Genomic DNA, 72,089 nt, shown 5'->3' on the forward strand with positions numbered 1-72,089 from the left:
AATTTTCACCAAAAAAGTCTGTCTGTGTGTGTGTGTGTGTGTGTGTGTGTGTGTGTGTGTGTGTGTGTGTGTGTGTGTGTGTGTGTGTGTGTGTGTGTGTGACTATGCAACAACACAGCTTTCCAACTTTTCTCTTCTCACTGTAGGCAGTACCGTTTGGCAGGGTACAGGATCACACTGGAGTGGGTTCTCCAAGGGGAGAAGCTCGGCAAAGGCCGTCGTGTCGTCCTGCCAGCTTGCGTAGTTAACCAGGTATCATATATTACATTACTCCAGTTGATTTAGCAAATTATTATCATGTTTTAAAACATTTTGGAAAAAATGCCAATTTAACATCATGGTGCTCTCTTTTCCTGTGTCCATTCATCAGGTCAGACAGAGGTACCCCAGTCCAGATGGGGTGTACACAGGATTTGTTGAGGCTAATGATCTCTTCGATGAACTGTGACGGTGTGCAAGGTGAGCATACAATGTAGTTGTAGTTACTATGCAGCAAATACGGTCATAATAAATAGATAATATACATCAAGGGACACAAGAGATTTATACTGTGTCTCACACTGTAGTATTATTGCACACATCTGTGTTGAATCACACCAGCGCTTCACTGTCCCCAGATGACAGTAAAGTGATGACTTTTAAGACCTTTTTAATACCTAAATGTTTTACTATTACTGCATCAAAAGTAATCGACAAACTATACTATCAAACTGGTACTGACATCCTGTCAGTACGAATTGACTAGCAAGGTGCCTTGCACAGATTGGTACTCATCTGTAATTTGGTCTGTACGGAGTTCAATACCCAAACTAGCCCTAGAATGTCTGTCATCTTACATACATTTCATGTATTTCAAATAGTCATATATCGGTCTGGCCGACGCATTGTGTACATCACAATCTGCGCGGCCGTAAAAGTGCTCTAAACTCCGTCTGTACTCACCCAATAATTAATTCCTAAGACTTGGAGTCAGATATTGTCCTCTAGTTTCGTATTGATTGATTTTATTAGGCAAAAAATGTAAAACAGCACAGTTACATTTAAAATACTTTGTCTAACAGGTCCATTCATGAAAGACATTGCGGTCTTGTTTCCATTTGAAACTTCTGCCAGAAAACGTGTATTTAGTGAAATATCTCCACTTTTCCACGAGCTGCACACTGACGACTTTCTGTACGGGCGAGGGGCCAGACTTGAGTGAAGGACCGAATTTATCAAAACTTCCTCTGATCATCACAAATTGACACAGGGAAGCACAAACGAATGGGGCACACAATTGACAGGTGCGTTGTGATTTGTGTGGAGTAATGAGTCACACCACCTGCCAGTTGTGTGCCCCAAACATTTGTGCTTCCCAAAGGAAGCTTAGATATATTCAGTCCTGCACTCATTCCAGGCCCCTCGCCTGTACAGTAAGTCGTCCGTGTGCAGTGTAGTATTTTTTCATAAGGAGAAGAAGTTGAAAGGTCCAGACCAGTAATGTTCCTCAAGTCGATTTATTGGACAAAACAGAGTACAGAGCACCAGAGCACATGTCAGCCTTGCTGCTACATGGTGTGGCCGGAACAGAACAGAGCAAGAAGAAGAAGGGCAAGGCAAGGGCAAGAAAAGGCAGTTTCTTTGTCCTCACAGTATTTATAGGCAGACTTCACATGTGTGTGTATGTACTTGCATACATTGGATGTGCACGGAGCTAGGTGTGTGTGCTACATCTCTTGTTAGTGTGTGTGTGTGTGTGTGTGTGTGTGTGTGTGTGTGTGTGTGTGTGTGTGTGTGTGTGTGTGTGTGTGTGTGTGTGTGTGTGTGTGTGTGTGTGTGTCCATTGTGCAGAAGAACAACACCCCAAGATGCTAGAGGTCAGCTAAGGTCAGATGCCCTCTGGGAAGCATCATTTGAACTGGACATCTAGTGTTCTCTGGAATGTGCTGTAGACCACTCAGTATCAGCCTCATGTCTCTGTGTGTGTGTTCAAATTGGGCTCTATAAGTCCATAAATGTGTATCAATATACTACAGCAGCTTGTGGAAAAGTGGAGATATTTCACTAAACACATGTTTTCTGGCAGAACTTTCTAATGGATATGAAACTAGAGGACTCTATCTGACTCTAAGTCTTAGGAATTAATTATTGGGTGAGTACAGACGGAGTTTAGAGAACTTTTACGGCCGCGCAGATCGTCCTGCTCACAGCGCGTCGTCCAGACCGACCTATGACTGTCTATTTGAAATACATGAAATGTATGTAAGATGATAGACATTCTAGGGCTATACCCAAACCTACATCACATCACATGCAACACATACACACACTCAATCTTCCATTCCAGTTATCCTGGAGTGTTTTAACCATTACTGACTCATGTCTTCTCGCCACAGCATGTGCGTCTCCTGTCCCCGAAGCAGTTCCGTGCTCTAATGCAGAAAGCCTGCAAGATCACCAGCCTCAGCGACCTCTACTGACACACACCAACTACCATCTCTGACATTATACTGTATACTATATAGTACCATTAAAATATATTTGATGTCAATATTTAAGGTTTCGAGAGCCTGTAAGGCTTCGAAGCCTTATTGCATTCCTTGGCTTTCACTATTATTATTACTCTCCGCCAGGAGAGTATTGTTATCACTGCGTTTTCACTTTCTAAACATGACACACCGATTGGTCAAGCCTCACGTGACACGTGAAATACTGTGATCTGATTGGCTAGTGACGCCACCGGGCCTATATATACATGGCATCACTCTGACAGTGTCTCCGCCACTGTCAGAGTGAGGTAAGACGGGAACCATGAAATGGCTGCATGGCTGATACATAATTGGCAGATAGGACAGATAGGACATTTATATAGACAGGAGGGATATGACATAGGACACTTATACAGACAGGAGGGATAGGACACTCACACAGACAGAACGGAAGAGGACACTTACCCAGACAGGTTGGATAGGACACTTACATATACAAGAGGGATAGCGACCTATAAATACATGTGTCACTGTGATGAGCCAGATTCCAATACCGAAAATCCGGCCACTAGCTCACCCCCAGACCTTCGAACCGGAAGTAGTCAAGTAGTCGCGGTCCAATTGTTCCTATCTGTCTTATTGGACAGATAGGATAGTAGTCCTCTTCCGTTCTGTCTGTGTGAGTGTCCTATCCCTCCTGTCTGTATAAGTGTCCTATGTCATATCCCTCCTGTCTATATAAATGTCCTATCTGTCCTATCTGCCAATTATGTATCAGCCATGCAGCCATTTCATGGTTCCCGTCTTACCTCACTCTGACAGTGGCGGAGACACTGTCAGAGTGATGCCATGTATATATAGGCCCGGTGGCGTCACTAGCCAATCAGATCACAGTATTTCACGTGTCACGTGAGGCTTGACCAATCGGTGTGTCATGTTTAGAAAGTGAAAACGCAGTGATAACAATACTCTCCGCCAGATAGGACACTTATATAGACAGGAGGGATATGACACTTACATAGACAGGACGGATAGGACAGGAGGGATAGGACACTTACACAGAATGAACGGAAGAGGACACTTACCCAGACAGGATGGATAGGACACTTACATATACAAGAGGGATAGCGACCTTCGCGACCTTCGAACCAACACAAGTCTTCTGGCGGAGAGTTGTGCTCCGAGGAGCACTTTTTCTAGTTATTATTATTATTATTACGGGGACAGAGCTCTGCTCTGGAACTGTATTGTTATTGGCAGTATTCTGTCACTTCTGCCACTTTTCGCAGTTCTGGCTGAACCGCGCTGTCGCTTTTTACGAAACTCGGCCATATGGTAGATGGTCATGAAAAACGATAAAAAAATAATTCTCACAATCTTTCGTCCAAAGGTGGCGCTATAGCACTCAATTGAATATGCCAACTTTGACCAGGTACAACTCATGCCCTGTTTGACCTACAGCCATGAAACTTGGATACACATATGCGTCTCCTCATGCTGAACAACTTTCACACTCTGACTTTTGACCTCTGACCTTTAGATCTTCCACCATTTTGAATTATATGAAAAACAGTCATTGGCTCCTAACTTCTGCATTTTTTCACTTATGGAAAATCCGTTGGAATTTTTTGTAGGCAGAGGTCCAAAGTTCAAGTGTTAAACGTTTCGTGCAGATTGCTCAAAAATCCCAGGAGGAGATATATTTTAACTATTACAGTTTTATGAAAATTATTCATCTGTGCCTAAAACATACATGCAGACTCACATTTCTTTGAAACTTTGCAGAAATGTACAGGGTCATTCCAAATATCACTGAAACCAATCTCACTCCAATTGGCCAAAAGGGGGCGCTATAGCAATTTTTTGAAAAGGCAGACTTTAAACAGGCAAAAGTCATGCCTCGCTTGGCCGAAAGTTGTGAAACTTGCTTACACTTGTGCCTTGACTCATGAGGAACACATCTATCGCTTTGACCAGTAAGCTCCGCCCTTAGATTGTCCGCAATTTTGAGCAGTTTGAAAAACACTTAAACCCAGGATTTTTCAGCTATTTGCGTGAAACTGTATCATCTGTGTGATCTCCTTTTTCACAGCTACTTGTCTGTTGGGCCAATGGCGTCTCCTTTAAATGAATGCCTCACAATCTCAAGGTCGCCAGTTCAAGCCTCACTTGATGCAGACTTAATTTAAGTTGAATTGCAAACAACATGACTGTATCAATGAATTCATGTGCAAATGGTAAAGATAACCTGAAATGCTTATTTGAGAGTACGTTTTTTCAACGTATGACATACTTCATTCTGAAAATAGCCGATCTACAATCTCAAAACTTTTCAGATAGCAACGTGTTTCTGAGCTTGTAGATCGGCTGCTTTCACTGTTTTCGGTAGCGAGGAGACATACAATTTCTCTATTGGTAAATGGTTTGTGAACGAGTGATCTTAGTGTTGGCTTGGTTCATGACAGAAGGCAAGAGTTTATGATCTTCAACAGGCAACATCAGCCTGGACAAAGCTATAGCACTATAGGTAGTGTTGCAGCCTACTAGCCTATCATGGGGCGGCCATAGCTGGGTGGTTAGTGAGCACGCCTAGGGAACCAGAGGCCCTTGTTGCCCCAGGTTCGATTCCAGGCCATCCCAGCATATGCGTCGATGAAATTAAATTTGTCCTTGAGCAAGACTCTTAACCCCTAATTGCTCACAGGTTCTCATTGCAAACAAGACCACAAGGACTTTCATGAACGACCTGTTAAAAGGAATTATCCTTATCCTAGTCCGAAGGTTGAGAGTTCGATTCCTGTTAATGGCAATAGGTTGAGATGGCCAATCTATCCATTCTGTTTCCATATCTCTCTCTCTCATCAATCTATTCCGTTTCCATGTCTCTCTTCAATCTATTCCGTTTCCATGGCTCTCTCTCTCTCTCTCTCTCTCTCTCTCTCTCTCTCTCTCCAGTTTCCATCTCTCTCTCTCTCTCTCTCTCTCTCTCTCTCTCTCTCTCTCTCCAGTTTCCATGTCTGTCTGTCTCTCCCTCACTGGCCCCGTATTATCGCTGCTTGCAGCTATATTTATGGGGCCAGGCTTCCAGCATGGACCCATATTGTTATTCGCATTATTCCATTTCTTCTTCTTCTTCTTCTTCTTCTTCTTCTTCTTCTTCTGCCACTTTTGGCAGTTCTGGCTGAACCGTGCAGTCGCTTTTTATGAAACTCGGCCATATGATAGATGGTCATGAAAAACGATCAAAAAATAAATCTCACAATCTTTCGTCAAAAGGTGGCGCTATAGCACTCAGTTGAAAATGACAACTTTGAACAGGTACAACTCATGCCCTGTTTCACCTACAGCCATGAAACTTCGATGCACACATGCGTCTCCTCATGCTGAACAACTTTCACACTCTCACTTTTGACCTCTGACCTTTAGATCTCCCCCCATTTTGAATTATATGAAAAACAGTTAAAACCTATCTCCTCCTGGGATTTTTGAGTAATCTGCACGAAACTTTTTACACATGAACTTTGGACCTATACCAAAAAACGTTTGCAAAATATCTTCCATAAGTGAAAAAATGAAGCTTTAATGAGCCAATGAATATTGCAGTTTTATGACAATTATTCATCTGCCCCTAACACATACATGCAGACTTACCATTCTTTGAAACTTTGCAGAAATGTAAAGGGCCATTCCAAATATCACTGAAACCAATCTTACTCCAATTGGTCAAACGGGGGCGCTATAGCAATTTTTTGAAAATTGAAACTTTAAACAGGCAAAAGTCATGCCTCGTTTGGCCGACAGCCATTAGACCTGCTTACACATGTGCCTTGACTAATGAGGAACACATCTATCACGTTGACCAGTAAGCACCGCCCTTAGATTGTCCGCAATCTTGAGCAGTTTGAAAAACACTTAAACCCAGGATTTTTCAGCTATTTGCGTGAAACTGTATGATCTGTGTGATCTCCTTTTTCACAGGTTCTTGTCTGTTGGTGGCTTCTCGCTTAAATGTGTGCCCCACAACCTGAAGGTCACCAGTTCAAGCCTCACTTGGTGCAGACTTCATCTAAGTTGCATTTCACACAACATGACTATCAATGAATACATCTGCAATTGTTAAAGATAACATGAAATACTTAATTGAGTGTTTTTTACATACAGCTGATCTACAATCTCACAACTTTTCAGATAGCAATGAGAGTATCTTTTTTCAATGTATAACATACTTCATTGTGAAAATAGCCAATGTACAATCTGACAACTTTTAATGGTTTGTGAGCTTGTAGATCGGCTACTTTCACTAATTTTGGTTCTGAGGAGATGTACAATTTCTTCATTGGTAAATGGTTTGTGAACGAGTGATCTTAGTGTTAGTGAAACAGGGGCTTGGGTCATGACAGAAGGCAAGAGTTTGTGATCCTCAACAGACAATATCAGCCTGGACAAAGATATAGCACTATAGGTAGTGTTGCAGCTACCTAAGAGTGCTTCATGACCGTAAGGTTGCCGGTTCAAGCCTCACTTGATGCAGACTCATTTAAGTTGAAATGCAAAAAACATGACTCAATCTATTCCGTTTCCATGGCGCTCTCTCTCTCTCTTCAATCTATTCCATTTCCATGTCTTTCTCTTCAATCTATTCCGTTTCCATGTCTCTGTCTCTTCAATCTATTCCATTTGTCTCTCTCTATGTCTCTTCAATCTATTCCGTATCTATCTATCTCTCTATATATCTCTATATATCTCTCTCTCTCTCTCTCTCTCTCTCTCTCTCTCTCTCTCTCTCTCTCTCTCTCTCTCTCTCTCTCTCTCTCTCTCTCTCTCTCTCTCTCTCTCTCTCTCTCTCTCTCTCTCTCTCTCTCTCTCTCTCTCTCTCTCTGAGGGGTGGCCATAGCTGAGTGGTTAGTGAGCCCGCCTAGGGAGCCAGAGACTCTGCTTGCCCCAGGTACGATTCCAGGCCAGGTCAGCAAATGTGTCGATGAAATGAAATTTGTCCCTGAGCAAGACTCTTAACCCCTAATTGCTCACAGGCACTCATTGGAAACAAGACCGCAAGGACTTTCATGAACTGACCTGTTAAAGGAATTATCATTTCTCTTTCTCTCTCCTGGCCCCATATTATCGCTGCTTGCAGCTATATTTATTATTATTATTCCGCCGTTTTTGCCAGTTCTGGCCTAACCGCGTGGTCACTTCTTATGAAATTCGGCAATATGGTAGAGGGCTATGCCAAACGGCGAAAACCCGAAACTCACAACCATTGGCCAAAGGGTGGCGCTGTAGCACTCAATTGAAAATGCCAACTTTGAACAGGTACAGCTCATGCCCTGTTCGACCTACAGCCATGAAACTTCGATACACACATGCGTCTCCTCATGCCTAACAACTTTCACGGTTTGACTTTTGACCTCTGACCTTTAGATCTCCCACCATTTCGAATTCTATGAAAAGCAGTAAAAAGCAGTAAAAGTCCATAGCTTTCTGGGATCTTTGAGCAATCTGTACGAAACTGTCCACACATGAACTTTGGACCAATGCCGACAAACGTGAGCAAGCGGATTTTCCATAAGTGAAAACGTTAAGCTTTTATAAGCCAATGAAAATGCAGCTTTTATGACAATTATTCATCTGCCCCTAACACATACATGCAGACTCACATTTGTTTGACACTTTGCAATATTGTAGAGGGTCCTTCCAAGTATCACTGAAACCAATCTTACTCCAATTGGTCAAAGGGGGGCGCTATAGCAATTTTTTGAAAATGCAAACTTTAAACAGGCAAAAGTCATGCCTCGTTTGGCCGACAGCCGTTAAACCTGCTTACACATGTGCCTTGACTCATGAGGAACACATGTATCACTTTGACCAGTAAGCTCTGCCCTTAGATTGTCTGCAATTTTGAGCAGTTTGAAAAACATTTAAATCCAGGATTTCTGAGCAATTTGAAATGCTTACTTGAAAGTAGTTATTTTCAATGTATGACGTATATCATTCGCCCTTTTGTTTTGTTTTCTTGGATTCTCCCTTTTCACTGTTCAAGGCTGTGTATTGGATAGCTCCACCAGTAGAGTGTGAGTCTCATGTGCCGAAGGTCCGTGGTTCGAATCCCACTTATTACAGTTCACATTTAAATTACATTGTACAAAACATGACCCTGTTAATTCAGACATGTGCAATGTTTAGACAATAACACAAAATGCTTTTGAGAGTAGTTGTTTTTTATGTATGACATACTTTCTTGTGAAAATAGCCGATCTACAATCTCACACCTTTTTAGATAGCAACGCGTTGTGAGCTTTTAGATCGACTATTTTCCACTAGTTTCCATTCCGAAATATATTGAGCAGTTTGAAAAACATTTAAAACAAGGATTTCTGAGCAATTTGCGTGAAAGTGTGTCATGTGTGTGAACTCCCTTTTCACTAGTACAGGTCTGTTGGCCCAATGGCTTAATCATCTGCCTTGATACCGCAGAGTCGCCGGTTAAAATCCCACGTCATGCAGACTTCAACTCAATTGCATTGCACACAACATGATTGTATCAATGAATAAACATGCAATTGATAAATGAAATGCTTATTGAGAGTAGTTATTTTCAATGTATGACGTACTTCATTCCCTCTTTTGTTTTGTTTTGTTGGATTCTCCTTTTTCACTGACTAAGGCTGTGCATTGAATAGCTTGATCAATACACTGTTAGTCTCATGTGCCAGAGGTCCATGGTTCAAACCCCACTCGTCACAGTTTACATTTAAATTGCATTGTACAAAACATGACCCTGTTAATTCAGACATGTGCAATTTTTAAACAATAACATGAAATGCTTTTGAGAGTAGTTGTTTTTTATGTATGACATACTTTCTTGTGAAAATAGCTGATCTACAATCTCACACCGGAAGAACCTATAGGACGGAAAAACCTATAGATATCAACAGACACCATCAGGGAGGCCATATCTTTAGCTCAATGAGAAGAGAGGCAGCCTGTGAATCCATAGGTCGCTGGCTCGATCCCTGTCCCCAACAATGCGTTGAGGTGATCATCATTTGGAATTCCCGCTATTCCCATGGATTGGATCCACCCCTCTCACCTGCTCTCACTCATCACCAATCACACCTGCCACATGCACAGTACAATTTTTAGGTACTTTTACTTTACTACTCTACTCTACTACAATTACAGCAGATGACAGCTTTAGTTACTTTTTACTTTGCAGATGTAATTATTAATACAACACCTACAGTAACCACATACAGCCGATCTACAATGTGACGCGTTATGAGCTTGTATGTATATAATAAGCAACCCATGCTGTATGATAACTTACCACATATGAAATCCAATTCTGTCTATCCAATGGCTCAGTCTGTACTGTGGCCATAGCTGAGTGGTTAGTGAGCCCACCTAGGGAGCCAGAGGCCCTGGTTGCCCCAGGTACGATTCCAGGCCAGGCCAGCAAATGTGTCGATGAAATGAAATTTGTCCCTGAGCAAGACTCTTAACCCCTAATTGCTCACAGGCCCTCATTGGAAACAAGACCGCAAGGACTTTCATGAACGGACCTGGAATTATCCTTATCCTTTACACTGTCTACCCACAAGTCTATAGGTCCCTGGTTCAAACCCCAATTTAACCGGTCCAAATATAATTTACTGAACAAAAATCATGACTTTGTTAATGCATGTTCACTTCTTCTCTCTCGCTCTCTCTCTTACTGCCTCTCTTTCTCTCTCTCTCTCTCTCTCTCTCTCTCTCTCTCTCTCTCTCTCTCTCTCTCTCTCTCTGCCACTCTCTCTCTCTCTCTCTCTCTCTCTCTCTCTCTCTCTCTCTCTCTCTCTCTTTCTCTCTCTCACTCTGTCACTGTCTGTCTGTCTGCCAGTCTGCCACTCTGTCACTGTCTGTCTGTCTGCCAGTCTGCCACTCTGTCACTGTCTGTCTGTCTGTCTACCAGTCTGCCACTCTGTCAGAGTCTGTCTGTCTGCCAGTCTGCCACTCTGTCACAGTCTGCCAGTCTGCCACTCTGCCACTCTGTCAAAGTCTGCCAGTCTGCCACTCTGTCACAGTCTGCCAGTCTGCCAGTCTGCCACTCTGTCACTGTCTGTCTGTCTGCCAGTCTGCCAGTCTGCCACAGTCTGTCTGTCTGCCAGTCTGCCAGTCTGCCACAGTCTGTCACAGTCTGCCAGTCTGCCACTCTGTCACAGTCTGCCAGTCTGCCACTCTGTCACAGTCTGCCAGTCTGCCACTCTGTCACAGTCTGCCAGTCTGCCATTATTCTCGAAACCGCTCATTGCTGCTTGCAGCTATATTTGTGTTTTTTATTGTGCCAATTTAACATCGAGGTGCCCACTCATCCTCAGGTCAGACAGAGATACTTCAGCCCAGATGGCGTGTGCAAGTGATGTGTTGAAGCTGATGATCTTTCTGAGCCAGCATTACTCTAGTCCAGCTAGAATGATTCGGGTGTAAAAAGAAAATGCTTGAATGCAATATAATTGTCATTTCATGACAGGTTGCAGAGATTAAATCAAAAACGCTCATGACTGAACATAAGCTATCCCAATCGTATTTTCCAAGCAGTGTGAAAGGGAGCCATACCAATGCTGTTTCCTAAACACTTATTAATGTTTAGACTTAGATATTGCTCTGTCTAATCCTATGTTCTTGCTGTTCTACATACACCCAAGCAGTTGAATAAATTGCTTATTTCATGTATTCCATTTCTACATTTTGACCAATTCTAATCCTCTTTAATCTTATAAAGCTCAAACTATCATGTCAACATGAGGTTTAAAAAACACCTTCCAAGACTGTTTAGGGACAATGATAATAGGTAACTCAGCCCGGTGTTACTGGTGCGTGGTCTGACAGGTTTTAAAGGAGAAACTGCAGGTCTCCCAAAACAAACTTATACCACTTGGAGAGCATGTGGTTAAAGAACACTCATAACAACTGGGCTGGCTCCCCCTGAAGCTAGGTTTGTCTAGCTACATCTCAATATGGTCTATAACATTACACTCACATTGCCCCCAAGTAGAAGTGGTTATGTGCATGCATGCATAATATACCAGAGCCAGCATTGCAGAGCTGTGCCTGCCCAAGTGCAGAACAAATATGGATAAATGTTCTTTTAGATACAGTGGAGCAGACAATTGGAATATGCCACCACTGCCCATTGTTTAGGAAAAAGGTCAAATCATGGCTTCTAGATAGATTTAGGCTTTAGTTGTATAGGTCACAGAGTTTATAGTTTTTAGAGTGGGCTTAGGGATCAATGTCTGTTCTTTGTTGTTATACCTGTTAACCAAGGACCAAGGACCACAATATAAATAAGTCTTTGACTTTATTTATTAGAAAATAAACACTGGTAAAGCAGCAGCAACAGATTCAGCTTCCTCGGCTTCTCTCTCTTGTTGCTCACGTTGCTCCATCTCTTCAACCGTGTATTCTGGCTCAAACATATATGGCTGTACAGTGGATTCCGCTATGATATACAAAAACTCTTCTGAAGCACACAGGCAAAGTTTGTCCCCCTGGTTGGTGGTGAAGATCCAGATTACAGAAATCTGGATCTGTGTGCAAGAATTGCCTCCTGCTTTGGAGGCTTAGGCTTTGAAGCAATGTTTGGTGGTAGACAAAGCCGATGGAGAGATGACGACAGCACTTGGTAGGGTACATTTGGATCCCGTCTTCGGGCAATTGCCAGATTGACCAGACTTTGTCGGAACAGGTGCGTGTGTGGCTCGTACACCTTCTTCACAACCCAGCTCTTTGTTCGCCTGCAGAATGCCTGATTGGTGCGGGGTCCACCTGAAATGCAAACATTTTTTTTCTCGTCAGCTTCACACTACTGACAATGCTATGGACAGAACAGAAGGATTACAGGTCACATGCAAATACATTCCAGAAAATGTATCTGTACTGTACCTGTGGCAAGGGTGGCTTGTGTTCTCTTCACAATGTTCTCGTTATGTTCAAGGACTGCAAGCATGCCTCGTTCTCTCATGCCAGTGTAGGAGAAGGATAGCCTCTTCGGAATGTACTTGAGCATTGCACTGTGGAATACTTCCAAGGCACCTGTTATGAACATAAAACAAAATGTACACAATATAAATATAATTGAGAAGGAAAACTGAAAAGTAGTTCACATCATTACATTTACGTTTTGGCTTGTACGCCGCCTTCTGAAGGCATGAAAGCCCTTTCCACCATTATGATCATGAACATTTCATGACACTTTCAATTTACCTGTGTGCTTGAAGAGGCTCAAGTACTCAAGGTCTTTCAGGAGGCGCTTGTCACGGACCAGTTTCTCCAAATCCTTGTATACCTGCAATTACAATTCAGGCATTTAGCAGATGCTCTTAGTCCAGAGTGATTTACAGTAAGCAAGGTAAACAAAGTAATACATCAAATGCATAGAAATGGTAATCCATCGATGGATCATAGGTGGACCAGGAACCTACAGTCAGTCTAAACAGTATAATATCAGAAGTTTAATCTGTACATTGAAACTATACACACACACACACACACACACACACACACACACACACACACACACACACACACACACACACACACACACACACACACACTATAGGATGCCAGGTATACAAATGAACCTGGCATACATCTGTCTATATAACATGTAGGAGGGGTCCACGCGCACCCTCTTAATTTTTTTTTCTAGTTTAGATTTTTGGCATCCATAGGACCTCCAATGTAGGGATTTTGATGATCCCAAGAAAAAAAAGTGGTCCAAAGTTTGTTTTATTACCCGTATGAGACCTGTAGGATTGGTGGCTGAAACGGTTACACACCGGCAGTTCGACACACCGGCAGGCCGACAATAGACTTCCATTGTTCGGACTAGCGGTGTTTTCAATTTATTTTAAAGACGTTGCCAGTCCGACAGTCAAACACCGGCAGTCCGACAATAGACTTCCATTGTTCGGACTAGGGGGGTTTTCATTATTATTATTATTATTATTATTATTATTATTATTATTATTATTATTATTATTATTATTACCCTTATTATAACAATAATTATTATTATGTATTATTATTTTGTCCCTGAGTCCCGATGAGACTATAGACGAATCCATGAATCTATGCTAGCCTATTTTTTTTTCATCAATTATGATTGTATTACCACTCAATAAAAGGATATATGTTTAAATGTAACTTTCGGATAAGTGCGCATCATGCATGTGTTGTATAAGTCTGTAATTTGACCTTCACTTTGTTGCCCAAAAATAACTGATCTACAAGCTCACAACGCATCACAGCGCGACGCCGTGCGAACTAGAAGATCAGATATTCTTGGAGAAGCACTAGCAGATAGGAAACGGGTACAATTACGGATGAAGCATCCATGCGCAATTTGGAGACTCTAGCTCTCCAAATAGCCACACGGTGCATGGTGCATTGATGTGACTCTTCCCCCCCCCCCTTCCCTCCGAGTGACTGCAGGAAAGTGACCCAACCCCCCGACCACCATAAACCGTATTTTTTATATTCCCACAACTGTAGGAGAATATAAAACAAATGCTGGTCGTTTATTATAGGCAAATTAACGCCCGTCGGGGTCCATTTGGTTCCATTAGCGCCCGTCTAGGCAAATAGCCTAAAGCAGATACTCCATAAAGTATTATTGTTGTTAATATTATTTTATTATTATTAGCATATATTTTTATTATTTTATTACTGTTGATAATGTTATTATTGATATTATTATAATGATTGATAATTATTATAATTCTTCTTATTATTATGACGTATACTATGCAGGTCTGGGGTCCGTGTGTGGCTCAAAAATACTTTGAACACTTGGAAGTATTTATACTTTGTCATAAGACAGGGTCGCGCAACTAAAATAGCCGATCTACAAGCTGACAACATTGCTCCATCATAGTTTGACAGTGACGTAATTTTCACTAGAAATTGCCTGTTCTCTCAATAGATGAACCGCCTGTACGTGCAGTGGTGTACTTATATTGTTATTATTGCTATTATTATTATATTATAGCGCATTGGCGTGAGTGCACTCCCACGGACGGTCTGTCTGTCTGTCTGTCTGTCTGTCTGTCTGTCTGTCTGTCTGTCTGTCTGTCTGTCCATCAGTCTATCTATATCTCCACAAGCTTTGCCAAAAATAGCCGATCTACAAGCTCACAACGCCCCTCTCTCGCACTGTTTATTTCACACAGTACTTGATTTTAATAAATGAACCCAGTACATTTTACTGGGTTCAAACTGACACAAAATGTTGATTTATTCATTCTGATCTGTTTGAAAAATAGAAATATAGGCCTCTCTCTTATAGGCCTACATGCCTCCTTTTAATAAAAGCCCGGTACCCAGTTGAAACAAATACAAGCCTGGGTCACTATTAGAGGATTTACTATTGTGTATTAAATATGACCGTGTGCGTGCGTAATGACGCGCAGATAAGCAACGATGTTAGGTAATTGTACCAGTTGACAGGTGTGGAAAACACTGGGGGGCTGGGGGGGGGCACCAGCGTGTGTGGGTCCTTGTCATGCCAAGTCATGCCAAAATTTGATGTAGGCTACTTGTCTGCAGTACACAGCATTCCATGCGCTTTCTCTCTCTCTCTCTCTCTCTCTCTCTCTCTCTCTCTCTCTCTCTCTCTCTCTCTCTCTCTCCCTCTCTCTCTCTCCCTCCCCCCCCCCTCTCTCTCTCTCTCTCTCTCCTATGGGGCCCACCGTCCACGGCCAAATACATATCATTTGTGTGGCTCCTGACATGAAGGTGCCCCCCCCTCCTCTGAGTGGAACAAGTGGCACTGTCCATGCTGCTGAAGTATAGCCTACACTGTAAATAAAATAAAATAAAGCTTTGCGCCATGCAAAATGAAAAAACGGACCGCACGTCAGGGGGAACTGTGTGTGTGTGTGTGTGTGTGTGTGTGTGTGTGTGTGTGTGTGTGTGTGTGTGTGTGTGTGTGTGTGTGTGTGTGTGTGTGTGTGTGTGTGTGTGTGTGCGCGCGCGCGTGCGCGTGCGTGCGTGTGTCCTCTGGGACATATGAATTCTGTGACGGTATACATTACTTATTGGGTTTAAATCCTTTTAGTATACCGTGTATCTGAACTGTACTATCATGTGATTTTCCTATGCAAACTGCAAATTAAGTATTCAATCAATCAAGGGCGTTGCTGCTTCATACTTCCATGGAATTATGACAGCGTTTGTCTTGCGTTTCCCTGTGTAATTTACATTGCCTGTTATGTTTATTGATCTCATAACATAAGTTATATCAAAGTAGGGTTTACTTTAGTAAAAGTATCAATACTGCAATGAAATAGTCTACCGTGTTACAAGTTAAATTCCGGAATTAAAAATGTACCAAAGTACCTAAAGTAAAAAAACTAAAATGTTTGAAAATAGTAGATGTAGCTACAAGCTCACAAAGTGTTGTGATGTGACGCGCATTGACAGCTTGTAGATCAGCTATTTTCAAATGGGCTATGTATAAAATAGCTATAAAGTTTTTAAATATTTGCAGTGGAGTAAAACTACAGTATTTGCCTCTGAGGTGTGGAGTGTAATAGAGATAATTGGAAATACTCAAGTAAAGCACAAATACCTCAAAATTGTACGTAAGTGCAGTACTTGAGTAAATGTACTTAGTTACTTTACACCACTGAGTAGGGTGACACCGGTGACGCTGGTGCCAATTACCATATATTCATTGCAAAGACTATTGTAATATAAGCTAAAAGGTGTGAAAACATTAATGGTTAGACCGCCTATTATTATTTCTTAATATTTCAAGAGGTTATTCAACTCTCTCCAATTGTCTTTTAAGCGCACGTAATTTGCAGCATGCTTTAATTTGGTTAATTTCATCACTAAAGACAGACAGGTCAGTGCCATAGACAGTTCCTCATCACTAAAGACAGACAGGTCAGTGCCATAGACAGTTCCTCATCACTACCGACAGACAGGCAGTTCAGAACCACAGACAGCTACTCATCAGTGTATCACTGTTAAATGATGAGGTGAGGCTACAGTGCATTGACTATCAAATGATGGTAACATTGTACATTGAGAATCTCTAGGGGGTCTGCACGTGATTTTTAATAAATATTCTCTAAAACACATTCTAGAGCGTTGGACTGTGCAAAAATGTTGACTAATTACTTGACTAATTACCCCAAGCCACCCCCCCATTCCCAATATTCTGACTGTCCAATGTTGGCACCCCTGACCCTATCAGTGTTATTTCCTTCTGCTGTGTTCACTCTTATCGATAGCTTAAAAGGACTGTCTATCAGAGAATTCACCCTCTCCCATCCATCTCATGCAGACATGGCTTATATACAGGTGGCAAACAGCCGGGGAGGGAAAACCCTCATCCTGGACAGTTATCGGTATGTCCGAAACAAAGTAGGCGCCGAAAAAATATATTGGCGTTGCGCCCAACGCGGGTGCAATGTCTACTTGCAGACACGTTTGTTCAATATAGAGGCGGAGGACCCCGCCATTGATGTATTGGGGCCTCCTCGAGACCATGGCCACGCGGCGGAGGAGGATTTGGTCGCCACCACTGCTCTAATTGAGCAGATGCTTAGGCACGTGGCGGCCGATCCTACCCTCCCCGTTAAGCGGGTGTACGACCACGCGCTGACGCAGGCTGCTGAAGTGCGGCACATGCCGCCGTTCAATTCAATTAAATCAAGGCTGGAGAGAATGCGGGCCAGCCTGATGCCTGCCATCCCCCACACCGTGGATGAGGTCCTCGTGGAGGGCGAGTGGGCCTTGACCTGGGGGGGGGACAACTTCCTCTCGAAGCAACACCGCCGGCATGGCTTTCTGGTGTTTGGCACCGATGAAAATTTCATCAAGCTCAGCCAGTGCAGCAAGGTTAGAACCACTCTTCCATACAACATCCTGTCATTCAAATGAAATGTAGCCTATGTATTAACTATTAAATATTATCAATGCTTGAACAAGCTAAAAGGTGCTGCATGGGACCGAATGTTTTTTATAAGAGTTTTCTGCAATAATATGATCTAATTTATATCAGTATGAATTAAATGCAATTTGAATTTTGATTTTAGATCTTTATGGACGGCACGTTCAAGACCTGCCCACGGCCGTTCGTCCAATTCGTGACGATCCACGGCCTCTACCTGGACAGGGTGGTGCCATTTGTGCTCATCCTGATGAGCGGGAAGACGGAGGTGATGTACCGGGCTGTCCTTCGCCACGTCAAGAGGAGGGTCGAGCGACTCACCCAAGAAGCGTAAGTGTGTGTCACACAAAAGTGTTGGCATCAAAATGTTCTTTAAGTAGGCCTAACAAAAGTAAAAAAGTACATTTGAGCAGAATGTTCCATTTCACAAGTTCCAAATATTTTGTTATATAATAGCAGATCTACAAGTTGTGAGATATCTTACAATGGCTGAAATGTATATAGGGCTGAAGTATTAATGTATTTTTGTTTTTGATAATAATCTAAATATACAAAGTAACTAGTAACTAAAGTTTTCAAATAGTGGATTAAAAAGTACAATATTTCACTCTGAGATGTAGAAGTTAAAGTGTTAACATTTGGAAATACTGAAGAAACTGAAAATACCTCAAACCTTTACACCACTGGAATTAAATGCTGATCCGATCTTTAACGCACCGAGTGGAAAATAAAACCAGCCCTTTAAATGTCACCTGTTGCTAATTGAGCAACTTCAGCACCATGGACAGCGAAACAGGGTTAGGCTTGGACAGCCGGCTGACACCTTGTGAGCTTGTACATCTGCTATTTTCAAAAAATATATATACATTTGAAATGGGACATTCTGCACAATTAGTACTTTCTACTTTTGGTACTTTAAAGGTATAGGGTAAATGATTTACTTTAGTTAAAAGAAGTGTTAAATAGCATATTGTGATAGTCATTGCTATAGTGTTTGTTCAGTAAAAAGAGTCTCCCATGTCTCTCCAGCTCTTTGTTAAACTGAAAATGAACTAAATTATGTTTACTAAAGAGCTGGAGACCCCTGTGACCAAACAACTCATAGCAATGATTACTAAGTAAAACATTTGAGTATTTTTTCCAGCACTGAAAACAAACACAAACACACACACACACACACACACACACACACACACACACACACACACACACACACACACACACACACACGAGCAAGCACGTGTGTGTGTGTGTGTGTGTGTGTGTGTGTGTGTGTGTGTGTGTGTGTGTGTGTGTGTGTGTGTGTGTGTGTGTGTGTGTGTGTGTCAATGCTCACTGTATCTCACTGTACCTGGCTTTTTAATATGTTGTGTAAACTAGAATAATCCTTATTTATCCCTCTTATCTACCATCTATCTGTTTGTCTGTGCGTCAATCCTTCCATCCCTCCCTCCATTCATCCCTGTACAAGATGGAGCCCGGAATCAGTCCTAACGGACTTCGAGATGGCCATGATCAACGCCTTCCATGCTGAGCTGCCAACAACGGCCACAAAGGGCTGCTTCTTCCACCTTTGCCAGTCGCTTTGGAGGAAGTTGCAGGACGTTGGTCTTCAAGGTCAGTAATGGTGTATTAACAGAACACAACAAACAGTCATTTTGTGTGATTTCTTCACAGGATAAAGAACAAATTATTAAAATGTAGAGGTGTTGTAGGTTATGTCTGGTAGCATGGCTATATGTGAGTGAAATGAGTATACTGTTACAGATAAATCAGCATGAGATGTAGGGTAATGAAGCATATTATAATTGTAATTTTAATAATAATATTACCATTCATTGGGTAGAAGGTTTTTGGTTATTTTGTGAAACACATTACTATTGAGTGCTGAGCGCTTATGAAATGTATTTTAGTAAGTAAGTAAGTAACTTTTACTTCTTTTGCAGTTCCATACGGGCAGGACAGGCTGTTGAAGGAGTGGGTGAGGAAGGCAATGGCCACAGGCTACCTTCCGGTGTTGTTCCTGAGGCAGAACTTCCGCGGTTTTGTCCGAGCCCCCGAAACCCGCCTGCTGCTCCGCCGCTACCCCACGTTGGGTGACTTCATACAATATTTTGAAGACACCTATGTGGGTGAGCAGGCCCTCTTCCCGCCTCCAATCTGGAGTGTACATGGCCGTCGCTCGGACAACCGGAGCAACAACCGGGTTGAAGGTAACAATGTATTTACATTATTATTATGAGGTGTATTAATATTATCATTATTATTAATGTATTATTCCAAATCTGTTCTATTTGCACTGAGCAACGTTGTAATGAAATGTCAATAGGCAATGTGCTATGGGTGCTGCATGTATAGTTCTTATAAATCTATGATTATTTCAGGTTTCCATCACAGATGGAACAACAGGGTGGGCGTGCGGCACCCTTCGATCTGGCTGTTTCTGCGAAAGCTGAAGGACGAGCAGAAGTTGGTGGAGACCGTATGCGGCATCGCCGAACGCGGGTCTCCACCACCTGCCCAGCGGCGAAAATGGAGGCAGCTGGAGAAGAGGTTTGAGATTTTCTTTATACTATAGAATAATGAAATAATAAAAGGCTGTAGTAGGCATGGGGTTGAGGGAGCAGGTGGAGGCTTTGGCCTAAGAGCTTAGTCATTTGAGGAGCATCGTCAGGGGGGAAGGAAAAGTTTTATAGAACTTATTGTGCACGACAAAAATGTGTTCCCCTAACATTAATATTATATTAATTCATTACTAATATGAATTAACTTGTGATTTTCTCAAACAGGCTTCGGAGGCTCGAAAGGCAGTACCGGCGAGGAGTGAGGACCCTAGACCAGTATTGGAGTGCAGTTTCACACTGCATTCACAATTTTGTTGGCTAGGCGTTTTTTTTTTTTCCCCCTTTACTTTAGTGGAGTGTTTTAACCACTTTTGCCCGTTTGGGTATTTTTATTTTCAAAAAAATGCACGGTACTTAAGTACAATTTTCATTTTTTTTTACCACTTTAGCCCGTCCATCAAATACAGCGGTGCAAAGTAGGCCTAACAGTACGGTACTTAAGTACAATTTCGTTTTTTTTTTTTTTAACTTTATAATCACTTTAGCCCACCACTGTAGCCCGTCCATTAAATGATCAAGTAGCGGTGCAAAGTAACTACATTTACTCAAGTACAGTAATTAGGTACAATTTTTATTTATTTTTTACTTTAGTGGAATAATTTTACCACTTTAGCCCGTTTGGGTAATTTTTATTTATTTTTTACTTTAGTGTAATAATTTAACCACTTTGGCCCGTTTGGGTAATTTTTATTTAGTTGGTGGAGTGATTTGTCTGTTTGATTACAATAACGAACGAGACTCCACCTTGTTAACTAGTTTCGTGCTCCCATGTGGTCGGCGACTAACTTCTTTTAGAGGGACAAGTGGCGTTCGGCCACATGAGAAGGAGCAAAAACAACAGGTATTTTTTACTTTAGCGAAGTATTTGAAATGTTCAATACTTTTATTTCTACTACTCCACCACATCTCAGAGGAGAATTTTGCAATTTTACTCCAGTACAATTATTTGAAAACTTTAGTAACGAGCTGCAATCTTTTCATTATATTTTAATTATTACAAAACATACATTAAGCACTTTAACCCCATTGAAGCGTTGGGTAATTCTTTAATGTGTTCTTTAAATCCCGTAAGTTGTTATAATTTGCGTGGCACTTGGGTGATTTTTTTTCCCCCCGTGTCTATTTGTTGCCTTTTCTCTTGCTTGACTGTACATATTTATATTGTGCCTTACTGCCTTTAATCTTCATCTGTACACATAATCTTTTGGGAACTACTTAGAAATGTGTTTAATACATTAATTATCATCGTTGTTATGTCAGTATCATTTTATAATCTGAAGTGTTATTTTACTTCATACTTTGTGCTGCCAAGGCTTATTGTCATCCACATTAGGTTAATTCATTTTGATTCGACTGTATTGTTTATACTGTATTTATTTTCATGTGAAATTATCATTGCTCAGCAATCATAGTTGTTGTGTCTGCTTTGAAATAAACCCCCCTCTCGCCTTTTGAAAAGGAAATGTTTTGTTGCTGTGAAAGTTGCTTAGTTATACTTTTGTGTTGTGTGGGAATAGACATTTGACCATGCAATATGTGGTGTAATATATATTATAATATATTATATATGCTCTGTTCTTTTCAATGCCAAAAGCTGTATTTTTAAATGTCATGTCTGTTATATTGTTTGCCTTTATTTTTTTTGAAATGTCTTCCACCTCATTTGTCACTGAGCTGTGAGAGCACATATTGCAGTATTTGGCTCAACATGACCCTCTCAATGCTGTTGAAATACTTTGTGATTATGGAATAGACATGATGTCCCCCACACTTGCTGTTTGGGTATAAACATGCCGGGTTTCCCAATGAGATGGTGCGTAGGGACTGCGGGTGGTCCTTATGAAGGGTCTTACATCCACATAGGCTGTGCGTCCACACAGGCTGCGCAGATAGCTTCGGGAAACAGCACGCAAGTCTTTGTAGCCTATAGTGCTATATATATGTATGTATATATATATATATATATATATATATATATATATGTATATGTATATGTATATGTATATGTATGTATGTATGTATATATATATATATATATATATATATATATATATATATATATATATATATATATATATATATATATATGTGTGATGTTGCTAAGTTTTCAATGTAATGGGTACCAGAAACATTTTATGGGTCCCCAATTACCCCCCCCCCCCCCCTCCTATCGTTTTCTTTGTTCTCAATCTCCATATCGTCTATGTGTGTGTGTGTGTGTGACTGTGTACATTATATCCTAATGCAGTGGATCTCAACCTTTTCAGGCAGCGACCCCCCAAAATAATCATATTTGAACTGGGGACCCCCCGAGGAAGCACTTGGAATTAGGAGTTCAATTTAGCATTTAATTTAGTTTGACTCAGTTACACAGATACATATTGTGAGAATAGCAGATCTACAAGTATTATTTTTTTTGGTAAATCCGATCTACAAGCTCACAACACCTTGCTTGTAGATCGCTTCTTTCTTATATTATTTCACAATTTTGCCCGTATTTATTATAGTATATTGTGTTGATTAGTTTTGATGCAGTAATAGTCTTTTTTCTTTTCTTTCTTGAGGTATTAAAAATATCTTAAAAGTCCTTAAATTGTGCCTTCACTGTCATCTGGGGACCCCCCCCAAAAATCATGTGGGGACCCCCCTGGGGATCCTGACCCACAGGTTGAGAACCACTGTCCTAAGGTACATTCTATTATGCTACTTGTTGCATAAACTCAGAATACAGGGTACAAACTACGATATAAAGTTCATAATAATACTATGAAAAACTCATATAGGAGCAGAGATAGATAGGAAGTAAAGAGCAACGACACTTTGTGGAAGGGGGGAGAGAATGTAAACGGAACAGAGATATTTGTTTAAGAAAAGTAGATGTTTGGAACAGTATTTATTGCTCTGGTGTTTTCTTCTTAAAAAGTGGGATTCCCTTCAAATGATTTATGCTTGTGTCGTACCGAAAATAATGATCTGAAAACAACGTGTGGGTGACGGTGTTTCGGCTCGCGGCTCGGTTTGGCTCGCGGGTGGCGACCCGGCTTGGCTCGCGGGCCGGTTCGGCGCGCGGGTCGCGGCCCGGCTTGGTGCGGGTCGGTTTGGCGCGCGGGTCGCGGCCCGGCTTGGTGCGGGCCGGTTCGGCGCGCGGGTCGCCGCCCGGCTTGGTGCGGGTCGGTTTGGCGCGCGGGTCGCGGCCCGGTTTGGTGCGCGGCTCACTTTGGAGCAGGGCTGCGTGGCTCACGGCTCGCTTTAGTTGTATGCGTCCCGTGGACGCAGTGACGGTTGGTTTAATGCGTCCTTTATTAAAAAGGTGCATCAGAGACGCAGGACGCAGGGCTAGCAGCATCTCAATATAGATAGATAGATAGATAGATAGATAGATAGATAGATAGATAGATATGGAAACATACATTACAAAGGGTGTTCAAACTGCTGCCTATATAGGACAGCACTACATAGGCTGCGAAGGGGTCAGGTTTGCTTCTAAATTACTTCGTACAGGAGGTCTTACGTGCGTGCTGTTTAAGCCTGTTAGGCAGACACGTAACAGCACCGTGGACTTGAGAACCCGGCCTTTAAGTTTTTGTATTAATCCAACCCATTATAGTCTAGAGCAGTGCGCAGTGCGCGCTTTGAAGACGTGACACCGGTCCATGCACATTCGTGAGAGATAGCCTGGCAAGATCTGCAAATGTATAGATCTGCATTACTGTTATAGGACTTGTTGAATGATTAAGCATCTTAACATTGTAAATATGTTATAAATATTATTTTTAAATCGCTTGATTTTAATTGCTTTATGTCACTTGGAATGATTTGATAAATGAGGGCGCAGGAGCGCACATGTCCTTCCACATTCCAGTAGCCTTGAAATGTACCTGAGCAAAGAGTCATAATAATAATAATAATAATAGCGGAATAATAACTTTATTTTATTATTTTGTTGTTTAGGCCTACTCCATTAAGATAACAAATGGCGTTTATGCTCTTTATTTGCCCACCTTGGCCTTATGGACTTGTTTCTTTTATGAATTGGCTACATAGAAACACATAAAAGAGTCCGTTGATCTATAATGCCAAACCTTGCTAAATATAATATTCAAATAACGGACCGCAAATAACAGACCGCATTTAAAATAAGATTTCGTTATTTAAATATTAAATTAAGCATTCATTTGCGACCATGCATTAGGCTATGGCAAGCATAATGAAGTTGACTACTTTTTTTGTAGCCATTTAAAATAAGATTTCGTTATTTTAATATTATATTAAGTATGACTGATATACCGAGCCTTCCAGTGGCTATTGAGGGGATTTTTAATGCGTTTTTTAATGCGTTCCCTCGAATTACTAATTCAAATCATATGTTCTGCAAACACTTAAGTTGCTATAACATATAAGTTGCAAGGTAGCCCGTCTATTAACAATAATAATAATAATAATAATAATAATAATAATAATAATAATAATAATAATAATGATAAGAAGAAGAATTACAATAATTATTAATCATTATAATAATATCAATAATAACAATATCAACAGTTATAAAATAATACAAATGTATGCTAATAATAATAAAATAATAATATTAACAACAATAATACTTTATGGAGTATCTGCTGGCTATTTGTTTCAATGAAGTTGACAGGCCTAGAGTTGGCCTGTAGATGTTTGGCTACCTTTAACAAATACAGGTCATGATGTTTAAGCTTTATTATAATAATTGGAGAGAGTGCTTTGCCGTGCACCACTGGTGCTGCCATGCGCACGAGGCGCTCCATGGTCGGAATATTAGGATGTCCTAATGGGTTTGAAATGGCAGATCGGAACATTATTTCATGCCAGTATTTGATCTCTTTATTGGTTGTTAGGTCTTGCATTTTGGGTTGTTGTTTGGGTGGTTGACTGTAGGTTAGGCTACTCTTTCTTTATACTGTGTTTAGTTAGCCTCTTTTACTATTTTTTTATTTCATGCAGTCGTGCAGATGTGAAGCATTTCTGTTGCACATTATATGAAAAATAGTTGCTCAATCTCTCTTTCGTTTGGGGTGTTTTTGTAACCCCAAAGGGCTCATAATGGAACCAAATGGACCCCGACGGGCGCTAATGGAACCAAATGGACCCCGACGGGCGCTAATTTGCCTATAATAAACGACCAGCATTTGTTTTATATTCTCCTACAGTTGTGTGAATATAAAAAATACGGTTTATGGTGGTCGGGGGGTTGGGTCACTTTCCTGCAGTCACTCATCTCCTAGTTCGCACGGCGTGGGGGGGGGGGGGGGGGGGGATGTGTCGGACTGGCGATGTGTCGGACCCCCGATGGTTCGGACCCCCGGTGTTTCGGACCCCCGATGGTTCGGACCCCCGGTGTTTCTATGTGGAGGTGTTTCGAAATGGAAAAGCGCACCCGCTGAAACGCCGGCAAGACTGTCTTTCGGAGACTGTGGCACGCTCACTCAATTTAGACGTAGCCCAAAGATAGAGATAGAGATACCATTTGATTCTAGACAACCTCAGGTTTCCAATGGGACCAACCTTGTCATGCTACCTTGTCGGTAAGGGGGCTAAATACCTAATGATTCAAAGTTAGACAACATTTTGGTGAGGGAAAACGGCCATCACTATTTTCCAAATGGTCCCTTGAGCTGTCACCTCGATAGAAGTGAATTGAAATGGGTTACATGTATACCCACAAGCCTCCCCTGTACAGAAATGTCACATTTATGCCAATCTCATGCAGTTGTGGGCAAGAATCATGCAGTTTATTGCATGCAGTACAAATATGTAATTTCCACCTATTGTAAAAAGGAGACCACTTTACTGTATCGCTGCATGAGATCACTGTACTGTATGTATAGCTGTATGAGACCACTGTACTACATCTATAGACTACCTACTGTATCTATAGAATGCTGTACTGTATCTCTAGCCCACTCTAGTGCATCTGTAGACCACTGTCGTGATATTTAGACAATTGTAGTGCCTCTCTAGTCCACTCTAGTGCACCTGTAGACCACTCTAGTGCCTCTCTAGCCCACTCTAGTGCCTCTCTAGCCCACTCTAGTGCATCTGTAGACCACTCTAGTGCCTCTCTAGCCCACTCTAGTGCCTCTCTAGCCCACTCTAGTGCATCTGTAGACCACTCTAGTGCCTCTCTAGCCCACTCTAGTGCACCTCTGTAGACCACTGTAGTGCATCTGTGGACCCCCCCCCCCCCCTGATTCTCACACTACACTTAGGCCTTGGCTACACGTACATGGATCTTTTTCTAAACGCACATTTTTGTGTGCGTTTGGGCCTTTCAGCCACACGCAAACGGTGTTTTTGGCCGCTAAAACGGATATTTTTGTAAACGGATAAATAAGTGAAGGTTTTCCAAAACATGCGTTTCAGTGGATCTGTGTGGACATGTAATCCGGAGATTTTGAGAAACGATGACGTCATCGCGCATTCGCACATGGTCATTATAATAATAAATAATACAATAATACATAAACACCGGACCGCTCATGGTCATTATAATAATAAATGAAGAGAGAGAGAGCAACACTTACAGTCTATGAAACAAGGCACGCTCATTTATGGCTAAATAATGTCATACTTAATAATAAGACAGTGGTGGGAAAAGTAGCTCATTCACTGTGTGACGAAAACCCTCTTTCTCTGCGCCTAGTAGAACACACGGCGCGCACACAGATTGAATGTGGGGTCTGTCGTCCTAAAACACAATCGCCCCGGTGCCGAGAGTCCCTGCTTTATAGTGGTGTTCGATGTTTTTACATTGCCAACTCTCACATGTACATAAACGTTCAGATTTCAAATATAAAGTGCTTACCCCTGAGCCACGGACGTTACAAGGCGATCCGGACCGCGATAAGTACCCGTATCTCCCGTATTGTTCAATAAAAAGCATTTTAATCCGATCGTCGGCCATTTTCTCCAAATTTTCTCCGATGCTTTCAACCATGCGACACCAATGGTTGGAAGGTGTATTGCACTCTGATACATTACCAAAATAAAAGAACAGAAAAAGAAAATGGCCGGCGATGGGATTAAAATGCTTTTTATTGAACAATACGGGAGATACGGGTACTTATCACGGTCCGGATTGCCTTGTAACATCCGTGGCTCAGGGGTAAGCACTTTATATTTGAAATCTGAACGTTTATGTACATGTGAGAGTTGGCAATGTAAAAAAAAAAAACGAACACCACTATAAACCAGAGACTCGACAGCGTCATGTGAACCATGGCTACTGTTTGAGCTGCAGCTGCGGCCTAATAATGTTGTTTTCGTTTATGTTCACGTATGCTGTTCACGTATGCTATTAAAATAATGCAGCTATTGCAGTATTGGGCCTTAACATGTGATTACAAATGTATTTGTATTTGGCCCCTCATATATATAATTATAAAATAAATGTAAATATAAAATCTGATATAAAATTGAAACATGCAGCTGATCGATGCGTTTCTGCGTCTACGTGTGGACAGGGATTTTTGTTTATCTTTGTCATGTGGCCAGGGATTCTTTTTAAAAACGGAGGACTAAAATATCCGTTTAGTAAAAGATCCATGTACGTGTAGCCAAGGCCTTATACCAACTTGACATATTTCAATAACAAGCTCACAATGCCACTCTTGACTGTCATTCAACACTGAGTGAGCAGAGCAGGCAAGGAAACACTATAGTTGCAAGAGGGCTTTGAACAGTACTTTACAATGAGATCACATTGATGTATGAATCGAGATTGTGTGTAGTTTTTTTAATAGCCCTAACAGAGTAACATACAAAGAGTAAATTGTATCAAAATAATATACCTCTGAGTTCCTTGAAAGCCACTTCTTCTTCTTCCGCATCTCTGCATTCAGAGGGCGATGAAGACAGCTGTATGTTTGTTCTCCCTCAGTCCAGCTATGGACGTCTTGCACATGGTGCAGTATGGACAGCCACCGACGCCTCAACTCCTGCAACAAATAAATTAATATGCAATTATGGATCTCTGTGACAAAAAAGAGAAACTATGGTAAACAATAAGATAACAAAAAAGATGAGGAAAAGGGTTGCGCTCTTGTTAAACAGTCCAAACCAAAGGTTTTCCAGTCAGGTGAGGGTCAAACATAGTAAAAGAAGGGCAAACAATAAGGTAAAATGTGATGATCACATACCTCTGTGTTTCCTTCGCACGAAGCAGAACAGTACCACATGTGATTGATCAGAGACCTATTTGGTGAAACACAATACATAAGTTACACACTAGTGCTAGACAATATAACCACATTTGGTGCACAGTATTTGTTCTAATGACGATATTTGATCACATGATGATTTAGATATATCGGCTAGCACTACGATCCCCACACACACACAAGGGCTGCAATTATCAATTATTTTCTTGAAGATTATACTATCGAGAAAAAAAGGGACAGCGAAGCACTGTGAGCTTGTAGATCTGCTTTTGGAAGTTCACTCAAACACAACGCTACATGAATATCTCTCCTTACCTTGACCAGTCAGCCAGTTCTTCCCGACCCTTCCGCTTGGCTTTAGCCATCAGCTTCTTATTGAAACCTTAAACAGTAATTTAAATTATGTTGAACTGTTGGGGTTTCTTTTCTCAATTATCACCTACAGCTAAAAATATAGAAAATCTGAGATTATGGAACACAATCCATTTACATTATTGTCTCCGCCAGGAGACTATGTTTTCGTTCTCGTCCTTCCGTGTGTCCACCAAGCTAACATTGGTCAAGCTTCACGTGACACGTGACAATATGTTGAAAGGGTGTGCTTTGATTGGCTAGCGAGACGCATGATGAAATAGAGCCCTATAAATAGGTGTTCATTTATATCTTTTGAAGTGAGGAAAGACAGGATTAATCAGGAACAGTACTGGCGGAGACCTGTGCTCCGAGGAGCACATTTTCTAGTCTTGTACTTGCCTTTGGCAGTGTGCCACAGATCAAACTGGTGATCAATGTCTGGAAACTGTTCCTCCATCATTTTTCTCACTGATGGTGAGCGGTCAGTTGCTACAACCTCCACCTGTAGTCCCACTTCAAGGAGCTCTGTGAGTGCCCGCTTGAAGCCAACTGGTTCCATGGCAACTGAACTGGATGCTTCTGTGACCTACAAGAAACACAGAAAGTTAGGGAAGTAAGGTGTGAAGGGTTGTAATTAGCGGTGCCAGCCGCTCTACATTTGACTATGTCCGTCCGTATGTCCGTTTGTCCGTTTCAGCACGGTTGTCCGTTTGTCCGTTTGTCCGTTTCAGCACGGATGTCCGTTTGAGCACGGGCTTTAAACAGCTATAACTCCAGTTCGCAGCATGCCAGCAAGTCCAAATTTGGTATTTGGACTTAGACCACCAATAGGGACGAGCATTGACTGCTGAAGCCCCGCCCCGCCCTATTATAGCGCCACCAGGAGGCCACTGGCTTTAAACAGCTATAACTCCAGTTTGCAGCATGCCACCAAGTCCAAATTTGGTATGTGGACTTACACCACCAATAGGGACGAGCATTAATTGCTGAAGCCCCGCCCCGCCCTATTATAGCGCCACCAGGAGGCCACTCATCAAAGGCACCGCTTCCTTCACACAGGGTGCGATTTTTTTACATTACAATGTAAATGCTGCATGTCTATGCACACAGTGCATAGAATGCCACAATGCCAGGCACAGTGGCCTTAATGCCCCAGCTGACTGTACCACTTTCTCCTCTAGTCTAAATCTTGTCAATGTGTAGCAGATATATGAGCTTGTAGATCTGCTATTTTCAAATGGCTGAAGTGGCTAAATGTTTCGTAATAAAAAGAGTAAAAAACTAAAGGTTTCAAGTAATTGTAGTTACCTGGTGACGTGCGAATCTAAGGTTTAAGGTTCACTTTCTGTAATGTTGCATCTTGTGTACCTGCACATGAGAGTGCAGTGTCTGTATTTTAGTTACTTAGCAAATTATTTGCAGATTATTATTACAAAACATACAGTAACCACTTCAGCCCTATATATATTCTGCCATTTGAAAATAGCCGATCTACAGTAACACCAACACACTGGCAGCCCCCATCTATTCTCAGTGAAGGCAGCCATTTCTGCAAACAGTAAACCTTACAGAATGTATGCCTGAAGGGAATGTACCACTTTCTCCTCTAGTCTCTTTCTTGTCAATGTGTAGAAAATAGCAGATATACAAGCTAGCGCGTCATTTTGTGCCACTGAGCTTGTAGATCTGCTATTTTCAAATGGCTGAAGTGGCTAAATGTTTCGTAATAAAAATAGTCAAAGTAACTAAAGGTTTCAAGTAATTGTAGTTACCTGGTGACGTGCGTATCAATGCCACAGGACTCCACCTGTATATGGAGCTATAGATCTGCTATATGTTGGGATAATCCTGAAAGTGTGTCCTAATCTTTGAATGTGTATTTTTAAGTAGAACATTTCAAAATCACCCTCAGGTCTTAATGGATTAAGAAATTAGCCAGCATCAAATTGTTCTTGTATCATGCTTATACTTTCCCCTGAATGTGTAATATACTAACATTCACTATATTATTATTCTGGAACTGAAAGTGTATGGAACTGTGTAGATGCCTAATAATAAGAGAAGCTGCTAACACCAGCTGTTATTTTTCTAGAAATACCAACGAAGAATAGCCAAGGTACAATGTCTCTTTATTGAAAAATCTTGTGAACATACAAATGAATAAAAATGTATAAAAACTTCAGTTTAGCAGTACAATAAAATGGTTCTCACAGCAGTATAACATAACTTCTATTCTATACAAAGCATAGAACATTATTACATTCTGTTACAGAAGCGCATCAGGGCCTTTCGTGCATCGTCACCCTCCTGAACCACCTGTTCCACAGGTTGCTCCACCCCATCAATGGCTGCAGCTGCACTTATTATGTCTGTAGCCTCATCATTTATATATTCCTCTCCATGACTCTCACAAAGGTTATGCAAAGCACAGCAAGTTAGTACCATTGCTTTAATCAGTTCGACATCACAGTCATTTCTTTTCAACAAGCTACGCCACCTTCCCTTCAATCTGCCAAAAGCTTTTTCAACCTGAACCCGCACCTGGCTGACTTTCTTGTTGAACACTTCATGTGCTGCTGTAAGGTGTCCCATGTCACTGAATGGTTTTAGCAGCCAATTCTGCAAGGGATAGGCTACATCTCCTAGGATGTAGTAGCCAATGTTCACCCCACTAACGTTCTTTGATGAAGGTGGAAAGAGGTTGCCACCGCTACCCAGCTCCCACAGTGAGGACGTTTTTAAAACCCTAGCATCGTGACAGCTCCCTGGCATTCCAGCAAATACGTTCCAGAACAGACCCTTTGTATCAACAACACCTTGAAGGATGATGGAATGCCAGCCTTTACGGTTGAAGTAGCCACAGTGGAATTCCGGTGGTGCCAATATGGGGATGTGTGAGCCATCAATAACACCAACACACTGTGGCAGCCCCCATCTATTCTCAGTGAAGGCAGCCATTTCTGCAAACTTGGCCTGGTCTGGGAAACAGATTTGATCTGGTACCAACGAGGTCATTGCAGCATCACAGACCTCTTGCACACAACGGCACACAGTTGCTTCGCTTACTCCAAAACAATGTCCAATAGTTCTGTACAAGTCGTTTGACGCAAGCCTATACAGTGCAATAGCCACTCTCTTTCTTAGATCTACACACTTGCGAAAGGTTGTGTCCCGTCGTTTTTCCATCGCTGGACGCAGTTTGTTGCACAGATAGTCGAACGTCTCCTCCGACATTCTGAAGTTCGCCACCCAACCTCTGGTAGTGTAGTTAGGAACAGCGTCGTTCCACCATGCCCCAGCTCTGCCCAATATAGCGGGCTACGCCGTGGCAAAAGAGGCAACAGGTCTGCGTCGTCAAGCGTCTGAAATACACAGGACAAACATTTACAAATTAATACGTACTAGCCGTAGTAGCTAAGCCTCATTTACGCACTGGTGTAATGATCGTCACATGCTAACGTTAGCTACTGGTTTGCTCACCGTTTCTCTTTTTCTTTTGCGTCTGCCCTCTTCTGCCTCTTCCTCAACACGGTAATGGTCAGCTATTGCTCTCCAAATAGTCTGCTCGTTTTCTTGATTCTGCATCCGCCTAAGGTTTTGTTGTTGTTTGAAATAGAACCAAAAAAGGAGAATCGCAAACAGCATTCCTTCGAGCTCATCCATGCTTGCAGTTGCTAGTTGAGTGTTCAGTGTTGTTGTGGTCGGCTGGTCGCTGACACGCTGTTGTTGTGGAGCTCCAGTCCTCTGACGCTTGGATATGACCTCACGACTCACGACAATTTCGTGGGCGTGGCTAAAGCACGAGAAACCGAAGGGGAGGGGGTACTGCGAGGGGGACTTTTGTGCAAATGGAAACACAAGATAATTTGAAGCGGTGCGGTTCTGGTCTGGTATATGCTGGACTGGACTGGTCTATAAGCCGTAATGGAAATTGGCCTTAAGTGAAGTGTCTCTATGACATCTTGGAGAGACTTAGCATGGCCCCTCCTTTAACACAATACAAAGATTGAAGTCAGAGCAGAGAATGCTGCTTAGTTTTTTCATGATCATTGAAACCTAACCATATACTTAACATGTATCGTAAAAAATTGACAGGGTGCTTAATGCATTTTATGTGAAGTCCTTCTGGGTAACAGGATCTAGACACTAACTATAAACTTGGGACCATATTTATTTTCATGTGCATGTATATACTGTTTTGCTCAATGCCTGTACTCTGATTGAGCATGCTGCTGCATGTTACTGCATGTGCTGCTGCATGTTACTGCATGTGCATGTCTGTATCTGTATTATGGGTTTTGTCTCCATATGAATTTTGTTACTTGGGGTTGAACCGGTGGGGTGGGAGTGGCTAGCTTTGGGAGAGCTCTTGTCTTGTCTGTTTGCATGAATGTAGTTGTTGTATTGTTTGTATATTGTATGTCCTGTTCATTTGTGCTACGGACCCCCTCGAAAATGAGATGGTGCATCTCAAGGGGTTTATCCTTCTAATAAAGGTACTATATATTTACAGTTTTATATTTTAGGTTATTTTGAAATGGTCTTCACAGTCCTATAATTACAGTATAAATGGTAACACTTTCAGTCTAAGATGATGATTGATCACAAAATGGACATAGAATAAGTAAGCGACTACTGCTGTCTGTGGGTCCCTAATGGCACATTTGCAGAAACAACAACTTTGCACTCATGGTGAGTGCAAAGCTCAGTATTCAGTTCTATAAAGTTAATACTCTCCTAAATGTCCATCAAAATGGACACAGATCTGATGCCTCAGACCTATCCAGTAAACGGACCCTTGTCATTGCAAAATGCTTAAACAGATATAGTAGATGGGCAGTCCGTAGTGTCTAAAGAGATACAGGTATTGGACACAATGTGTTGGTGTGGCTGAGCCCTAAAAATCACATTTATGGCTGAAAATGTTCAAATAGTTCAAGTGGTATGTAATATCTGATTAGTCATCCTCTCTCGTTGCCACTGTCGCAAAATTGCTTGTTCAGGGTGGGATTGTCGGGTTTCTTCTCTACATGTAAAGTGTCTTGAGACAACTTGTTGTGATTTGACACTTTAATAAAATTGAATTGAATTGAATTGAATTGATTACATTGTGGTAAATTACTTTGGTAAATGAGTTTTAAGCTGGTCCTCTCATTTATATTTTGAAGTGATGGAGGGCTCCGCTGATGACGAAATGGACTCTCAATCCCTACTGGTTCATCAGAATGGTAACCTTTAACCTTTAGTGTACTGTAGAAGTTATTCCGATTTAATGGTTATTTGAATGTGATTCCTGTTTGTTGTGGCACAAATTGTCTTTACAGACACACCAAATGCTGATGCAATGAAGCGGCAAAAGTTTGCAAGCGCCAAACTGCTTCAATAGCACAATCTCTTCACATGTTGTCCTCTTTTGTTTTGCAACTCAGTTCAGTGATGTGAATAAATGTAGAAGCAACTGACTATTGTTGTAATGATGATTTATATTTTCATAAATTCAGAATTTCAACGTAAAGTGCTAAACAAGCTCTTGGACTTGGAGGACCAGCTGAAAGAGCTGCAGGGACAACGAAAATAATCGTTTGCTCTTAAGAGGATGGACTCCATCAGCGACTAACTTTCTGAAGAGCCAGGGCTCCAGTAAAGGCTGGTATGACTGTTTTGATCTTTAAATATATTTGCCAAGCCACAAGAACTGTCTATAGTCAACAATGTATGTGCCACAATTGATAACTCAACAGCTATTCAACAAATATCCAGATAGCTCATCTGGCGAGACTCGGGGGGAGGTCCTTGAGGGACTGTGTGACGAGTGTGTTGGATCGGTGTGTACTGTACAAAGGATAATGTGTAATTATGAAAAATAATGCAAAATGACAGTTTTGCAGTTCTTGTGATCGTCCTTCTGTATTGTGTTACATATTGCTTCTGTTTTAACCATTTCCGATTATTCACTTATTGGCAGGCATGAATATGAGGGGGACGGGAATGAAGATGGCCTTTGGGTCCACGGCTATCTTCTCTGCCGTTATAGGTAATTACAATGGTTACTATGAAATTTTATTTTTGTTTAAGCGATGTTTTACATTTCTGACTGTTTTAATTATTTTCTTTTTCAGAGGCAGTCAACCGTTGGAATAGAACAGCGACTGTGAGCGACACAACAGCCATAATTGCCGACTATCTTAAACATGCCCCTGGGAGGTCTGGTGGTGGGGGGTACAATCGACAGTGTGTGGCCAAAAATGCCGCATACGATACCCCGTCCTCTTAACTCAGACCCCATTTTTACAGTTAGTACTAGTGTACACGCACGACAGACACAAGGCCTGTATTTTCGCTTGTATAGGTGTCAACAAGCACGACAGACACGTTAAAAGTGACTAATTAAAAGGCCTTCATGTTTGTATGCCTTTGTTAAAAGGACTTCAAGGCCTGTATCTTTTGTGTTTGTAAAATTGTTCAGGCACTACGACACGTTAAAAGACACTCATTAAAAGGCCTGTATTTAGGTTTGTACAGGCACGACACATGTTACAAGGACTTTTCATTTGTGCATGTTTGTTAAGACACGACAGACACGTTAAAAGGCTTGTATTTTTCAAGGCCTGTATCTTTGTTTGTAAAATTGTTCAGGCACTACAGCCACGTTAAAAGGCCTGTATTTTTGCTTTGTATAGGTTTGTACAGACACGTTAAAAGGAGTAATTTGCATGTGTGTAAAGGCAAATACAATGAATACATACATATTGTTACGAACATTCAGGGCATACTTAGGAGACATTCAGGGCATAAGTTGCCAGCAATAGCCTATATATGGAGATCCCCATAGATGGAGATAATAGACCTGCAAAGTCGTCATAGAGACCCAAACGTGCCATTTGTACGGAGTCTGACATCAGCGAACCCTTCCCCGAAACTCCATGTATAGACATAGCCATCACGTCCAGGGCTGAAGTCTTGATCCCATATTTGGCCATAACTAACATCGGCAGCTCCATATAGGGAGACGTCTGACACTATCTGACATCATCATAGTGATGTCAGGACCGCAAGCCAGCATTATAAGAAGAGGCTCGAAACCTCCCAGCTAGGCACGTTCCAGAGCGTTCCAGGAATGTTCTTGAAATGTGTTCAAGATTTGTGCTCTGTGTTCCTGTTCCCCGGGCAGGGCAGTCAGTTCGTGGGCATGGGGAGAGGGATGCTGCGCTACGGGAAGGTCAAAGAGATGTTCTCCGCGGCGGAGAAGATCCTGGGCTACGACCTGCTGTCCCTGTGTCTCCACGGACCCCACGAGGACCTGGTGAAGACGGTCCACTGCCAGCCCGCCGTGTTCGTCACCTCCCTGGCGGCGGTGGAGAGACTCAACCACGAAAACCCCCAGGCCATTGAGTCTTGTGTTGCTGCTGCAGGATTCAGTGTTGGAGAGTTTGCTGCCCTGGTCTTCTCTGGTGCAATGGACTTTACAGAAGCTCTGTATGCAGTGAAGGTACGAGCAGAGGCCATGCAGAAAGCGTCGGAGCTCACCCCTAGCGGCATGCTGTCAGTGATTGGTCGACCGCAGGCCCAGTACAATTACGCATGCCTGAAGGCTAAGGAGCACTGCAAGAGCCTGGACATCCAGGAGCCTGTCTGCAGGGTGGCCAGCTTCCTCTTCCCTGACGGCAGGGTCATTGCTGGACACAAAGAGGCACTGGACTTCCTCCAGCAGAACTCTCGGCAGCTCCATTTCATGAGGACAAAGCCTCTGGCAGTGAGTGGAGCGTTCCACACGGAGCTGATGCAGCCAGCCATCCAACCCCTCAAAGAGGTCCTCAGACAGGTGGAGGTGCGTCGCCCGGAGATCAACGTGTACTCCAACGTGGACGGCAAGCGCTACATGCACGAAGGCCACGTGCGCAAGCAGCTGGTGAAGCAGCTGGTTTCACCGGTGAAATGGGAGCAGACGCTACACGAGATCTACGAGCGGAGCCAGGGTCAGTCGTTTCCTCGCACCTACGAGCTCGGCCCGGGGAAGCAGCTCGGTGCCACACTGCAGAAGTGTAACCTGAAGGCCTACAAGACCTACACACATGTGGACGTGACCGATGACGAGGATCACTGATGCAAAGGACTCTCACAGAGCGAAATAACTGACAAAGGGGGCAATCACACCGAAGTGCACAATAATCGATCAGTTTCTCCATAGTGCTGATTTGTGGGCATTTAGATGTTAGTTCTGCCAAGCTGACAGGACAGACCCAGAGGTAAGTGTCATTACAAACAACCGGCGGCGGACAGAAGCACTGATACCGTCCCCACTTTTTCTGTGTGGCGATGGCTTTGGCCGGCACACAGGGAGACATAATGACTTATGCCGCCATCAGATAAATGATTATAATGTTGCTTTGTAGTGGAATTCGCCTTTAAACGTGTCTACCTGATTTTCTCAATCCATTTGAGACGAGAGCTAATGAACTGGGATTTTGGACTCTCGCTATTAAGACCAGGTGGAACTGAAAAGCACTGACTGGCTATTTATGCTCTTGCTCATATATTATTGTCTCCGCCAGGCCGAAGGCATGGCGAGAGAGTATGTTTTACCGTCCGTCCGTCCGTCCGTCCGTCCGTGTGTCCGTCCTGTCTGTGTGTTACCAGCTAATCTCCGGCACCGTTGGCCCGTTCCCCCCGAAACTTTGCACACACACTCCCTGGATGCCAATTCAGAACCTCTGCCCCAATCTTTTCACATGGGCCTGTTATAGCGCCACCAGGAGGCCGATTTGTGCAAAACAATGTTTTTTACATTACTCCTACAGATTTTATCCAAACGTCATGCAAATCGGTACACAGTATCTCTATAGTCATGTGATCAACACGGATCTGTCCGATTTCCCATATTCCATCCTCATTGCCTATGGTTGGCTTCCAAAGTTTGCAGGATTGGTCCGTTTTGAACAAAAGGCCTCAAACTATGCACGCAGCTTGCGATTTCCGTGAAATTTCACACGCACATTCCCACTAGGCCAAGGAAGAAATGCCACCCTTTTCACATTGGCCTGTTATAGCGCCACCAGCAGGTCTAATTTAGCAAAACACATTTTTGGAACAAAATGCCTCAAATCATGAATGCAGTGTCTGATTGCCGTGAAAGACCTAAGAATAAATGGCACCCTTTTCACATTGGCCTATTATAGCGCCACCAGGAGGCCAGAATAACGTACATGACCTGGCGGAGACCTGTGCTCCGAGGAGCACTTTTTCTAGTTTTATAATTAAATGGATGTTTTGTTATGTTTGGGTTTTGTTTTATATTTATTTCAGTTATTTTACTATTTCCCCCAAGAACTATTTAAGCTCCTCTTATACTGTTTTTATACTCAATTACGGTGAATAATAACCTTTTCTTCTCTGTTTCTGAGTGCTACAGGATTGGTGGAGCAAGTGGCCCTCTGGACGGGTTAGGTGGCTAGGCTCACAGCGGTGCCCCCCCCCCCCCCCCCCTTACTCATTGGTATTTTGCACTCAACCTTCTTTGCATGCTTTTGCTTTAATGTATTGAATGCCTTAGCTTCTCCTCTTAGGGTGTGTGTGTAGGACACCTAGTCGTGCTAGGCCATAATTCCCCTCCCTTCCTTGTGGCTACAACCTACTATCCTGTGGTACTCCCTTTCCCTTTTCTTATTGCAGTTTTTAGTAGTGTATCAAGAGTATTTAGTGTCTATTTTTAAATGATCTTTAAACCTTTCTATACAATAAAGTACTTTTAATTATTGATGAATTGTTGAATAAAAACTGTTGTAATCTTGGGGGAAAATCCTTGTCGCAGTCCATTTATTGTCACATACTGTATGGTATTAAGAATCTGTTTAGTTTTGAGTATTTAAAGTGTCTGATTAAGTTAAAACTTCTAAAACAAACCCGGGCCACGGCCCGGTTACATAAGCAACACAAAGCTATGAAGAGATTATTACGTTCATCCAATGGACTATACTATGTAAAAAATGCTCATATTCTTCATTTGGTGTAATGTCCCCTTTACATGTGAAAAACTACTACGTATTTGCTTTGTATGTGCTCACAGATGTCTCAAATCCAGCCAGAAACAACTGCAATCCTCATGTCATTTTATGACAAAGGTATGACCACAAAGAGGTCATCGCTCATCACCCCTGCTGCTGTGGCTGCTGGACTCCCAGAGAAAACTGTCAAGGTAACAAAGTAAAATAGCTGCAGGTGTGGGAGTGGTGGCGACATCTTAAGAGCTTTTCATATAGCCATAAACTTTGCTTTTTCAACTCTAGAACTGGGTGGCAAACAAATCCAGGAATCCTGGGAGGAAGACGCCGGGCATGGGATTTAGAGACCTGTCGGGGTACAACATATTCTGCAGTGACCACATGAAAACAGGTATATTCTGTCACGTTATGTACTGCTTAATCATCCGTGCCAGCAGAGAGTTTTGACTGACGATAAAAGTCGAGACGATGAATAACATTTCTCTCTATAAATAACATTTCTCTCTATAAAGAATGATCCACTGTAAATTTAGATTGAGTAGCCCTTTTTTCATTGTTTATCAAACATGACAAAAGTTTGCTTTACTTATTTAGCAACATTAATACTAGTGGGATTAATGATGTCTGATATCAATCTATTTAGTAGACTTTTTAGCTCTACTGGGCTGGCAAAATAGGCCTACTAACCCACCCATAGATGGTCGTGGCAACCCTTATTAAAGGGATATTTCACTTTAAAAAAAACTTTGGGTCATTTTATCTTCTACTCAGGCTTTTGTGAGCCCCCCAGACAGTATTTAGTTCTGGTGACTGATATTGTCCTTCTAATACGTGAGTAGACCTTGTTTTTTCAATTACCTTTTTCATTTTTTAAAAATATATTATTTTGCAAATTAAATATAGCAAAATAATAATACAATAAATGAAAAAGTAATCAAAAAACACAGCCCCCTCACGTATTAGGAGGGCAGGATGAGTCACCAGAACCAAGGATGGGTGTTTTTGATGAATGTAACATATTCAAAATGGAGTTTGAAGTTATGATGGGTTTGTATAGGAAGGGGGTGTGTCTGATAAAATTAATATCAAATATCTAAATACTGAATCAAGCAACTTAAAAACTGTCTGGGGGGCTCACAAAAGCCTTTTGAAAGTGAAATATCCTTTTAAGTTCCTTGGGCTGTCAACAGAGTGATGCCCTAATAATAATGCTGCATGATCCTTTTTTCATTAGGGGACATTAAGCATGCTGGTGCTGCTTGGGCAGTCATGCCAGAGGAGGAGAAGGCAAAGTACAGGGAGAGGGCAGATAGCGTAGTTGGTGGAGGCAGCGAGGAGAGCAAGCTGCTACGGAGGAAGAGGCTGCTCAAGCAGCTTAAAATTCAGGTTGGATGTAATGGTTAAGGTGTTCGGCATCTGTTCAGATGGCCTCATGTTCTGGAGTTCCAGTGTCCCCATGTTCCGGGGCTTTGATGTTGAGCTGTCGATCCGCAGTTGGCGATCTTGATCTGCTCTTTCGTTAACACTTTTATTTATTAGTTGGCCCATGTTTATATAAACTTGGTAGTGTCTAAAGCCCATAGCCAGAAGGACGGTTGTACATGTATTATTTTATTTTACTTCTTAAATCGTGTGAATGATTGAAGTCCCAAATTCAGATATTTGTTTATAAATCAATTGCTGAAAACATGTATAACATGTACAAAGAAAGCACAATCTCAAAATGTTTTGGTCTTTTTCACCATTTCTGTGATCAGGATGTCTTAGGTGGACCTTAAAGGTGGATTTCCATTGGCATGGTACCACACCACACCACACCACACCACACTGACCAACACAGCATCGGTTTCCACTACAATGAAGTGGGTAGAGTGGTGTGTAAGTGGTACTAAACTGGTGCCGAAAAAGGACCTACTACTGGGTAGGTCTGAGCTGGGCCAAGCTGGGCCATAGCAGTGACGTATAAGGCTGCAGCTACTGATTGGTCAACGCTGCTTGCTACCGATTGGTCAGAGGAAGTCGTCATAACTGTGCACCAGGATAGATTTGTTTGCTCAGCTGCTACCAGTTTCTCTCTCCCAGCGTTCACGTGTTACTGTTTCCATGTATATGGAAAGACGCCTTTAAAAATAGCTAAAATCTCGATTATAGATGGCATCCCGTAAAGCTGGGTCGTATTGGACCAACGCGGAGGTAAAAGCCTTTTTGACTTTGTTATCTGAGGAGAGCATCCAGAGAGAATTGGATGGAGCGACGCGGAACGAAAAGATATTTCAGGGCATGCAGGCCGACATGGCCAGATGGGGTTACGTAAAAACCGTTAAGCAAATGAAGGACAAATTAAAGAAAATAAAAATAGATTATCGGGCAGCCAAGTGCCACAATAACACCAGTGGTGCTGACCGTAAGACCCCAAAGTGGTACGAAGAAATGGATTCGATATACGGCCACAGACCAGGGAGCGCCGGGAGGGAGGCTTGCCTGGAATCAGCATTAATAACTCCGACACCGTTGGCCGAATCATCCGGTAAGTTAATTTTTTTTACGGTCATTGTAGCTTGAAAGCTCAGAACTACAAATAGCAGACATCTGTTTTCTTTAGTTGACTGGCTGTTAAAGTTCCCATAACATTACTGCGTAATGCTAGCTAGCAACATTAAGCTAGTGGGCTAGTTGTGTTGCAGTCGTTTTATTGATTGTTTACAATGAATCATACTCTTTCAAGGTATTGCAAACGGCGCGGGTGATTCACCGTCCACCGTCGACGATAATGATGAGTCCATGACACACTACACACTAAACCTGACCGACCTACAACCTGAAGAGCCTTTGGGAGCACAGACCCCAGAACGGGTTCAGACACTGCATGATGTCCAGGATTCAGCATCGGAGCCAAGGACATCATCTCCGCGTGGTGCATATAATGGTACGTTTAATGTTGTTTTTAATCAGACCAATAATGTATGTGCATGCACATTAATACATTTAAGGTTCACTTTTCTGTAATGTTGCATCTTGTGTACCTGCACATGAGAGTGCAGTGTCTGTATTTTAGTTACTTTGCAAATTATTTGCAGATTATTATTATTACAAAACATACAGTAACCACTTCAGCCCTATATATATTCTGCCATTTGAAAATAGCCGATCTACAGTAACACCAACACACTGGCAGCCCCCATCTATTCTCAGTGAAGGCAGCCATTTCTGCAAACAGTAAACCTTACAGAATGTAAGCCTGAAGGGAATTACAGCGAGTGTAGATGGGGTCTACTTCTGGGGTCTTGGCAATGAAACACATGTACCCAGATGTCCCTCGTGGACATTTTGGCCAAAGTAACCGATCTACAAGCTCACAGAGTAGAGGCTTTACAGTGGTTAATCATCATTTTTGTTTTGTGTTTTTGTCCAGGCAGGAGGAGAAAACCAAGGGTGAACGATGTCGTGAGCGTGTACAGGGAGATCCACAGGGAGAAGCAGACGATTGATATGGAGAGGAATGCACTGGACGATGCACGCTACGATGAACGGCAGGCCGTACTTAAACAGCAGAGGGCAGGGGATGAGCTGAGGGTAGATGAACACCTTGCCTTGAGGAGGCTGGAGATAGCATCCAATGACTCGTTCCAGGCAGGTTTCCTGACCACACTTGGTCTGCTTGTGCAGGCCATAAGTAGCCGCCGTGATCTTGCTATTTCCCTAGATTAACCCATTACACCTGAAGCCGATTCTACAAATGTCTACCAAAATAAGTGCCTCCAGCTTTTTCCTCTTGTGGACCAAAATTATGTATATTTGTAATTTAATTTAATATATTATTTAATTTACTAAGTTTGCACCTCTTTGTTTGCATGCACTGGTTTTGCTGTGACTTTGTTGTGAATAAATGTTTTTGTCAACATCCATTTGGTTCCATTTCTACACTCTGGGTTTACAGGCAAATATAACCACATGTATAACACAGCACTGTAATATAATGTGTAGAAGTCATAAATAACTACAATAAATAATGTAGTATTTTTTTTATTAGACAATACTTATTTCCACAAATTCAAGGTTTTAAACAAGCAGCCTACATCAGTACACTCACATGACTGTGATTTCCTAGTATGTCTTTAACTTAATGTAGTTCACGAAGTTGTAGCATACTATTTGCATATTCTATTCATACAAAAATGTGTTAATTGTCCAATACCTACCCGTACTTTGTCTAGGACCACGCATATACATTTCTTTTGATACTTAAATGTGGTGCTAACATATCTGTGTTTTGTCCCGGGCACACCTTTTTTAGCGGTGCCAGCCGCTCTATATTTGACTATGTCCGTTTGTCCGTTTGTCCGTTTCAGCACGGATGTCCGTTTGAGCACGGGCTTTAAACAGCTATAACTCCAGTTCGCAGCATGCCAGCAAGTCCAAATTTGGTATGTGGACTTAGACCACCAATAGGGACGAGCATTGACTGCTGAAGCCCCGCCCCGCCCTATTATAGCGCCACCAGGAGGCCACTGGCTTTAAACAGCTATAACTCCAGTTTGCAGCATGCCACCAAGTCCAAATTTGGTATGTGGACTTACACCACCAATAGGGACGAGCATTAATTGCTGAAGCCCCGCACCGCCCTATTATAGCGCCACCAGGAGGCCACTCATCAAAGGCACCGCTTCCTTCACACAGGGTGCGATTTTTTTACATTACAATGTAAATGCTGCATGTCTAGAATGCCACAATGCCAGGCACAGTGGCCTTAATGCCCCAGCTGACTGTACCGCTTTCTCCTCTAGTCTAAATCTTGTCAATGTGTAGCAGATATATGAGCTTGTAGATCTGCTATTTTCAAATGGCTGAAGTGGCTAAATGTTTCGTAATAAAAAGAGTCAAAAACTAAAGGTTTCAAGTAATTGTAGTTACCTGGTGACGTGTGAATCTAAGGTTTAAGGTTCACTTTCTGTAATGTTGCATCTTGTGTACCTGCACATGAGAGTGCAGTGTCTGTATTTTAGTTACTTTGCAAATTATTTGCAGATTATTATTACAAAACATACAGTAACCACTTCAGCCCTATATATATTCTGCCATTTGAAAATAGCCGATCTACAGTAACACCAACACACTGGCATCCCCCATCTATTCTCAGTGAAGGCAGCCATTTCTGCAAACAGTAAACCTTACAGAATGTATGCCTGAAGGGAATTACAGCGAGTGTAGATGGGGTCTACTTCTGGGGTCTTGGCAATGAAACACATGTACCCAGATGTCCCTCGTGGACATTTTGGCCAAAGTAACCGATCTACAAGCTTATTTCCACAAATTCAATGTTTTAAACAAGCAGCCTACATCAGTACACTCACATGACTGTGATTTCCTAGCATGTCTTTAACTTAATGTAGTTCATGAAGTTGTAGCATACTATTTGCATATTCTATTCATACAAAAACGTGTTAATTACCTACCCGTACTTTGTCTAGGACCACGCATATACATTTCTTTTGATACTTAAATGTGGTGCTGACATATCTGTGTTTTGGGCTGCATGTCTATGGGCCACTGTGGCATTGTAGCATTCTATGCCACAATGCCACAGTGGCCTTAATGCCCCAGCTGACTGTACCACTTTCTCCTCTAGTCTCTTTCTTGTCAATGTGTAGAAAATAGCAGATATACAAGCTAGCGCGTCATTTTGTGCCACTGAGCTTGTAGATCTGCTATTTTCAAATGGCTGAAGTGGCTAAATGTTTCGTAATAAAAATAGTCAAAGTAACTAAAGGTTTCAAGTAATTGTAGTTACCTGGTGACGTGCGTATCAATGCCACAGGACTCCGCCTGTATATGGAGCTATAGATCTGCTATATGTTGGGATAATCCTGAAAGTGTGTCCTAATCTTTGAATGTGTATTTTTAAGTAGAACATTTCAAAATCACCCTCAGGTCTTAATGGATTAAAATGTTGAACCAAGAAATTAGCCAGCATCAAATTGTTCTTGTATCATGCTTATACTTTCCCCTGAATGTGTAATATACTAACATTCACTATATTATTATTCTGGAACTGAAAGTGTATGGAACTGTGTAGATGCCTAATAATAAGAGAAGCTGCTAACACCAGCTGTTATTTTTCTAGAAATACCAACGAAGAATAGCCAAGGTACAATGTCTCTTTATTGAAAAATCTTGTGAACATACAAATGAATAAAAATGTATAAAAACTTCAGTTTAGCAGTACAATAAAATGGTTCTCACAGCAGTATAACATAACTTCTATTCTATACAAAGCATAGAACATTATTACATTCTGTTACAGAAGCGCATCAGGGCCTTTCGTGCATCGTCACCCTCCTGAACCACCTGTTCCACAGGTTGCTCCACCCCATCAATGGCTGCAGCTGCACTTATTATGTCTGTAGCCTCATCATTTATATATTCCTCTCCATGACTCTCACAAAGGTTATGCAAAGCACAGCAAGTTAGTACCATTGCTTTAATCAGTTCGACATCACAGTCATTTCTTTTCAACAAGCTACGCCACCTTCCCTTCAATCTGCCAAAAGCTTTTTCAACCTGAACCCGCACTTGGCTGACTTTCTTGTTGAACACTTCATGTGCTGCTGTAAGGTGTCCCATGTCACTGAATGGTTTTAGCAGCCAATTCTGCAAGGGATAGGCTACATCTCCTAGGATGTAGTAGCCAATGTTCACCCCACTAACGTTCTTTGATGAAGGTGGAAAGAGGTTGCCACCGCTACCCAGCTCCCACAGTGAGGACGTTTTTAAAACCCTAGCATCGTGACAGCTCCCTGGCATTCCAGCAAATACGTTCCAGAACAGACCCTTTGTATCAACAACACCTTGAAGGATGATGGAATGCCAGCCTTTACGGTTGAAGTAGTCACAGTGGAATTCCGGTGGTGCCAATATGGGGATGTGTGAGCCATCAATAACACCAACACACTGTGGCAGCCCCCATCTATTCTCAGTGAAGGCAGCCATTTCTGCAAACTTGGCCTGGTCTGGGAAACAGATTTGATCTGGTACCAACGAGGTCATTGCAGCATCACAGACCTCTTGCACACAACGGCACACAGTTGCTTCGCTTACTCCAAAACAATGTCCAATAGTTCTGTACAAGTCGTTTGACGCAAGCCTATACAGTGCAATAGCCACTCTCTTTCTTAGATCTACACACTTGCGAAAGGTTGTGTCCCGTCGTTTTTCCATCGCTGGACGCAGTTTGTTGCACAGATAGTCGAACGTCTCCTCCGACATTCTGAAGTTCGCCACCCAACCTCTGGTAGTGTAGTTAGGAACAGCGTCGTTCCACCATGCCCCAGCTAGTTGCTCTGCCCAATATAGCGGGCTACGCCGTGGCAAAAGAGGCAACAGGTCTGCGTCGTCAAGCGTCTGAAATACACAGGACAAACATTTACAAATATGAACATTAATACGTACTAGCCGTAGTAGCTAAGTCTCATTTACGCACTGGTGTAATGATCGTCACATGCTAACGTTAGCTACTGGTTTGCTCACCGTTTCTCTTTTTCTTTTGCGTCTGTCCTCTTCTGCCTCTTCCTCAACACGGTAATGGTCAGCTATTGCTCTCCAAATAGTCTGCTCGTTTTCTTGATTCTGCATCCGCCTAAGGTTTTGTTGTTGTTTGAAATAGAACCAAAAAAGGAGAATCGCAAACAGCATTCCTTCGAGCTCATCCATGCTTGCAGTTGCTAGTTGAGTGTTCAGTGTTGTTGTGGTCGGCTGGTCGCTGACACGCTGTTGTTGTGGAGCTCCAGTCCTCTGACGCTTGGATATGACCTCACGACTCACGACAATTTCGTGGGCGTGGCTAAAGCACGAGAAACCGAAGGGGAGGGGGTACTGCGAGGGGGACTTTTGTGCAAATGGAAACACAAGATAATTTGAAGCGGTGCGGTTCTGGTCTGGTATATGCTGGACTGGACTGGTCTATAAGCCGTAATGGAAATTGGCCTTAAGTGAAGTGTCTCTATGACATCTTGGAGAGACTTAGCATGGCCCCTCCTTTAACACAATACAAAGATTGAAGTCAGAGCAGAGAATGCTGCTTAGTTTTTTCATGATCATTGAAACCTAACCATATACTTAACATGTATCGTAAAAAATTGACAGGGTGCTTAATGCATTTTATGTGAAGTCCTTCTGGGTAACAGGATCTAGACACTAACTATAAACTTGGGACCATATTTATTTTCATGTGCATGTATATACTGTTTTGCTCAATGCCTGTACTCTGATTGAGCATGCTGCTGCATGTTACTGCATGTGCTGCTGCATGTTACTGCATGTGCATGTCTGTATCTGTATTATGGGTTTTGTCTCCATATGAATTTTGTTACTTGGGGTTGAACCGGTGGGGTGGGAGTGGCTAGCTTTGGGAGAGCTCTTGTCTTGTATGTTTGCATGAATGTAGTTGTTGTATTGTTTATATATTGTATGTCCTGTTCATTTGTGCTACGGACCCCCTCGAAAATGAGATGGTGCATCTCAAGGGGTTTATCCTTCTAATAAAGGTACTATATATTTACAGTTTTATATTTTAGGTTATTTTGAAATGGTCTTCACAGTCCTATAATTACAGTATAAATGGTAACACTTTCAGTCTAAGATGATGATTGATCACAAAATGGACATAGAATAAGTAAGCGACTACTGCTGTCTGTGGGTCCCTAATGGCACATTTGCAGAAACAACAACTTTGCACTCATGGTGAGTGCAAAGCTCAGTATTCAGTTCTATAAAGTTAATACTCTCCTAAATGTCCATCAAAATGGACACAGATCTGATGCCTCAGACCTATCCAGTAAACGGACCCTTGTCATTGCAAAATGCTTAAACAGATATAGTAGATGGGCAGTCCGTAGTGTCTAAAGAGATACAGGTATTGGACACAATGGCCCTGATTCATAAAGGGATTTGCGACCATATTTTGTACGTACCGGCATTTAGGACAAGTCGTACATATCCACCTGATGCATAAAGATTTTTTGGTCTGTGTTTTGTGCGTCAGGTGCGCACGTTCTCAGGTCAGCCCCGAGGCTGGCGTACCAGGGCTGAAATGTGCGTATGTCTTTAGAATGCTTTATTCTTCATGTCAAAATCAATTACAACAGTGGCAAACCTCAAATAAAATATATATGTGCCCAACATTTGTCAACACATACAGTATATATAAAAAAATAAAAAATAAATGTCAAACGATGTATTGCTTAGACATGATGTAGATTCCACCGCTTTTTATTTATTTTCTAGGCTATGAGTCGCATTTAGAGCTGAATTATTATAGTTCCCTCGCGGGCCATCTCAGCCAAAGTGTCACGTAATAATGAAAATAGGCTATGATGCCTTAATGAAACTGCGGAGGGACTGACTTGCATCAGTGTCCGTCCTGCGGTATTAATTTGTAAAGCCGACTGCAGCTAGTGTACATTGATCACATGAACGCCACACACAACAGCCTAATAAATATTACCATCTGATGAGGAAAAATGAAGTGGATGAAAGCTGTGTCCAGAACTATTCCCCATTCCGACGGACAGTGATATCCAAAATGAACTAATTTAATCAATAAGCTCTGGTCCAATAACGGATAAAAGCGCTCCACTATGCCCTGGATTTATTTTCAACGTAATCTTTTTGCCTCTTATAATATCCTTTCCACGTTTTATTAGCCTTTTATTTGGTAATGGGGTTAAACCTTGTAAACTTCTTTATTCTCATTACACATGAGAGCATTTATTACGTGATCCGCTTCCACACAGAACAGTTGTCAAGGCGATGCGACAACGCATCTGGTATCTTTAGACGAGGCGGAGTTGAACTTCAAACTTGCATCAGCGTTGCCAGATGTTGTGAGAGAAATAAGCAACCAGGTCTAGGAAAACAAGCCCAAAAGAAGCAACTGGCACTTGCCATTATAAGCACTTTAATTAAACCGTTGTGAGCTTGTAGATCTGCTATTTTTTTTTAAAGTCGTGTAATAAAATGTGGAAGATTTGGAGGAATTTTTAATCATTCTAACAACACAAATCTGCCTCCAGCTGGCACAAAACATTTTCAGATGGGGCTTATAGGGATATATTAGCATACATATTAACTTGGGGTATATAATATAAAAATATATATAATATAAAAATATTTGAGAACCACCGGTTAAAACAATTAAACAATTGTGAAACAAGCCCAAATAACCAACTACACTTTAGAAACAAGCCCCAAAAACCTTATCCCACAGCTACCAATATTTAGAAGCAACTTTACAGAAAAATAAGCCCAAATTCGCTTATAATGAGCGGACATGGCAACACTGTTTAGCACGGTTCAGCCCGGTGACGTTGAAGTTGGATGCTGTTGGATGCAGCCTTCCAGAGTAATCATCACACCTGGTCATACGCACTGGTCATACGCACGTCTCTGTCATATACAAACCCCTTTTTGCATTGCACGTTCGTTTGTGAGTACCAAAAATACGAACTCCTTTAGGAACTTTATTTACACCAGATATACGACTCTCTTTATGAATCAGGTCCAATGTGTTGGTGTGGCTGAGCCCTAAAAATCACATTTATGGCTGAAAATGTTCAAATAGTTCAAGTGATGTAATATCTGATTAGTCATCCTCTCTCGTTGCCACTGTTGCAAAATTGCTTGTTCAGGGTGGGATTGTCGGGTTTCTTCTCTACATGTAAAGTGTCTTGAGACAACTTGTTGTGATTTGACACTTTAATAAAATTGAATTGAATTTAATTGAATTGATTACATTGTGGTAAATGCCTTTGGTAAATGAGTTGCTGATGCAATGAAGCGGCAAAAGTTTGCAAGCGCCAAACTGCTTCAATAGCACAATCTCTTCACATGTTGTCCTCTTTTGTTTTGCAACTCAGTTCAGTGATGTGAATAAATGTAGAAGCAACTGACTATTGTTGTAATGATGATTTATATTTTCATAAATTCAGAATTTCAACGTAAAGTGCTAAACAAGCTCTTGGACTTGGAGGACCAGCTGAAAGAGCTGCAGGGACAACGAAAAGAATCGTTTGCTCTTAAGAGGATGGACTCCATCAGCGACTTTAAACTAATGGAGGACAAACTTTCTGAAGAGCCAGGGCTCCAGTAAAGGCTGGTATGACTGTCTTGATCTTTAAATATATTTGCCAAGCCACAAGAACTGTCTATAGTCAACAATGTATGTGCCACAATTGATAACTCAACAGCTATTCAACAAATATCCAGATAGCTCATCTGGCGAGACTCGGGGGGAGGTCCTTGAGGGACTGTGTGACGAGTGTGTTGGATCGGTGTGTACTGTACAAAGGATAATGTGTAATTATGAAAAATAATGCAAAATGACAGTTTTGCAGTTCTTGTGATCGTCCTTCTGTATTGTGTTACATATTGCTTCTGTTTTAACCATTTCCGATTATTCACTTATTGGCAGGCATGAATATGAGGGGGACGGGAATGAAGATGGCCTTTGGGTCCACGGCTATCTTCTCTGCCGTTATAGGTAATTACAATGGTTACTATGGAATTTTATTTTTGTTTAAGCGATGTTTTACATTTCTGACTGTTTTAATTATTTTCTTTTTCAGAGGCAGTCAACCGTTGGAATAGAACAGCGACTGTGAGCGACACAACAGCCATAATTGCCGACTATCTTAAACATGCCCCTGGGAGGTCTGGTGGTAGGGGGTACAATCGACAATGTGTGGCCAAAAATGCCGCATACGATACCCCGTCCTCTTAACTCAGACCCCATTTTTACAGTTAGTACTAGTGTACACGCACGACAGACACAAGGCCTGTATTTTCGCTTGTATAGGTGTCAACAAGCACGACAGACACGTTAAAAGTGACTCATTAAAAGGCCTTTATTATGGTTGTATGCCTTTGTTAAAAGGACTTCAAGGCCTGTATCTTTTGTGTTTGTAAAATTGTTCAGGCACTACGACACGTTAAAAGAGACTCATTAAAAGGCCTGTATTTAGGTTTGTACAGGCACGACACATGTTACAAGGACTTTTCATTTGTGCATGTTTGTTAAGACACGATAGACACGTTAAAAGGCTTGTATTTTTCAAGGCCTGTATCTTTGTTTGTAAAATTGTTCAGGCACTACAGCCACGTTAAAAGGCCTGTATTTTTGCTTTGTATAGGTTTGTACAGACACGTTAAAAGGAGTAATTTGCATGTGTGTAAAGGCAAATACAATGAATACATATTTGTGTTTGTTTCCCCTCAGCTAAAGCTGAGCCTAAGAGGGGTGAGGGTGAGTTAGGTGATGATGAGGGTGAAGATGACCTGGAAGTAGAAAATAGCAACTTATGGGAGGATATGACTGAAGACTTCCAAGAGAATGTGGACACCATCCAGAGCAGCTGCCGGCAACAGTGGCTACAGTGCTTTGCCCATTCATTGCAGCTTGTCGTGCGAGATGGACTGAAGGAGACCAAAATGATTTACTGTGCAATGGCAAAAGTGACACAATTATGCAGTTTACTTCATACAACTTGTGGACTTAAGGAAGCCTTTGAGAAAGAGTATGGGGCCAATCGCAGCATCCCCTCTGCTGTAGCAACTTGTTGGAACTCAACTCTCTGCCTTGTAGAGGCAGCCACTGATCTCGATCGACAACGCCTTAATGCTCTCCTGGAAGAAGAAAGACACAAAACACTGTGCCTAACAGGCAGAGAGTTGAGCCAGCTAAAAGAGCTTGTTGAAATTCGGCCTTTCTTCAAGCAACAGATCTCACACAAGGGGACAAAGTGGTGACTCTCAGTGCGGCTCTCCCTTGTTTTTTTTGGTGGAGAAATAAAATATTGAAAAAGATCCTGTGAGATAAAAATACATACATTGAGCCCAGACAGCTGGCATAGCCGTCTGGGCACCTACAGTAGGCTGCTAATGCCGTCTGACAGCGAGTCGCGGGTTCGACTCCCGATCCCGACGACCTTTGCTGGGTGTCACTCCCCATCTCTCTCTATCCCCATTTCCTGCCAGTCTACTGTACCAACAACACTACAGGTACGTCCCGAAAAGTTATTTTTTTCCATAATGTAATTCAAAGTGAAGTGAAACTTTCATATATTCTAGATTCATTACACAGAAAGTGAAATATTATATCACATGAATGAACAAATATAGGGAAAACACTTTTCAACAATATACCATTTTTTTGGATGCCAGCACACCGAGGAAAGGCTTGACGCCGAAGACCTTGGAGTGCTGGCTATTTTCCCCATTCTTTTTGAGCTGTGCACCTGGCAAGTTGTATCTAAAATGTACTGAGTGCTTGTTTTTCGTTTCTGTTATGTAGCTGTATAGTACCCTAGGAGTCAAGTCTGTGCCATTGCCTCTGGCATGCACCAGCTCCCTGCAAAACTGGCACCAGCCACGGACACAGGTCAGATATTGATTTTTGTTTGATGTTGAACAAGTTCAACCGTTTGTATTGTCTTGTCTATTCATTATTCAACATTATAATATTATACGGGATTGCACCAGAGGCTACAAATGACATGGAGGTGTGGAAACCAGTGCGAAGGACAAAAGACTGGTGTGAAGTGCACACTGTACAGAGCATTATGCTGGTGAGTATGAGAATGAGCTCTCACCTGTATAATAATACTAATGCATTTCTAACATAACATACATTAGATACACTTTCTTTTGGAATTTATGATTTATTATTAGTACCAGGGTTTGGCCCAAGCTTAAACACTTTTTTTATATAATAAAATGTAATATTTCAGGGACAGTTTGCATGTAAATAAAGAATAAAGGCCAGCACTCAAACAAGTCTTTCTGAACTTTTTAGTCATATATCAAGGCCTGTGCCTTGACATATAACAAAAAAGTTCAGGACCTGTTTGTGAGTGCTGGCCTTTCTCTTTATCTACATGGATTTCTGTTTTTGGTCCTTTGGCAGTTTTCATTACAAACATGTACAGGGAGGTGATACGTGTAGGTGTTTGCGTTAGTGTTAAAGAGCAGGTGTCCTAATATTATAATACATCTAAATTTGACCTTTCTCCCTTTTTTCTTTCAGGGCCACTTCCAGAACCAGATGTATTGGCGAGCGGGGAGAAATTAAAAGGCCGCCGTCCTCAACTGGGCATTTGTAAACAGCTGCATGCTTAAGGACCTTCAGATGGTGGACTCAAAATTTGGCCCAGTGCCATTTGGGTCTGTTCTGTCTTATCAGTGCCCTCCTGAAGTAAGCAGAGACATTATTAAACACCCTGGTGGCTCGGAGTTTCCTCTGTTGCCTGTAGATGGTTACGCCGATACCTGTACATCTTCAACAGCTTTTCAGCCCAGCTACAAGCAACAATGCCACTTGGAGAGCTTACAGGTGTCACAGGAGATGTGTACTATTGAAACAGAAACCCGCCAGCAGTCAGAATGCAAGCTGTGGACAGAGGTACGCAAGCCTAGACCTACAGCCAGCAGATGCAGGGAAATATGCCATGTTCGTGGGTAGTCGTCCGCCAAAGCCTTGGCAGCCCGCATTCTAAAAGGAACTCCTCAGACAGTGGCCATGAAAAGAGGGCTGGATCTAGAATCTGAGATACTGAGGCAATATGCAGACTTTCGTGATGTATCTGTGACACGGTGTGGGATCATAATCCACCCTGACGCACCTCACCTTGGAGCTAGCCCTGATGCTAAGGTCTATGACCCAAAGGTAACACCACCATTTGGGCTGGCTGTGGTAAAAAGTTGTGATGTTGAGTGCAAGGCACAAGTTAAACACCTGAACACAGTACAAGGAAAGGCCTACCTTAAAAAATAACCACAAATATTATTATCAGGTTCAAGGCCAACTACCTTAAGTGGTCTTCAATGGCGTGATTGACCACTTGGTGGTGACAGATACTCACACTGACTACACCATTGAAAGGATTTATAGGGATGGGGAGATTATCCAGTCAATGCGACAGAAACTTGATGAGTTCTATTATAATGTGTACATGGATGTCTTCTTAATCATTAAGTAAATTTACTCAAGTTTCTTACGTGTCTGCGTGTCTCTCTTCTTCTACTTTTCCTTTCGGCTGTTACCTTCAAGGGGTAGCCACAGAGAATCATCTGCCTCCATCTCACCCTGTCCTCTGCCTCTTCTTTCTAGTACTTAAAATCCTCCACCTTCAGTAATACTGTATATACTTGGGCTATTTGAAAATAGCCGATTTATAAGCCCACAATGCGTTGTGTTGAGATTTGTCTACATATATATATTTTATAGAACTTGTGAAATGGGACATTCTGCTTAATCAGTACTTTTACTTTTGGTACATAAATGTTTTGATGCCAGTAGATTTGTTCTTTTACTTGACATATATGTCTACATAGTGGTATGCAGGCATGCAGGCGTGTCATTGCCCGTCCATCTACAAGTGGTTCATTTTACTTATGTTTTCTAGTCTGCAACCATACAATAACCCACTTTTAACCTGGCATCCCTATTTTGGACATGTTACTATATGTGAATAAAACCTAGTGAAAAATAATACTGTAGGCATATTAAAGCATTTGTGACAATCTGTGTGGTATTAAACATATGTTTGCAACATAAGTTTGTTTTTCACTGTCACAGCTTGCTCTAGGCCATGACAAACATTGGGGAGGAGACCAGGGTGAAGGTATAAAGCAAAGACATATTTATTAAACAAGGCCTACAAACAAAGAACTAATGAAGGGTGAACATAACATGGTAAGGATCCTATGGGGTGTGAAGTCAGTGAATCAGCAGTGTAGATGTGGATTTGTGGAGCATGGTGTGGTGCGAGGTGTGTGGATGGAAAGTAAGAGCATTATAATAAGGGCATGGAGAATGGGGTTGGAGCTGGAGGAGACAGGTCTGCCCTTCTCAGGCTTCTCTCAAAAACTGGCCAGGGCAGGGATTGTATAGACGGATTTCCGTGCGACGTCATCACAGAGCAGAATGCGCAATCTGCGCATGCTCGGGGGGAACGAATTGTTGCGCCGTTCACTCTGTTGTTATGTTCGGGAGTTAGCTAGCCATAATTTTGCTATTATAGGCATAATAGGCATAATGCTGCTATTATATACAAACAGATCCAACTTCCAACAAATCATTTTTATTGAGTAAACAAGGTATTACAAACTGCATAATTTAATCTACTTTCATTAAACCCGGTGAAGATCATTTCTTTTATGAATGGACATTTGACCAGAGCTGCTGTGGGTAATGGCGCCCTCTATAGGCTACCCCCTCCTCTGCGCGGTCATATCCTCTCATGTTTACTAACAGGAAACCCGTCTATTGCCTCCTGGAGGCACCGGGCCCAGGTGCTTTCAAATGAGTAATCAGCCCCACCCTGCTCCCCTATACGGCAAGAGTTAATGTACAGCATGTACACCCACAACCATCCAGACTAATATATGGGGCATCACATCACCCACTTAATCCAAAATGTGTAAAGAAAAAATGTGCCATTTAGAAAAGTTGAAGTTTAACAGGCCTTTTAGTGGACATAGTAATTGAACATTTTACAAACAACACAACTTACATTTGTAAAAATGTATACATTCAATTTGCATTAATAAGCAATGTTACTTTTCAGGAAATGGATCCAGTCACAAGCTCTTAATACTTGTCATTTGCTCAATATTTATAAAACCCAGACTTAAAATAAATCTTAATACAGGCGAAAAGCCCTTTTCTTGTACAGTTTGTAGTGAAGGTTTTGCTGAAATGGGTAATCTAAAAAGACACATGAGGACTCATACGGGGGGAAAGCCTTTAGTTTAAGTAAGTCACACAGACACATTTATTATCATTCAGTCTAATCCAGGATGACAATGACAAGGATATTAAGGCAGAGGAATCACATAATCTGACAATATGACTGAACACAATAAACATTAATAGTTTCTTGTGAATGGATTTTTGTTTTATCTTGGATCTTATTTTCGATTCAACATGATGAGATTTCAAATGTTTTTATTTTTATTATCTGGAATTATTCTCTCCAGCTCCAGTTTAACATGTCCGAATATGAAGGTTTGTTACAATTATAACAAGTTACAGCAAGCTGTATCTGAAGCAACAGCAAGAACACAAACTGTAAACCAGTCTATACATCATCCTCACTATCATCATTGCTGTCATTAGCAAATGTTTCTTGACAGTCTTCATCATATTGGAAGTCATTACTACTCTGACATAGCTCTGCACATGGTAGCTCCCCTGATCTGCATGAACATCTATCTGAAGAACAGTCTTCTTTACAGTGACATCTGACCACTTGTCTTTTTTAAAGAAAAAAAATCTTAGAGGGGCCCACAGTGAATCTTTTTCCCCAGGGCCCAGAATCTGGTGCTACGCCCCTGCCCGTATGTCATCAATGGCTCTTGAAAGCCAGTGGTGGACAAAGTGTCACGATCCGTGTCCTTTCTGTATTCCTGATGTGTTCCTTGATCCTAGTTTTAAGTTAGTGTTTTACTTTTCTGTTGTGTTCCTTTCATTTTTAAATTGTGTTGTGTATTCCTTGTTTCTTGGTTGCAGTTGGAGTTTTACTTTACACTTGTGCACCTTTTATTTTGTAGTATGTAGTGTCTCCTGGTTTCCTCTGTTGCCGTCTCTGTACCCGTCTTGTCTCACCAGTCCTGTGATTTGCCAGTGTGTCCACCTGTGTCCTCTTAGTCCCCCAGCCTATCCCAGTGTTGATTGTCCAGTTGAATTCACCTTTGTCTAGTTAGTCCTTGTGTATTTATACCCCCTGTTCCTAGCAAGACTGTGACTCCATTCTTTCCCCAGCCAGCATGCAGGGTGCATGCATGGCCAACTGCATTTTCTTTTATCCATTAGTTTTCATTTGTTTTTCTAAAAATGAACAAACATTCATGAAAAAGGAAAGACTAGCACATTACTGATAAACAAACCAGACATACAAATGCAAACATAGGGGGAGAAGACTGTCTCTCTACTTAGTCACTTAATGACTACAATGCATATGTATATCCCATACACCTGGTCACATCTTCAAAACCGTCAACAAAAACTCCATTAATGGGACAGATTTAACATACACCCCATTCAATATGGTCAATCAAAGAAATATAGCTGAAGGAAATGTTCTTAACCCATTTAAGACCTGTAACGCATCTGTCTTTAGATGTCTTTGGCTATTCAAAAATAGCAGATATACAAGCTCATAGCGTGACACCGATTGCCGCGCTATGAGCTTGTAGATCTGCTATTTTTGAAAAATCTTGAAATATATATATATATATATATATATATATATATATATATATATATATATTTTTTTTTTTTTTTTTCAAACTGATTTAGAAAACATTTTTAAGCATCGCCTCAGGTTTTAATGGGTTAAAATAACTGAATTCAAATAAAATCAGGTCTTGTGGTAGAGTAAGCCAACTGAATTCTCTCCATGTGGGGGAACTAGTTTTTAAAAGTGTACACATATATAGTCAAAGATTTGCCTACATTTTCACGATTTCTTTCCTCAAAAATAGCAGATCTACAAGCTCAGAACCCGGCACTCAGTGCCGTGCTGAGCTTGTAAATCTACAATTTTTGAATAGCCAAAGACATCTAAAACTGACACGGTATGCGTTCACGGAATTGAATGGGTTAATCCAGTGGTTCCCAAACTTTTTAGCTCAAGAGCCAAAAGAGAAATTAGACGTTTGCCCGGGACCCAAACTAGTGAAAATAGCAGATCTACAAGCTCACTTTTTTACTTTTTTAAATGTAGGAAACAAAAACAAAAAATTAGGACATTTACTCGCTATTCATAAAAATTGGTCTGCGACCCAAACATGACCCATTGTTTGGGAAACAGGGCTTTAATGCAGACTACTGCACTAATTGATTTGGATGTTTTGCATTTGGTTGCATTAACCATCACACAGTGGTGTAAGAAGTACTCCGATTTTGGACTTAAATAAAAGTAGCAATACCACAGGGTAAAAATACTCTGTTATAGTCATGCATTCACAATCTTACTTACAAAAGTATTAGCATAGAAATATACTTAAGCAGCACAAGTACTCATTATGCACAATGGTCATTTCATAAATAATCATGTTATTGGACTAAACTGCTTAACCGCTTAAGCACTATTTCATACTTGGATTATTTAAAAAAGAATCTTTGAAGATTTTGGATTATTTGGATTCATTATTATAAATCTAAAGTTGCAAAGTAGACAGTAACTAAAGCAGTAAAATAATTGTAGTGGAGTGAAAAGTACAACATTTGAGTCAGAGATGTAGTGGAGTAGAAGGTATCAAGAAATGGAAATACTTAAGTAAAAGTACCTTGAAATTGTACTTAAGTACATTACTTGAGTAAATGCACAGTTACCATTGCACAATCCCACCGGAGATCGAGATCGGAGTTTGGATAAAAAGAGAGAATAACTTTATTTTAACAGGCATCTTTATCAGAGAATACAGATGATTATTCAAACTCAATATTTTAAAGCTTGGCCTCGTTTAAACTATTAGTAAAGACACTTAATTCTCTACACAACCACAAACAATATATAGATATCAGATACAAAAAACAAAAAAATCAATGCAATTATTTTATTTTCTGCATGTCACAGAAACTGAAGCGGATATGAACTCGGCCACATTCCCAAAACTGTAAAATTAAAGTGAATCTCTGAGTTATACCGACCGGGCCTAGTCCACAACCAAACATTTCACCCTCAACATCAGCATTCACCGTGATTAACCACTTGAACCCCAGCATCCATCCTTAGCAACCCCAAAAATAGCCTATCGGCAAGCTCACAACATGTCGGGATTTCCGGAGGGGGTGTGGTTTACCAGGATTTTCTTGGCCCATTTTCTTGCTTCTTCTACCCCTTCCTCCATGGGTCGACCCTCCTCCATGCTGGGGGTTGTGCATCCTGTGAAAGGAACCATGGGAAATTATCAGGTTCAAAGTTCAAAAGTGGAGAAAAAAGGCTCAACAGGCCAAAAACAACCAATTATTGGAGTGGGAACACTCGGAGAACCACAAAGTTGTCGAATAATGGCGGCAACGATGGCTGGAGCTTAAATTGGATATCCTCCTATAATTTGACAAAGCTCTGTCATGGTGGTGAGGCCAAAATTTCTCTGCCCGGTTCTCCTCACTGGCTGGAGCAATTGATCCAAAATTGCACACAGCCATTGACCATTACCATGTGCACCTAACAGCGAAGCCCGTTTGTCTATTTCACCAAATCTCAGCTTGCCAACAACTCCCTGAGCTTCATCAGCATAAGACAGTCAAGCCGACTCTGAGAGGGGTCCAACTGGAGAAGTTAGGGAAGGGTATCGTTAGATGAGTGTGGTTGTCCTAACAGGACAAACAGACTATAGTACTTTATAGATACATTTTATTTTGCGGCACACACCTAAATATGTCAAATTGACCGGCTTCATCGGGAACCGTGTGCATCCATTTTGCTAAGAGATGCGTTGTATAGTTTAATTGATATTAATTTATTTCTTAAATTCAAAACACCATGTATCACGAACACAGGATCCGATCGGCACCAAATTCAAATTGCACGTCCCGGTGACCACGACCAGCGACTCGCGTCGGCGCAACCACACTTGCAATTTCCCAGAATTGCAAATATTCTAGTTTTGAGTCGAGACTCAAGAAGAGAGAAGACTGTCGAATCAGATATAATGTCAGAGTCCGTCCAGCAGTCACTGTCCGTTGCAGCCATGGATCTTCAAAAACGGTTAAACCCACTATTTAGCTTCTTGAGTCGAAGAGAGAAGATTGTCCAGCAGTCACTGTCAAGAAGAGAGAAGATTGTCCAGCAGTCACCGTCAAGAAGAGATAAGATTGTCCAGCAGTCACTGTCAAGAAGAGAGACTGTCCGTTGTTCACTGTCCGTTGCAGCCAAGGATCAGGGATGGTCGAATCAGATAAAATGTTAGATTCCGTCCAGCAGTCACTGTCCGTTGCAGCCATGGATCTTCAGAAATGGTTAAATGAATTTATCATTTTGAGTCTAGAGGGGGAGACCTTTGTTAATCCCACGAGGGAAATTCAGTTTCAGTTAGATAAAAAGTCAGAGTCCGTCCAGCATTCACTGTCCTTTGCAGCCATGGATCTTCAAAAACGGTTAAATGAATTAACCATCTTGAGTCGAGACTCAAGAAGAGAGAAGACTGTCGAATCACCCCTTGCCAAACTAGAGAGAGAGAGGAAAGCGGCAGAGAATGGGAGAAGGATTTTGAGAGTTTGCTCAAAGGGTCGGCGGGAGAGAGTGGGATCAGGAGTTTGAGAGTTTGCTCTCTGAGAGAGAGAAGGCCTGGAAAAGGGGAAAGCTTCTGTGGGAACAGAGAGGGAGGGAGGGGGAGACCTTTGTTAATCCCACGAGGGAAATTCAGTTTCAGTTAGATAAAAAGTCAGAGTACGTCCAGCAGTCACTGTCCGTTGCAGCCATGGATCTCACAGGGGAAATTCAGTTTCAGCTTCATTCAGCTGATGGCTGCTCAGATGGTCTTGATGAGCGCTCGGGGGGGAGCTGTTAGGGGTTAAGTGTCTTCGACATGTAGACGTAAGCAGACCGGGAAGCAAACCGGTGACCTCCAGACAGCCATTCCACCCACTAAGCTACGGCTGCGTTTGGCATTCAATAAATCTAGATAGGTGCACTCAAAACTCCACCAGGAGGCACGCTGCACATTTGTATGAAAAGACATGGGGGGAAATGGGGGTAAGAGCTATGAGAACTTGTGTTGCACAGGGGCAGCCTGTGAACACAAATCAGCCTGGGAATTTGAATGACAGCGACCCCAAATCTGTCCAAATCAACATAAAATATATATCTTTAAATGTAGCCAAAATGTGTCCACCAGCTGATCACCAAGTCTATGAAAATAAATCAACCCAAAGGGAGCAGCAGGATAGGACAAGCCCTATATGTGTGTTGTGTTGTACACAACTGTCATACAGTTGTGTGAGGCTTATGAAATAAAATCATATTTTGACGGCACTATGGAACCGGAGCAGCAGGAGCGGACCGGCGGTGGCGTGAGGATATCGCCCCCACTAGACATCAGGCTGCGGAGCCCGACAGCGAACTCATTGGGCTTGCAGCTGAGGTTGAGGCTAAGGCGATCACCCCTTGGAGTTAGCCTTGCGTAGCCAGACTATATCATTGCGTGGATATGAGTCTGGTTCTTCTATGAGGATGTTTTTTTTCCCAAAGGGGCGGGATCAAAACAATGGCTCTCAATGCAATTGGTTAGACCTACAACCAACTACCAATTACAGTCTCCCATATTTGAATACTGGGCCCTTATTGGACAATGATCTCCAAAGGCAATCACGTACGAGTCCACCCCATCACGGACGCTGCCATCACGCAGTGGCAGAGGCAGTTTTTATAGCAGTACCTTTGAGACAGTAATTGGTGTCTGTGTCAAATAATGAGAAATGCATTTCAGTGTGCTTTGTAACACAACAAAACCCAAGGGAAGCAAAATGATATAAAATACAAACGACTGACAAAATGTGCAATCATAATTAATACCGTATTAATATCATTCTCATTACCGTTTCATTATTACTACTGTACTCACGAAGCTACAGTACTACTACTCATATCCACATCATTACAAAGACTATCATGAAAATTATACTGAGAATCTTTTTTTTCAGGAAATGAAAAAATAAACATGTATTTAGAACAACACAATACTGCCTCATCAAAGTTGCTATGGTGACTTTATACATTGTCAGATATTTGAATGTGTCCTTATAGTATCACCATTTTACCCAAATACAGCTCAAGTGGGGTTAGAGGTTTTTGACCATTAATGTGGAGGTAGGTCATTCTAATCAATTAAGGACAAAACAACTGTCTCCACAAATTGGCAACGTGAAACAAGAAAAATAAATGTGAATAAAATACAATATGGAACTACAATCAATGTATGTTTTTTATTCAAGCAAACATGACATAATGCAAAATAGCAGATATAGCTCATAATCTGTCTTTGAGACAGATATAAACTCAATGTATGTTTTTTATTCAAGCAAACATGACATAATGCAAAATAGCAGATATAGCTCATAATCTGTCTTTGAGACAGATATAAGCTCAATGTATGTTTTTTATTCAAGCAAACATGACATAATGCAAAATAGCAGATATAGCTCATAATCTGTCTTTGAGACAGATATAAGCTCATAGCGCGGCACCGAGTGCCGCGCTATGAGCTTGTAGATCTGCTATTTTTGAAAAATCGCGAAAATGTGTGCAACTCTTTGAATACATATATTTTTAAAGCAAACATTTTCAACTCAAATCGTTGCTTCTGGGGGTCCCTGGAACAAAATATTTTGATGGGGGTCCGCGGCCAAATACATATAATTTTGGGGGTCCTTGACATGAAAAAGATTGAACATTAATGTATATGTGATGCCCAACATGACCTAACTTGCTCTAAGAAAAAAGAATAAAAAGAAAGTAAAAAAAAAAAAGAACATTGGAATATAGAAAAATAGGTTTTTCAGAAAACTGCTGAGATTTAGGAGACACGTAGAATCGGCTTCAGGTCTCAATGGGTTAAGCTATGAACTCGAAGCGAAAGGGCTCCAGTAGCTGCGGCATATTATTCTTCGTGCTGACCGTGTGGGCCGCAAGGGGCTCCCCGCGCTGTGGAAAAGATGGGGAGAGCGTGATTAAACACAAGAATAAAGATACCAACCAGTGATGTCATATGACAAACAGGCTCCCTTGAGATCAAATATGAATGATTCTACTTTATATCTAATTCTGTAGCCTCATTTAATAAGGCGGTGCATCCCTGATTCAGTCTGCGACTGTGGACAGCAACGGAGGGGTGCAACTTGAAGCTGTAGCTTGCGGTGTCTGACAGATGGCTGTGTGTTCCATCTAGGGCAGCTGCTGTGCAAGGTTACAGGGGCCCGAGTGTCGCAATAATTCTGGATGCAGATTATTATTTTTATTTCAAACCTTTAATTTTCACATTCAAACTGTCGGTTATTTTTCATATTAGACTATAGGTTAGAATATGGAATATTCATTGACAGCCCTAATCTCCAACATCGCTTTTCCCCCCAATGAGAAATGCATTTCAGTGTGCTTTGTAACACAACAAAACCCAAGGGAAGCAAAATGATATAAAATACAAACGACTGACAAAATGTGCAATCATAATTAATACCGTATTAATATCATTCTCATTACCGTTTCATTATTACTACTGTACTCACGAAGCTACAGTACTACTACTCATATCCACATCATTACAAAGACTATCATGAAAATTATACTGAGAATCTTTTTTTTCAGGAAATGAAAAAATAAACATGTATTTAGAACAACACAATACTGCCTCATCAAAGTTGCTATGGTGACTTTATACATTGTCAGATATTTGAATGTGTCCTTATAGTATCACCATTTTACCCAAATACAGCTCAAGTGGGGTTAGAGGTTTTTGACCATTAATGTGGAGGTAGGTCATTCTAATCAATTAAGGACAAAACAACTGTCTCCACAAATTGGCAACGTGAAACAAGAAAAATAAATGTGAATAAAATACAATATGGAACTACAATCAATGTATGTTTTTTATTCAAGCAAACATGACATAATGCAAAATAGCAGATATAGCTCATAATCTGTCTTTGAGACAGATATAAACTCAATGTATGTTTTTTATTCAAGCAAACATGACATAATGCAAAATAGCAGATATAGCTCATAATCTGTCTTTGAGACAGATATAAGCTCAATGTATGTTTTTTATTCAAGCAAACATGACATAATGCAAAATAGCAGATATAGCTCATAATCTGTCTTTGAGACAGATATAAGCTCATAGCGCGGCACCGAGTGCCGCGCTATGAGCTTGTAGATCTGCTATTTTTGAAAAATCGCGAAAATGTGTGCAACTCTTTGAATACATATATTTTTAAAGCAAACATTTTCAACTCAAATCGTTGCTTCTGGGGGTCCCTGGAACAAAATATTTTGATGGGGGTCCGCGGCCAAATACATATAATTTTGGGGGTCCTTGACATGAAAAAGATTGAACATTAATGTATATGTGATGCCCAACATGACCTAACTTGCTCTAAGAAAAAAGAATAAAAAGAAAGTAAAAAAAAAAAAGAACATTGGAATATAGAAAAATAGGTTTTTCAGAAAACTGCTGAGATTTAGGAGACACGTAGAATCGGCTTCAGGTCTCAATGGGTTAAGCTATGAACTCGAAGCGAAAGGGCTCCAGTAGCTGCGGCATATTATTCTTCGTGCTGACCGTGTGGGCCGCAAGGGGCTCCCCGCGCTGTGGAAAAGATGGGGAGAGCGTGATTAAACACAAGAATAAAGATACCAACCAGTGATGTCATATGACAAACAGGCTCCCTTGAGATCAAATATGAATGATTCTACTTTATATCTAATTCTGTAGCCTCATTTAATAAGGCGGTGCATCCCTGATTCAGTCTGCGACTGTGGACAGCAACGGAGGGGTGCAACTTGAAGCTGTAGCTTGCGGTGTCTGACAGATGGCTGTGTGTTCCATCTAGGGCAGCTGCTGTGCAAGGTTACAGGGGCCCGAGTGTCGCAATAATTCTGGATGCAGATTATTATTTTTATTTCAAACCTTTAATTTTCACATTCAAACTGTCGGTTATTTTTCATATTAGACTATAGGTTAGAATATGGAATATTCATTGACAGCCCTAATCTCCAACATCGCTTTTCCCCCCAAAAAAATCATTCAACTCCCTCACCTTTTTTGGCATGTGCTCAAAGACAGATTAATAGAAGGTAGAAATGTAGCTCCACGTTAATGAAGTTCATGGTGACAAAAGTATTCTAGTTTCCCGATTCACTAAATAATTTACTACCATATTTTGATCTTACCGGCATTAAAGACAATTTTCTTCATGCGAAAATAGTCTTAAATGCCGGTAAGATCAAAATAATGATGGTCATAAATTTCTCAGAGAATCGGGGGCCAATGTCTCCCATCCTTCCAGTGAGAATGAGAGATATATCCCCTGTGCTACTTGCAGAACAAAGGCTAAACCAAATAACATCCTGGCATTCCTTCCTACCTGACGCTTCGGGGGCTCCAGGACACGCTTCAGCAGCTGGGGCACCTTCTTCTTGGGGCGGAAAAGGTGGGCCGCAAAAGGCTCTTCAGGCTGTGGAAAAGAATCGGCTTCAGGTCTCAATGGGTTAAGCTATGAACTCGAAGCGAAAGGGCTCCAGTAGCTGCGGCATATTATTCTTCGTGCTGACCGTGTGGGCCGCACGGGGCTCCCCGCGCTGTGGAAAAGATGGGGAGAGCGTGATTAAACACAAGAATAAAGATACCAACCAGTGATGTCATATGACAAACAGGCTCCCTTGAGATCAAATATGAATAGACTATAGGTTAGAATATGGAATATTCATTGACAGCCCTAATCTCCAACATCGCTTTTCCCCCCAAAAAAATCATTCAACTCCCTCACCTTTTTTGGCATGTGCTCAAAGACAGATTAATAGAAGGTAGAAATGTAGCTCCACGTTAATGAAGTTCATGGTGACAAAAGTATTCTAGTTTCCCGATTCACTAAGTAATTTACTACCATATTTTGATCTTACCGGCATTAAAGACAATTTTCTTCATGCAAAATATTGTCTTAAATGCCGCTTCAGTAGCTGGGGCATATTATTCTTTGTGCTGACCATGTGGGCCGCACGGGGCTCCCCGCGCTGTGGAAAAGATGGGGAGAGCGTGATTAAACACAAGAATAAAGATACCAACCAGTATCCAGTAGAAGGTAGAAATGTAGCTCCACGTTAATGAAGTTCATGGTGACAAAAGTATTCTAGTTTCCCGATTCACTAAGTAATTTACTACCATATTTTGATCTTACCGGCATTAAAGACAATTTTTTCATGCAAAATATTGTCTTAAATGCCGCTTTAGCAGCTGGGGCACCTTCTTCTTGGGGCGGAATAGGTGGGCCGCAAAAGGCTCTTCGGGCTGTGGAAAAGAATCGGCTTCAGGTCTCAATGAAAGGGCTCCAGTAGCTGCGGCATATTATTCTTCGTGCTGACCATGTGGGCCGCACGGGGCTCCCCGCGCTGTGGAAAAGATGGGGAGAGCGTGATTAAACACAAGAATAAAGATACCAACCAGTATCCAGTAGAAGGTAGAAATGTAGCTCCACGTTAATGAAGTTCATGGTGACAAAAGTATTCTAGTTTCCCGATTCACTAAGTAATTTACTACCATATTTTGATCTTACCGGCATTAAAGACAATTTTTTCATGCAAAATATTGTCTTAAATGCCGCTTTAGCAGCTGGGGCACCTTCTTCTTGGGGCGGAATAGGTGGGCCGCAAAAGGCTCTTCGGGCTGTGGAAAAGAATCGGCTTCAGGTCTCAATGAAAGGGCTCCAGTAGCTGCGGCATATTATTCTTCGTGCTGACCGTGTGGGCCGCACGGGGCTCCCCGCGCTGTGGAAAAGATGGGGAGAGCGTGATTAAACGCAAGAATAAAGATACCAACCAGTATCCAGTAGAAGGTAGAAATGTAGCTCCACGTTAATGAAGTTCATGGTGACAAAAGTATTCTAGTTTCCCGATTCACTAAGTAATTTACTACCATATTTTGATCTTACCGGCATTAAAGACAATTTTTTCATGCAAAATATTGTCTTAAATGCCGCTTCAGCAGCTGGGGCACCTTCTTCTTGGGGCGGAATAGGTGGGCCGCAAAAGGCTCTTCGGGCTGTGGAAAAGAATCGGCTTCAGGTCTCAATGAAAGGGCTCCAGTAGCTGCGGCATATTATTCTTCGTGCTGACCGTGTGGGCCGCACGGGGCTCCCCGCGCTGTGGAAAAGATGGGGAGAGCGTGATTAAACACAAGAATAAAGATACCAACCAGTATCCAGTAGAAGGTAGAAATGTAGCTCCACGTTAATGAAGTTCATGGTGACAAAAGTATTCTAGTTTCCCGATTCACTAAGTAATTTATTACCATACTTTGATCTTACCGGCATTAAAGACAATTTTTTCATGCAAAATATTGTCTTAAATGCCGCTTCAGCAGCTGGGGCGCCTTCTTCTTGGGGCGGAATAGGTGGGCCGCAAAAGGCTCTTCGGGCTGTGTAAAAGAATCAGCTTCAGGTCTCAATGAAAGGGCTCCAGTAGCTGCGGCATATTATTCTTCGTGCTGACCGTGTGGGCCGCACGGGGCTCCCCGCGCTGTGGAAAAGATGGGGAGAGCGTGATTAAACACAAGAATAAAGATACCAACCAGTATCCAGTAGAAGGTAGAAATGTAGCTCCACGTTAATGAAGTTCATGGTGACAAAAGTATTCTAGTTTCCCGATTCACTAAGTAATTTATTACCATATTTTGATCTTACCGGCATTAAAGACAATTTTTTCATGCAAAATATTGTCTTAAATGCCGCTTCAGCAGCTGGGGCACCTTCTTCTTGGGGCGGAATAGGTGGGCCGCAAAAGGCTCTTCGGGCTGTGGAAAAGAATCAGCTTCAGGTCTCAATGAAAGGGCTCCAGTAGCTGGGGCATATTATTCTTCGTGCTGACCGTGTGGGCCGCACGGGGCTCCCCGCGCTGTGGAAAAGATGGGGAGAGCGTGATTAAACACAAGAATAAAGATACCAACCAGTATCCAGTAGAAGGTAGAAATGTAGCTCCACGTTAATGAAGTTCATGGTGACAAAAGTATTCTAGTTTCCCGATTCACTAAGTAATTTCATGGTGTAGCTCCACGTTAATGAAGTTCATGGTGACAAAAGTATTCTAGTTTCCCGATTCACTAAGTAATTTACTACCATATTTTGATCTTACCGGCATTAAAGACAATTATCTTCATGCAAAATTTTGTCTTAAATGCCGCTTCAGCAGCTGGGGCACCTTCTTCTTGGGGCGGAAAAGGTGGGCCGCAAAAGGCTCTTCGGGCTGTGGAAAAGAATCGGCTTCAGGTCTCAATGGGTTAAGCTATGAACTCGAAGCGAAAGGGCTCCAGTAGCTGCGGCATATTATTCTTCGTGCTGACCGTGTGGGCCGCACGGGGCTCCCCGCGCTGTGGAAAAGATGGGGAGAGCGTGATTAAACACAAGAATAAAGATACCAACCAGTGATGTCATATGACAAACAGGCTCCCTTGAGATCAAATATGAATAGACTATTGGTTAGAATATGGAATATTCATTGACAGCCCTAATCTCCAACATCGCTTTTCCCCCCAAAAAAATCATTCAACTCCCTCACCTTTTTGGCATGTGCTCAAAGACAGATTAATAGAAGGTAGAAATGTAGCTCCAAGTTAATGAAGTTCATGGTGACAAAAGTATTCTAGTTTCCTGATTCACTAAGTAATTTACTACCATATTTTGATCTTACCGGCATTAAAGACAATTTTCTTCATGCAAAATATTGTCTTAAATGCCGGTAAGATCAAAATAATTATGGTCGTAAATTTCTTAGAGAATCGGGGCCAATGTCTCCCATCCTTCCAGTGAGAATGAGAGATACATCTCCTGTGCTACTTGCAGAACAAAAGCTAAACCAAATAACATCCTGGCATTCCTTCCTACCTGACGCTTCGGGGGCTCCAGGACATAGATATAGAAACCTAGATACCTCATTGGCCTCTGCAGTACATTGGAGCAACCTGTATCGCAATACTTGTATCACTTCCGCCCTTAGTCCACTCATAGTGACTACTGGCCAATCACAGCGCTCACAGCGCTTTGACTACTGGCCAATCACAGTGCGTCTTTTCCGGGACTTGTCAGTGCAATTGTTCTCAACCAGTGGTCCCCTTCTGTGACGCACGAGACTAAGGGCGGAAGCTGGTGCGCGCCCGAGATACAGACGCCTCAGAGCCGAAGGAGGCGTCTACCTTTATATGTCTATGCTCCAGGACACGCTTCAGCAGCTGGGGCACCTTCTTCTTGGGGCGGAAAAGGTGGGCCTTAAAAGGCTCTTCGGGCTGTGGAAAATAATCGGCTTCAGGTCTCAATGGGTTAAGCTATGAACTCGAAGCGAAAGGGCTCCAGTAGCTGCGGCATATTATTCTTCGTGCTGACCGTGTGGGCCGCACGGGGCTCCCCGCGCTGTGGAAAAGATGGGGAGAGCGTGATTAAACACAAGAATAAAGATACCAACCAGTGATGTCATATGACAAACAGGCTCCCTTGAGATCAAATATGAATAGACTATTGGTTAGAATATGGAATATTCATTGACAGCCCTAATCTCCAACATCGCTTTTCCCCCCAAAAAAATCATTCAACTCCCTCACCTTTTTGGCATGTGCTCAAAGACAGATTAATAGAAGGTAGAAATGTAGCTCCAAGTTAATGAAGTTCATGGTGACAAAAGTATTCTAGTTTCCTGATTCACTAAGTAATTTACTACCATATTTTGATCTTACCGGCATTAAAGACAATTTTCTTCATGTAAAATATTGTCTTAAATGCCGGTAAGATCAAAATAATTATGGTCGTAAATTTCTTAGAGAATCGGGGCCAATGTCTCCCATCCTTCCAGTGAGAATGAGAGATACATCTCCTGTGCTACTTGCAGAACAAAAGCTAAACCAAATAACATCCTGGCATTCCTTCCTACCTGACGCTTCGGGGGCTCCAGGACATAGATATAGAAACCTAGATACCTCATTGGCCTCTGCAGTACATTGGAGCAACCTGTATCGCAATACTTGTATCACTTCCGCCCTTAGTCCACTCATAGTGACTACTGGCCAATCACAGCGCTCACAGCGCTTTGACTACTGGCCAATCACAGTGCGTCTTTTCCGGGACTTGTCAGTGCAATTGTTCTCAACCAGTGGTCCCCTTCTGTGACGCACGAGACTAAGGGCGGAAGCTGGTGCGCGCCCGAGATACAGACGCCTCAGAGCCGAAGGAGGCGTCTACCTTTATATGTCTATGCTCCAGGACACGCTTCAGCAGCTGGGGCACCTTCTTCTTGGGGCGGAAAAGGTGGGCCGCAAAAGGCTCTTCGGCCTGTGGAAAAGATGGGGAGAGAGTGACTAAACACAAGAATAAAGATACCAACCAGTGATGTCATAAATAACATCGACCTCACATCCTGGCAGATGGGGCTCCGCACGCTGTGGAAAAGATGGGGAGAGCGTGATTAAACACAAGAATAACTAGAAAAAGTGCTCCTCGGAGCACAAGTCTCCGCCAGCAGACTTGTGTTGGGAATGTTAGAACATGTTACTGTGTCCTATCCGTCCTGTCTGTGTAAGTTTCCTATCCAATTGTTACAGTATCCGCCATTTCTCAGCCATTTCGTGATTATTCCTGTCTTACCTCACTTTGAAAGAGGCTAAGACTCTTTCAAAGTGACACATGTATTTATAGGCCGCTATACGTCAATAGCCAATCAGATCACACTATTTCACCGTATTGTCACGTGTCACGTGAGGCTTGACCAATCTGTGTGTCATATTTAGAAAGTGAAAACAAAGTCTCCTGGCGGAGACAAAGATACCAACCAGTGATGTCATAAATATCATCGAGTGCAGACTCACGGGGTCCTTAAATTGCAAACCTGTTGTCTCTTTAAGGCGATGAACCAAGTTAACCCCATGACAAATTAGATTACCAGAACCAACAAAAATATATTCAACACTTCGTTATATCATTATTCATGTAGAGCAAATGCAAGACATGTGCTAGCATTATCAATACTTTACAAAAGTGCTACTCTACTGTCCTTAGCTCTTAGGTCAGCCTTGACAGGGAGTTAAACAGTAGTAACCATGCAAAGAAACACTGAGACAAGGCTTCAGAATCCTTATGGGTACTTTATATTGTGAAACTGTAAATAAACAGAAACATACAGAAAATGAGTGTCAATGAACTAACCCACATCCACTAACATGACATTTCTCATGACATTAACTCAAAGGGTCACCATGACCTAGTAAATTGCAACAGATTAAGCCCTCACTGGGCACAGGTGCGCTAATCATACCAGGGTGTGTCAATCAACCAAACAAACTTTTAACATGAAATATATCCCCACAAACATGAATTAAACCCCAAACCCACATCATGCCAAGAAACACAACAAAAGCACAACAAAGTACATCTACCCACAGATTGTGCCGGAATCAGGGCAAACATTCCAACAGAAAACAATTAAGCAGTAGCAGCATTACACACTCCTTCCCTCTCTGGGTCTGAATTAGTCCAGGGGCCAACACTGATATTTTCACAAATTGGTACCACCCAAGGTGACCGTAAAGTTTTTGTATTTTTGTCTTCGTACATGTCTCTAGTTTATATTTTGGTATGATAACCCTTCCAATCTTGTAGCTTAATGGCAGTTATCACTACCTACCCCTATAGGAAAATGTGATGTATGTGAATCATTTATATGACTGATCCATTTCTGCTGAGGAAATGTTGGTATTGTGCATATTTAATGAGATAATTTGCGGACATTTGTGGAAAGAATGATAAATACAATTACAGCTAGATATTTCAAAAAAGTGTGAAATGTATGTGAGAAACAAATAGTGGAGATACGTATGTGACCTACTGGCAACGTGCACAAGCAATTTGGTGCGGCTCGGCCCAATGGTTTGCGAGATTAGCTAGGACAAACTGCTACAAGCTGTAGTTGTAATAGCTGGAAGGGAATATGTAACATCATAAAGATTGTGCAATTAGTGACAAGTTTTAGATTTTTGGCATGGTGTTAGGTGAGGGTGTAAGGTTTTCAAAAACCACCACATACAAGTTGGGCTGGCCCACTAGTGCCAACAGTTAATTATTTATAGCCAAATCCAAGGTGGCGTCCCAAGGTGGTGTCCCATTCTACTAAATTACTCAAAAACAGCAAATTAACCTTTCTTATTTGTATTTCGTTATTGAAAATGAACATTATAACTCAAATGTAATATAGTCAAGTAAAGATAAATGTTTTTGGAAGCATATTTCTATTACTAACCACGTAAAAGTAAAGTAAAAGTCGTCAAGTAATCCATTAAGCCAGGTTAATAACCAGCCCATTATGCAGTAAGCACTTGTGTTATGCAGTCACCATTTATCATCATTCTCTGACTCCTCTGGGAGAAACTATTGTGGAATCGTCACATTCCTTAAGTTGACACAGTCCACAGATAGTAGTGCAATTCAGAGAAGTTGTGTCCAAAGACCAGCTGATGGCAGTTTTAAAGTGTATAACATGTATGGGGTTAGAACAGACTAAAAATTATCTGTATCCGTGAAAGCAGATTTGTACTCGTAGAGGCAATTCGCAACAAACAGTCTGTAAGTGTAAATCAGATTTGTACTAGTAAAGTGCAATTCGTAACTCAAATATCAACATCTGTAACTCAAATATCAACATCTGTAACTCGTGTATCAACATTTGTAACTTGTGTATCAAGATTTGTAACTTGTGTATCAACAT

At 41.8% G+C, this 72,089-nt stretch overlaps 2 protein-coding genes and 1 long non-coding RNA gene across 3 annotated transcripts in view; 2 read left to right on the forward strand and 1 right to left on the reverse strand.

Moving 5' to 3' along the window:
• LOC311050161 overlaps positions 1-2,482 on the forward strand; it is a 5,394-nt gene extending 2,912 nt beyond the window's left edge. Inside the window, exons 2-4 of the long non-coding RNA XR_014601267.1 lie at positions 147-252; positions 371-459; positions 2,376-2,482. This is a non-coding gene — a long non-coding RNA (uncharacterized lncRNA). The remainder of the gene's footprint in view (positions 1-146; positions 253-370; positions 460-2,375) is intronic.
• A 9,539-nt stretch (positions 2,483-12,021) lies between these two features.
• LOC311050662 (uncharacterized protein) lies at positions 12,022-31,600 on the reverse strand (the record flags this gene model as incomplete). The annotated part of the gene is made up of 8 exons (XM_084064748.1): positions 12,022-12,275; positions 12,393-12,542; positions 12,714-12,795; positions 27,863-28,009; positions 28,211-28,265; positions 28,547-28,613; positions 28,985-29,171; positions 31,127-31,600. 8 exons carry the CDS (start codon positions 31,598-31,600, stop codon positions 12,022-12,024), a joined length of 1,416 nt encoding a protein of 471 aa, XP_083920874.1.
• Positions 31,601-35,743: 4,143 nt separating this feature from the next.
• Positions 35,744-36,980, forward strand: LOC311051170 (malonyl-CoA-acyl carrier protein transacylase, mitochondrial-like). Its single transcript, XM_084065590.1, has one exon. The coding sequence runs from the start codon at positions 35,775-35,777 to the stop codon at positions 36,687-36,689; it is 915 nt and encodes a 304-aa protein (XP_083921716.1). The 5' UTR covers positions 35,744-35,774; the 3' UTR covers positions 36,690-36,980.
• Positions 36,981-72,089: the final 35,109 nt, after the last annotated feature.

Source organism: Gymnoscopelus microlampas (assembly GCF_963454915.1).
Source record: "Gymnoscopelus microlampas genome assembly, chromosome: 8".
NCBI lineage: Eukaryota > Metazoa > Chordata > Actinopteri > Myctophiformes > Myctophidae > Gymnoscopelus > Gymnoscopelus microlampas.

Bases quoted from the DNA above. Each gene is read 5' to 3' on its own strand.
- LOC311051170 (XM_084065590.1), top strand. From the start codon at position 35,775: ATGGGGAGAGGGATGCTGCGCTACGGGAAGGTCAAAGAGATGTTCTCC.